The 72089-nt window shown below is 43.7% G+C and overlaps 3 protein-coding genes and 1 long non-coding RNA gene across 4 annotated transcripts in view; 2 read left to right on the forward strand and 2 right to left on the reverse strand.

The window, feature by feature from the left end:
- Positions 1-44366: 44366 nt before the first annotated feature.
- On the reverse strand, positions 44367-47301 carry LOC310862840. The gene is made up of 4 exons (XR_014569627.1): positions 47170-47301; positions 46576-46650; positions 46236-46317; positions 44367-44554 (listed from the first exon to the last, which is right to left on the reverse strand). It is a non-coding gene; the product is annotated as an uncharacterized lncRNA (long non-coding RNA).
- A 798-nt stretch (positions 47302-48099) lies between these two features.
- On the forward strand, positions 48100-50579 carry LOC310863779 (tripartite motif-containing protein 16-like; the record flags this gene model as incomplete). Its single annotated transcript, XM_083772274.1, has 2 exons — positions 48100-48298; positions 48805-50579. 2 exons carry the CDS (start codon positions 48100-48102, stop codon positions 50577-50579), a joined length of 1974 nt encoding a protein of 657 aa, XP_083628400.1.
- Positions 50580-52987: 2408 nt separating this feature from the next.
- LOC310862641 (exosome complex component RRP40-like) lies at positions 52988-56584 on the reverse strand. Its single transcript, XM_083770636.1, has 4 exons — positions 56244-56584; positions 55286-55435; positions 54656-54807; positions 52988-53580 (listed from the first exon to the last, which is right to left on the reverse strand). The coding sequence occupies exons 1-4, from the start codon at positions 56484-56486 to the stop codon at positions 53373-53375; spliced, it is 753 nt and encodes a 250-aa protein (XP_083626762.1). The 5' UTR covers positions 56487-56584; the 3' UTR covers positions 52988-53372.
- Positions 56585-65748: 9164 nt separating this feature from the next.
- The window catches only part of zmat1 (zinc finger matrin-type 1), a gene marked incomplete at its 5' end in the record, with an annotated part of 8440 nt that continues 2099 nt past the window's right edge, over positions 65749-72089 (forward strand). The window contains 7 exons of the mRNA XM_083772275.1: positions 65749-65893; positions 68546-68661; positions 69234-69317; positions 69400-69535; positions 70606-70896; positions 71143-71233; positions 71535-72089. The exon at positions 71535-72089 is cut by the window's right edge and continues 2099 nt beyond it. Coding sequence (XP_083628401.1) covers positions 65749-65893; positions 68546-68661; positions 69234-69317; positions 69400-69535; positions 70606-70896; positions 71143-71233; positions 71535-72089 — 1418 coding nt within the window. The remainder of the gene's footprint in view (positions 65894-68545; positions 68662-69233; positions 69318-69399; positions 69536-70605; positions 70897-71142; positions 71234-71534) is intronic.

Here is a 72089-nt window from a genome sequence, read left to right on the forward strand (position 1 = left end):
CCTCTGTATGTTAGAAAGGTACTGTATAAGGCCCTAGTAAAATGTAGTGCAGGTTGTATTTGTATTTGTATTTATTTGTATTTATTTATTCAGCACAGTATAAAAACAACATAGTGAACATAAATATGAAAAGGGTAAGTTGCTAGGCTGAGGCAAAAAAGCCCAAGGGGCTTATACGAGGCCTCTACCTATATAAATTAAAATGAAACATTGTACATGAGATATAGAATATCCAGAAAACATAAATGCAGTATATAAAACATAAACAAAACAACAAAACAAAAACACAACATTGGTTATTTACATGATTAGAGAAAATAATAGATGATACAAAGAAATATAATTAGGTGATCTGGTCAATTAAGTGGGTCCTAAACTTATGTTTGAAAATGTTTAATGAAGTAGAATTTGATGAGATTGCTGTATAGGTGTTCCATAGCTGGGCCCCACTGTATCTGATGGAGAACTGACACAGACCAGTACGGAACTTTGGGAGATGTAAATGATTTGCCTGTCTCGTATTGAAGTGGTGCACATCACTGTTGAACTGGAAAAAGTCTTTACATGGCAAAGGAAATGAAACTGGCTGGAACAATACTTTGAAAATAAAGTTGCAGGTTTGGTATGTATTTAAATTAAAGATTGGTAGAATATTGAGTTAAGCTATAATAAAGAGTTGGGAGACAGTTTTGATTAACCAGACTACGGAATTTGCCAATAATGCCAATGGATTTTGATATTTTCTTACAGACATGGCTAATGTGGTTTGTCCAGCTTAGTCTTTCATGGATAATTACACCAAGGAAGGTTGTTGACGTAACCTGAGAGATTGGATCATCTCCTATAGACAGACAGGTGTTAGAATTACAATACTTTTTATTTTTTGATGTAAATATAATAAAATTTGATTTTTTTATGTTCAGTGATAATTTGTTTAATTTAAACCATGTTGAAATATTTTCAAGATCGTGATTAGCCTTTGCCATTAGAGCTGAGAAATCAGTATGTGAAATAAATAAATTAGTATCATCTGCAAAAAGTACAGGAAACAAGAAAGACAAAGCTGCGGCCAAATCATTAATATAAATCAGAAATAAGAGTGGTCCTAGTATAGACCCCTGGGGGACCCCACATTTTAGGGTTGCACTCTCTGATGATTTACCGTTGATGATAACAAATTGTTGACGGTTTTGTATATAATTTAAAAACCATGTATGAGTGATTCCAGCAAATCCATAGTGTAGTAACTTTTGAAGAAGAATATCATAGTTAACAGTATCAAATGCTTTAGATAAGTCAAGAAAAATTCCCAAAGCGTATTCATTATTATTGAATGCAGTATGAATTTTATCAACTAATTGAAGAATAGCCATTTCTGTAGAATGATTTTTCCTAAATCCATATTGGTGTTTGTACAGTATGTTATGGTCCTGCAGATGTTCGATCATTCTGTTAAAGACTAATTTCTCCAGAATCTTTGAGAAACATGGGAGAACAGAAATAGGGCGGTAGTTACTAAATACACTATGGTCTCCAGCTTTGTAAACAGGAACTACTTTGGCAATTTTAAGGTCATTGGGTATTATTCCAGTTTCTAGAGATTTGGTGAAAATGTGGGTCAAAGGCTTAACAATTGAATTTCTAGTTTTAATGATTAAGTTAGATCTGACCTCATCATGACCAGCAGCTGAGTCTTTCATGCACATAATTATGTCCATGATTTCCTTCTCTGTAGGAGGTTTGAAGGTCTGAATAGAAGGACAGTGACCCGTCAGAAACTCCGATGGAGACCCGGCTGTAGGACTTATCCTCTCTGATAGAACTGTACCAATATTAACAAAATAATTGTTAAAAGCACATGCAATGTCAGATGGGTCAGAGTAAACTCTATTTTCATCAACAAATTGAGTGGCTGTAGCCTTTTTCCTATTTAGAAGCTGGTTGATGACTCTCCAGGTGGTTTTGCTGTTATTTGAAGCCTCATTAAATTTGTCTGAAAAGTACTCTTTCTTAGCAGTTCTAATAAGATGGTTGTAATTGTTGCGATATTTCTTATAATTTGCTATATTCATTGGGGATGGATTACAGATGAATTTCTTATACAACTTATTCTTAGCTTTCAGAGACTTGTGGAGATCTGGTGTAAACCAGGGTTTTCTAAATGCACAGACCTTGTTTGCTTTTTTACTGACAAGAGGAAAGCACCTGTTGAATATAGAGTTAAAGTACTTTAAGAATGACTGATATGCTTGTTCAACATCATCATGGGTGTAAACATCATCCCATAGGATTTCATCAATCAGCTTCTCAAATTGGTCAACATTTATTTTGTTAAACACTCTAAACCTTAGAACTTCTGCCTCCTGGTGGTTAACTGAGGCTTTTGATGAGAAGTGAAACACAGGATAATGGTCAGATATATCAGAATGAAAGACACCAGATTTCCATACATTATTAAGAGAGTTAGTAAATATGTTGTCGATAAGGGTTGCAGATGAGGAAGTCACTCGAGTAGGTTTAGTAATTAAGGGGTATAAGGAGTTTGCATACAGAGTATTCAAAAATTCTGCAGTGAGTGAAGAGGACTCACTGTAGATTTATATTGTAATCGCCCAAGAGGAAACATACTTTACCTTCTTGATTAATTTTGTCTAGTACACATGTAAGACTAGAATTGAAATGTGCAATGTTTGAGTCAGGGGGCTTGTATATGCAGCCTATGACAACATGCTTACCATCAAAAATGTCACAAGAGGGTATTTCAAGAAACAGTGATTCAACATCATGACTCTCAGAGTTGAGTGCTAGATCATCTCTATGTTTGAATTTATATTTATTGTGTAGGTATATGGATACACCTCCACCAGATTTAGCCATTCTACAATGGTGTAGAGCATTATAATTTGGAATGTCAAAGACGGATGTCAACTCATCAGTCAACCAGGTTTCAGAAAATGCTAAGACTGAAAATTCATGATTTAACAAAGACAAAAAATGAAAAAGTGCCTCATGATTTTTTGAGAGACTACGGATATTTAACTGAAAAGTAGAGAACTGCTTTGTTTGGGGCTTTGGAATCTCAAATAGTAGACTATGAAATTGATCGATACTAAAATAGTCACAAGATAGTGACTCAGGAGTTAAAGAGCTAAAGAAGTTTGAATCAGGATCAAGAGGGTCCATAAATTTAGAGTCACTATGTAGGCTCAGATCAAAAGGATTGAAATACATAGGACTTGAGTCAGTTATTAACCCAAACTTGCATTTTAAATCCTCAACCAATCCAACATCATCAATATCATGATATGGGAAAATGGAGATACACTCAGAACAAGTCCAAGACCTCCATTCATTAATTTCATGTGCATTAATAGGTGTGCATCTCAGATGGTAAAACTCTGTACAGCAGGTACAACAAACAGTAGGGTTAGAGAGGATATTATGGCAGTGATGACAGTGAGAGCTGACCATTATAGAGTATAAGAGTGATCATGTGTGCACTGATACTGTATACTGAGTGAGTGTGTGTGTGCACGCGTGCGTGCGCGCATGCCTGCCCGAGCATGCCTGCTCGGGCATGCATTCACATGTGTGAAATATGTAATGTATCATGTGCAAGGGTTAAAATCACTGGCATTTTCAGTTCACCTAGACCCCAGTGCAGGTGCAGGTTTCTGGGATGGTGGGTGGACAATGAGTTTGTCATATCGCAGGTAGGCAATGTCGCCCTTCTCCCTGGCAGCCCACATAGCTGGAAGGAGATCTTTTCGCTTCAGTCGAACAGCTTCAGAAAAATCTTCATTTACGTAGACATTTGAACCTTGCAGGTTCTTGGCTTTGCTGAGCACCTCCAGTTTGTCCTTATAGCGCAGAAACTTGACAACAATGGGCCTGGGCCTGGTGGAAGATGGAGAAGGTTTTCCAGTCCTGTGGGCCCGCTCCAGCTCAATGTTGCGGCTGTCCAGCTTTAGCTTCTCTGACAGCAGCTTCTTCACTTTGACCTCAGAATCAGACCATTTAGGCCATGAGCCAAAATCCCCAAATTGCGCGTTATGCATCCAAAGGGTGGGCAATTTTATTTTCGATTTTTTGACTAGCTGTACATCTCTACTTTATAGTTTGGCATGATAACCATTGCAAACTCGTAGCTTAGTGGTGGTTATCATGCGTTGAATATGTGGATCCCTATATTGTCACCATCAAAATGTCCTAACAAATATATGGATAACTTTTGAACCTTAACTTATGTCAAGACTAATGAAACCACTTTTCTGCATAATTAAAACATGGGAAATTGTTTGGAATGGTTATTGTACTTGTTCAAAACTTCTATATATGCTTAAATGGCATTTTAATGCAATATTTCCATCCCAAATATGATGATTTTGAAAAAAGCTAGTAAATATACCCATTTTAAAAGTGTATGCTGAGACCCAACATGTTTCTAATGGCAATAGAAAGCTGCCCATCGTTCTAAGCTTCGATTTGAGTGGTAACATGTGGTTGTACCTCCTGACATACTGTCAGAAATGTGATAAGTGATGACATGAGCCAGCGTCCCAAAATTGAGCTATGGTATCAAATGGGCACGGCAAGGCTTGGTGTTTCTTTCTTTTCTCGTGGGTGGGTGGAGGGCACCCAGGCAGCCCAGCACCCCCCCCCCCCCCCCCCCCCTACGCACACACACAGTGCCTCCCCCCCCCCCCCACACACGCACACACACGCACACACAAGCTGAGAGCCCCTGATTTTGACCTGATAAATCAATGCACAAATAAAGGCACCTGCTGCATTTCATTTCATCCATCCCTCCCTCCTTCTCTCAATCCATCCATCCCTCCCTCCATCTCTCAATCCATCCCTCCCTCCCTCCATCTCTCAATCCATCCCTCCCTCCCTCCCTCCATCTCTCAATCCATCCCTCCCTCCCTCCCTCCATCTCTCAATCCATCCCTCCCTCCCTCCATCTCTCAATCCATCCTCCCTCCCTCCATCTCTCAATCCATCCATCCCTCCCTACATCTCTCAATCCATCCCTCCCTCCCTCCATCTCTCAATCCATCTCTCCCTCCTCCATCTCTCAATCCATCCCTCCCTCCCTCCATCTCTCAATCCATCCCTCCCTCCCTCCATCTCTCAATCCATCCCTCCCTCCCTCCATCTCTCAATCCATCCCTCCCTCCCTCCATCTCTCAATCCATCCATCCCTCCCTCCATCTCTCAATCCATCCCTCCCTCCCTCCATCTCTCAATCCATCCCTCCCTCCCTCCCTCCATCTCTCAATCCATCCCTCCCTCCCTCCCTCCATCTCTCAATCCATCCCTCCCTCCCTCCATCTCTCAATCCATCCATCCCTCCCTCCATCTCTCAATCCATCTCTCCCTCCTCCATCTCTCAATCCATCCCTCCCTCCCTCCATCTCTCAATCCATCCCTCCCTCCCTCCATCTCTCAATCCATCCCTCCCTCCCTCCATCTCTCAATCCATCCCTCCTTCCCTCCATCTCTCAATCCATCCCTCCCTCCCTCCATCTCTCAATCCATCCCTCCCTCCCTCCATCTCTCAATCCATCCCTCCCTCCCTCCATCTCTCAATCCATCCCTCCCTCCCTCCCTCCATCTCTCAATCCATCCCTCCCTCCCTCCATCTCTCAATCCATCCATCCCTCCATCTCTCAATCCATCCCTCCCTCCATCTCTCAATCCATCCATCCCTCCCTAACCCCCCACACACGCACACACAAGCTGAGAGCCCCTGATTTTGACCTGATAAATCAATGCACAAATAAAGGCACCTGCTGCATTTCATTAATTAGTCACATGCTGCTGACCAGTGGAGAGATGGAGGGAGGGATGGATTGAGAGATGGAGGGAGGGAGGGATGGATTGAGAGATGGAGGGAGGGATGGATGGATTGAGAGATGGAGGGAGGGAGGGATGGATTGAGAGATGGAGGGAGGGATGGATGGATTGAGAGATGGAGGGAGGGAGAGATGGATTGAGAGATGGAGGGAGGGATGGATGGATTGAGAGATGGAGGGAGGGATGGATGGATTGAGAGATGGAGGGAGGGATGGATGGATTGAGAGATGGAGGGAGGGAGAGATGGATTGAGAGATGGAGGGAGGGATGGATGGATTGAGAGATGGAGGGAGGGATGGATGGATTGAGAGATGGAGGGAGGGATGGATGGATTGAGAGATGGAGGGAGGGATGGATGGATTGAGAGATGGAGGGAGGGATGGATGGATTGAGAGATGGAGGGAGGATGGATGGATTGAGAGATGGAGGGAGGGATGGATGGATTGAGAGATGGAGGGAGGGATGGATGGATTGAGAGATGGAGGGAGGGATGGATGGATTGAGAGATGGAGGGAGGGAGAGATGGATTGAGAGATGGAGGGAGGGATGGATGGATTGAGAGATGGAGGGAGGGAGAGATGGATTGAGAGATGGAGGGAAGGAGGGATGGATTGAGAGATGGAGGGAAGGAGGGATGGATTGAGAGATGGAGGGAAGGAGGGATGGATTGAGAGATGGAGGGAGGGAGGGATGGATTGAGAGATGGAGGGAGGGATGGATGGATTGAGAGATGGAGGGAAGGAGGGATGGATTGAGAGATGGAGGGAAGGAGGGATGGATTGAGAGATATGAGGGAGGGAGGGATGGATTGAGAGATGGAGGGAAGGAGGGATGGATTGAGAGATGGAGGGAGGGATGGATTGAGAGATGGAGGGAGGGAGGGATGGATTGAGAGATGGAGGGAGGGAGGGATGATTGAGAGATGGAGGGAGGGATGGATTGAGAGATGGAGGGAGGGAGGGATGGATTGAGAGATGGAGGGAGGGAGGGAGGGATGGATTGAGAGATGGAGGGAGGGAGGGATGGATTGAGAGATGGAGGGAGGGAGAGATGGATTGAGAGATGGAGGGAGGGAGGGATGGATTGAGAGATGGAGGGAAGGAGGGATGGATGGATTGAGAGATGGAGGGAGGGATGGATGGATTGAGAGATGGGAGGGAGAGATGGATTGAGAGATGGAGGGAGGGGGATGGATTGAGAGATGGAGGGAAGGAGGGATGGATTGAGAGATGGAGGGAGGGAGGGATGGATTGAGAGATGGAGGGAGGGGGATGGATTGAGAGATGGAGGGAGGGAGGGATGGGCCTGGGTGCCCTCCACCCACCCACGAGAAAAGAAAGAAACACCAAGCCTTGCCGCGCCCATTTGATACCATAGCTCAATTTTGGGACGCTGGCTCATGTCATCACTTATCACATTTCTGACAGTATGTCAGGAGATACAACCACATGTTACCACTCAAATCGAAGCTTAGAACGATGGGCAGCTTTCTATTGCCATTAGAAACATGTTGGGTCTCAGCATACACTTTTAAAATGGGTATATTTACTAGCTTTTTTCAAAATCATCATATTTGGGATGGAAATATTGCATTAAAATGCCATTTAAGCATATATAGAAGTTTTGAACAAGTACAATAACCATTCAAACAATTTCCAATGTTTTAATTATGCAGAAAAGTGGTTTCATTAGTCTTGACACAAGTTAAGGTTCAAAAGTTATCCATATATTTGTTAGGACATTTTGATGGTGACAATATAGGGATCCACATATTCAACGCATGATAACCACCACTAAGCTACGAGTTTGCAATGGTTATCATGCCAAACTATAAAGTAGAGATGTACAGCTAGTCAGAAAATCGAAAATAAAATTGCCCACCCTTTGGATGCATAACGCGCAATTTGGGAATTTTGGCTCATGGCCTAATTGTAGGTTGGTTAAAATAAAGAGAAGATTATTAAAATAGAATAAGACAAAAATATATATTCTGTTTCTCTCTGTGTGTGTGTGTGTGTGTGTGTGTGTGTGTGTGTGTGTGTGTGTGTGTGTGTGTGTGTGTGTGTGTGGAGGGGGGGGGGGGGTTGTCAGAAACAAACCTACTGTGACTGTCAATTGCACCAAGTGTCAAATGTGTCTTCAGTGTTTGGGTGACTAACTGAAATGGATTATTATTTTGAGACTTATTTTGAGTCCTGCTTAGTACAAGTAAAAAACACTTTAGTAAAACTTTTGATAATAAAATACTTTGAAACATAGTTTTTATTTCCAGCTCATGAATGTAGCCTGTGATAGTGTGATTAGTGAGTAACAAGTAAGAAGAAAACAAAAACAATCTTAACCCATGGTGCATGAATGCCCCACCACTATTGTGTCGGGTGGGGGGGGGGGAGGCACACGGATAGGAGCACAAGCGCTCAGACTGTATAGGTGCGAGAATATAGTTGCACACATGGCTACACACACACACACACACACACACACACACACACACACACACACACACACACACACACACACACACACACACACACACACACACACACACACACACACACACACACACATCCTTGGGAAGTTTGCTTTCATTCGCTGTTTGATACATTATGCTATTCTCACTGAGTCTTTTAAATGATGTGCCATGTTTTTATTTGGCTGGCTGACTGGCTATATATAGCTGACTGGCTAACTGACAGACAGACTGGCTGGCTGTCTGTCTGTCATATACCTATTAGGCCTATATAATATAGTATTATCATTAACCCCGTGCGCTCTGATCCACAAGGCGCACGGGGATGCGCAGAACCGCGCTCTCCGATCTGCCGTTTATAAAACCAATAGCCTACGTTCGTTGCATATCAATCAGACGTCAAATGATCATTAGAATTATGGCAAGCTATGACTTCTTTTTGGGGGGGGGGGGTATAGACCCGCTGCGGCCCAGCGATAATCAACCGCTGTCCGCTGCGATGCATGAGCTTGTAGATCAGATGCCGACAGACAGACAGACAGACAGACAGACAGACAGACAGACAGGCTAGATCGGTAAAATGGAGCATAAATTCGTATAGTGAATATAATATATTTGAAATGGTTCAATAATAATTAGCATGTATTATTATTAACGAAAAACATATACTAGCCTACTATATATATAATATATAATACAATGCGCACTATTAACTATTAAACATAACGAGAGAGAGAGAGAGAGAGAGAGAGAGAGAGAGAGATACAGGGGTAGAGAGAGAGAGAGGGGGGAAGTGAGAGGGGTTGCTGATCGGTGTGGAGTGAGTGAGTGATTGATTGATTGATTGATTGATTGATTGCGCGGTGGCGGCAGCCGGTCACTCACCCCCCCCCCCCCCTCAATCTCTCTCTCTCTCTCTCTTGCTCTCTCTCTCTTATAAACGCTGCATGTGCGCCTTGACATAACAGTAGAAACGGCGTTGCACACACACACACACACACACACACACACACACACACACACACGTGCGGAACGCAGGCTCGCCTGGAGACGGCGGAGAGCTCCACGGAATCGGACCGGCGAGGTGCACGCGGTGGTGCCGGGCCGGCACGATGCGCGGAAAAAGGCAATACCACCGCAAATATACCAAAGTCAACCTATTACGTCGCCAACGGGTAGATATAGCCGCGACGAGTCCCGTTCTATGCCGCGACGAGTCCTCACGCCACAACGGATTCTTAACGCTGCGACGAATTATTATTAAGTCGTGGCGAATTATTATCAAACCGCTGCGACCTATTATAAAATACGTCGCGAACGGCGACGCATTCATAAATAGCCTCGACGAAAATAAAGCGCTGGGGCGAATTTTAAACAGTCGGGACGAATTAATATTTAAGCCACGACCTACTCAATAAATAAGCCACAACGGAAGATAATAGGTCGGGACTTACGTCTCCGCCTTGAAAAGATTTCGCTGTCTCTCCCCGCTCCGAGCCTCCGACGGATCGCCGTTGCGGGGTAGCAAGGGAGCAAGTTACCCTGGCTGCGCAGCTGCGCTGCAGTCTGCAGAAACAGACTGATCTACAAGCTCTCAACGCCTAGCGAACGGAGCTGCAAAAACAGGCAGGACGCGGCGCCTTGAGAGCTTGTAGATCTGGCTTTTTTGCGACCTGCAGTGAGCTGTTCTCACTTTACTTTTATGACACGAATACATCGTTAATCGGCGAATATTTGTCAGACGATGGGCGGTTGAATTTCTTTTGCATATCCCCCCACCCTTAGTGTGTGGCTGTGTGCGTGTGCGTGTGTGACTGACGTACTGCAGACTATCATTTGCTTAAAGAGTTCAAGAGAATAATGACTGAGGGGAAGAAGCTGTTTCTGGATCTGGTGGTTGAGGTCTTGAGGCATCTGTAGCCCTTTGGCCTCTGTGAGTGGGAGGGTGGACCAGTCTGTTGTTGGGGTGGGAGGCATCCTTAATGATACTAAGGGCCTTAGACCGGCAACGCTGCTTGGTGGGAGGCATCCTTAATGATACTAAGGGCCTTAGACCGGCAACGCTGCTTGGTGGGAGGCATCCTTAATGATACTAAGGGCCTTAGACCGGCAACGCTGCTTGGTGGGAGGCATCCTTAATGATACTAAGGGCCTTAGACCGGCAACGCTGCTTGGTGGGAGGCATCCTTAATGATACTAAGGGCCTTAGACCGGCAACGCTGCTTGGTGGGAGGCATCCTAAATGATACTGAGGGCCTTAGACCGGCAGCGCTGCTTGGTGGGAGGCATCCTTAATGATACTGAGGGCCTTAGACCGGCAGCGCTGCTTGTAGATGGACTCTATTGTTGGCAGTGAAGAGCCTATGATACACTGCACAGTTTTCACCACCCTCTGCAGTGATTGCTTCTCCGCAACAGTACAGTTTCCATACCAAGCTGTAATGCAGTAGGTGAGTGTACCCTCGATGGTACAGCGGTAGAAGTTCTCCAGAGTCTGGTGGGAAAGTTTAACTTTTTCTCTGGTGGGAGAAGTTTGCGCTGTCTGGTGGGAAAGTTTAACTTTTCCCACCATGTCAGTTTGTCTGTTTAACTTTCCCAACATGTCAGTTTGTCACCCCTTCACATTCAGTATCCACATTTCATGTCAAGGACCCCAGAAATGATATGTAATTGGCTACCGACCCCCATCTGAAAATATGTTGTTCCAGTGACGTCCCAGAAGCAAAGATTTGAGTTAAAAACGTTCCCTCGATAAGTCCCATTAGGTAAAAACCAGGGCCACACAATCTGTTCCTCCTGAACTACTCTGCCGGGACTGGGAGGTACCATTCTGGCGCGTGGAAGGACTAGGCTCTGTGGGTTTACTCCTGTCCGGGCCCCTCCTACGTCTCACCAGGTCCACTCCTGCTCTCACCAGGTCAGGCCCTGTGCGTTGCACCAGACTCCCAGCACCAGGCACTTTATTCAGGAATGGTGGATTCTCGAGCCGCAACGGTTCGGCAGGCTCCACCTTGCCCTTGGTGGTGCCGCAGGCTCCGCTTGAGGCTTGATAATATTTGAAACAAGATTAAATAATAGGGAGTTTAACCACCGAGGTGAAGCTGAGGTGGTTACTGAAGGTGAATTATATCCACCACCTAGCCAGATATTATCCCTCTTATACATTATTATTATTATTATTACATGGCTACCTAACGTAAATTAATACATTGATCCAAAACACAACAAAAAAAGTATTCCATAATTCGCGCTGGCTGCATCTGGCCAGCTGCAGGGCTGGAGCATGTGTAGACAATATGGAGGTTATGCTATGCATGAATATTCATGGCTCTCATAACTTTAAATGTGTCAAAAGGAACTTTTGCTATAAGTAGCCTACTATAAATATACTGTATTTGAATGATAGAATGATATTGTTTGGACACTTGGACACATACATTTTCCTGTACTTTATCTCCCTCTAGATTTCGGTGAGAGATGGCAGAGAGTGGCACTGAGACAATTGGCGACGACAGTCTGGAGGACTGGCAAATCTTAGGCGCAGGGGGCTTTGGGTTTGTCTTTAAGGCCACACACAAGCTCCTGGGCATTAAAGTGGCCATTAAGCTGCCTATGACAGATGACAGGTATGATGACAAATTGACAACGATCAAAAAAGCTAAATAATGTATCTATTGATAATTATCTTCATTCACACTATTCCTTTTTTCATGATCTTAGTCAGTTTTACATAATTATAACATCATATATTTATTATAACATGTTGGGTTCTAACTGCTGTCTTTCCCCTCCTAAACTGACCCCGTACTGCAGCTCTGGGACTGTGTATGTTGCCCTGTGTCGCGAGGCAGGTCACATGGAAGATGCAGACCAGCAGTTTGTTCCCAGGGTCTATGGGATGTACCGCGGTCAGCCCCCCATGATGGCCAGAGAGATGCATGGTATAGTGATGGAGCTGATGGAGGGAGGCTGCCTGGAGTCCTTTCTGCACACCAAGGTCTTTATAATTCAACTGAAAATAACTAAATAACCACAACTAAAACTGAAAACGCATCTTCGTCAACTGAACTAAATCAAAACTAGAATAAAAAAACAAAGACGTTAACTAACTGAAAATGTATTGTGTGTTTACAAAACTAACTGAAATTATAGACACAATGTCCTTAGTTTTTAGTACACAATAGGGCATTAACACAAAGAATGCTGGAAACGTATCCATACGCTTTATTAATATCGAACGCCGTACGCGCGAAGCGTATCTATACGTTTTATACATTTTTTTTATGATTAATGTGCTTCATATTTATACGCGCCCGGACAACAAAGAAAGTAACACCGATCGTCTCTGGGAAGGTCCGGTATGTGATCCGGGAGTTAAAAGCCCCCCCCTCCTGAAAAGAGGTCTGGTCTATGGCCAAGCTTCCTCCTCCAATGCCTCCATTACGACGTACTGGAGTCTGCACGGCAACGGCATAAACCAACGCAGATGTCGGGATCTAAAATGGAGTTACCCATACTCTAGTGTGTGTGAATACACTCGATTCCCCCTCCCCTCCTGTTTCTACATGGTTTCTCCCGAGGCAGCGATGGAGTGAGGGGCGATCGCATTACAGTTTCATTCCCCCTCCCACTCACCAAGTCACCATCCACACAGATCCACTGGCTGGCTGTGTGTGTCTCCATTCCGCCGCCTCGTCCTCTCATTCTCGGAAATATAAACCCGTATATAAACCAAGAATGATCTGCAACGGTCGATCGCCATTTCACGCACACGGACAGGTATACGCGAAACGAATGACGTATTCTCGAAGGACCGCCATAGGAGAAGCAGTATAGATATGATCAACTGTCTTTTTTTTCACCGTCGCGTCGCCGTCGCGTCAGCCATGTTTGGACAAAGAAGCAGTATACTAGCATATATCACAGCCGTGGAACCCCCCCCCCCACTGCGAGTTGCGATCGATCGCTTTGCAGTTTGCATCTCTCTCATTCTCGGAAAAAAGATTCTCGGCAGTTGATACCAAATCGCCATTAGCCATAGCGCCTTCGCCAGCCAATTGCAGTGATAAGACCGCAATGCAGGCGACGCCTTCACCCGTTTGTAATGGATAACGAATACACATAGTTCATCCTAAACTGCGGAAGCCATCGAGTTGTCTGTCATTTTGTCGAAATCACAGCCAGCCGGGATTATTGTCTCTCGCTTATCGCTCCTGTGGTTCATGTCCAGACATGTCCAGGCATGTCAACCTCTCAAGTCACCGTTATGCTATCGTTCTGAAACGAAACGATCTGTGGAAGGTATCCTACACTGGTAGCCTACACTGATCAAGTTGATTTTGTTTACTGAGACAATGATCACATATGTGCACATAATCATCATCCTCATGAAGTTATCATAGCGAGTTATAAAGGTTTAAAGTCACAGAGATTGACAGGCAGATATAAACATAAATAAATTATTATCATATACATACTACACACTGAATGAAAGCCCTAAATGTCTAATTTTAGGAGGAAAACAAATAAAATACACATTGATCCCATATACAGTTTGTCAGTAGGCTATTGAATCCAGTTCAGGTATAAAATTCTCTTTTTCAGAGAGAACTTTAGAGAAAGCATGGACCTATAGAACTATTGCAACATTATTGCAACTATTGCAACATTGCACTGCTCACTTCACAGGGGTGTGATTTTTATTATTATTACAGTAGAAGTATTTTTCTTATGAAAGCAGAGAGTCTTATGTTTCATACGGTATATAGTATGTATATGTCGCTATAGGCCTTATTTTGTGAATATTGAGCAGTTCAGGTCCATGTTAGTCTTAGTTATCTCTGGTGGGCACAAGCTGAATTCAATGACCAATTACTGTCAAACTGTATATGTGTACAATGTGTACTGTTTTCCTCCTAAAAGTAGACATTCAGGGCTTTCATTCGGTGTATGGTATGTATAGGATAGTATTTGTGCTCATATTTATATCGGTCTGTCGGTCTGAAAAAACTGAACTGAAATGTCTGTCAACTTCAACCTTCCATATCTCTGCTGTTTTTTCAAGCGAGCAGCGTGCCTTCAAAAGCAGGTGTTAGAAAAAGGTCAATATCTCCAGAATGGAAGATGGTAGAATCATTTTTTTTTTTTTAATTGAAGTGGACATGTTTGGCCTACTTTTGATTTATGCGATGTGATTCTCGCTATAAGAGGCCCCTCGCTGTGGGCCCCTAAAAAGTTCAAAAGTCCAATGTTAATCGCTTAGCACCAGCAAGCCTGAGCAAATAGAAAACTCTAGCATACAATGTGTTAAGGACTTGAGATTTTTCCGAGTCGACTTGTCAGACAGTAAAGTCGAAGTTGAGTCGATTTATCGTTTTATGACGGGGGGGGGACCTTAACAGGGGCGGGTGGAGGTGCACCACACTCAAATACGGAGCATGTCAAACAGAGCACTGCACACACAGTGGCCTCTCCAATATGGCAGTGTAGCCTATTTATCATCTATATGGCAAAGCGCTGATTATCAAAACATAAAACTGTAATAGTAGATACTAAACAGTGCAGGCACACACGCAAATGTGTGTTGCACATGGTAGGCCTATACAGACCAGAAACGAGAACACAACAGGAGAGGGGGCATAATTGGCACACAGCGCAGCAGCAGCGCAACGCAGCGCATGCACAGCAGCCCGAGAACACAATACAAATATAACATTAACCCTTGGACTACCAATCCCAATTTCTTTGTTTGGGTAACACATTGGCATATTTTTAATTCATCATTTTAATGCCAAAAGAAAGATCTGATGGTTTGAACAGATGGTTTATTTATTTTTTGACATTGCTAGTGCATTCTCTCGTATTGCCACCAGATGGCGGGAACGCACCATTATGCTGATTTTCACCAAAATAGACGAATCTGGCTAAGTCACTTCCGGTTCAACGATCGATAACATCCCGTAGTATTTTAACCCTGTGTCACTAGCTTGGCTGTCCGGAATGCTAAGCTAATACCATATTTTTCATAACTAAGTCAAATTAAGCTCAAATCAACCCCAAAACATCCCAAAATATCATTTTTTTTACAGCGACGCACATAGAGACGGCGTGCGTGCACGATAGCGCACGACCGCGCGGATTTCGGCCGTTTTTTGGTAAATTACATCCAACATTAGCGATATTAGCAAAAAAATGACAATTTTTGCTCCGTTGAACCCCCGATAACTGACATTGATTGACATTCTGTTAATTCCTAGTGGCAGTCAGCAGCCCCCTTCAGAACACAATATAGAAGACATAGGTCTATATAGGCCTACTAACATTACAGCAGCCAGCAGCAGTTTGGCACATCATCAGAATACAATCTGCATTAACTTCCACGTGAACCTTTTCCTCCTTCTGCTCCTCCTCCAACAACTCGATAACGTGTTAGTTTGTTACTTATTTTCTGAGCCATGCAAATAAACAACAACAGCGTGTAAAGCTAAACCAGAAATGTTGCGTCAGCACGGATGTAGCCTCGGAAACACAGACGTTTTATTTTCAGCACGGAGACACCGCTGAGAGCCACATACAGCTGCCGTTAGATTATTAATTAAGGGCGCATTCTGAATGCAATGCAAACTAATAGGCGAGTGCGCTCCGGTGCGTATATGCAAAGGGAAAGAACGACTTCTGTCCGTCACAATAGTCAATCCTACAGTTTGAATTATGTACACACGCACACATAGAGCAAAAATATGATATATGATTTTTCAACTATCGACTTTCGACCTAATCTGACTTGTGTTAATGACATCGATGAATCGATGCGTTTAGACCCTGTCCTGGCCCCTGGCGTTCCGTCTAGCCCACCAGGTGGCGCTAGCCATGGACTTCCTCCACTGTAAGATGAACCTTGTGCACATGGACCTGAAACCAGCCACTATCCTGCTTGATGCCGACTTCAATGCCAAGGTAGACAATATACAATAATTATACAGCCAGTAGAACTAAATGTTATAGGGAGGGACTAGTGGAGAAGAGATCCAGAAGAACTAATTGTCAGGGAGGGACTAGTGGAGAAGAGATCCAGTAGAACTAAATGTCAGGGAGGGACTAGTGGAGAAGAGATCCAGTAGACTAAATGTCAGGGAGGGACTAGTGGAGAAGAGATCCAGTAGAACTAAATGTTAGGGAGGAGAAGAGATCCAGTAGAACTAAAATGTCAGGGAGGGACTAGTGGAGAAGAGATCCAGTAGAACTAAATGTCAGGGAGGGACTAGTGGAGAAGAGATCCAGTAGAACTAAATGTCAGGGAGGGACTAGTGGAGAAGAGATCCAGTAGAACTAAATGTCAGGGAGGGACTAATGGAGAAGAGATCCAGTAGAACTAAATGTCAGGGAGGGACTAATGGAGAAGAGATCCAGTAGAACTAAATGTCAGGGAGGGAATAGTGGAGATGAGATCCAGTAGAACTAAATGTTAGGGAGGGACTAGTGGAGAAGAGATCCAGTAGACTCTAAATATTAGGGAGGGACTAGTGGAGAAGAGATCCAGTAGAACAAAATGTCAGGGAGGGACCAGTGGAGAAGAGATCAAGTAGAACTAAATGTTAGGGAGGAGAAGAGATCCAGTAGAACTAAATGTCAGGGAGGGACTAGTGGAGAAGAGATCCAGTACAACTAAATGTCAGGGAGGGACTAGTGGAGAAGAGATCCAGTAGAACTAAATGTCAGGGAGGGACTAGTGGAGAAGAGATCCAGTAAACTAAATGTCAGGGAGGGACTAGTGGAGAAGAGATCCAGTAGAACTAAATGTCAGGGAGGGACTAGTGGAGAAGAGATCCAGTAGAACTAAAATACAAGTTATTTTATGCTTGGTTGCGCTCGGGTGTTGCACTCTGAAATACAGCAGATCTGCAAGCTCACAATGTGTTCCATTAAGACGCCATCAAGGCCCGCTTAAAGGACAACTTTAGTTTTTTTCAACCAAGGTTCATGTTTTAGGATGTTATTAGAGAAAGTTAAATATGAGTGTTATATTTTTTTCATTTGCTGCTTTTTGTAAAAGAATACATATTTAGCACCATGCTCGAATGCCCCCGCCCCCCTGTACAAAACCGCTAAAATCCCTAAAACAAAAAAAAACAGCAAATTAAAAATAAATAACACTCATCTTTCAGTTTCTCTAATAACAACCTAAAACATGAACCTTGGTTGAAAAAAACTAAAGTTGTCCTTTAAATACATTTTAGTCGGCTAGGTCAACTTTAGATTTAGTCGACTGAAATCGTATGATATTTAGTCAACTAAAACTAGACTAAAACAAACATTTCACGTGACTAAAATCTGACAAAAACTAAATGAAACTGTATTCAAAGGACTGGCAAACTAAATCCAAATTTGCTCTTGAAATGAACAGTTCTCTTCAAAATCATAAACCCCTCCTCTTTCTGTCAACAGATATCAGGTTTTTCCCTGTCTACGGTGACCAACAGTGTCAGGCCGACCAACCGTACAAACAGAGGAGGCACTTTTTCCTACACCCCCCCTGAGGCTTTTGAACCGACATACCACCGTGTTCGCTCCTATGATGTTTACAGGTGATTAACTATATCTAGATACATACCACCATGTTCACTATGATGTTTACAGGTGATTAACTATATCTAGATACATACCACCATGTTCACTATGATGTTTACAGGTGAACTCTAGAAGGAATTATGTTACTACTACATCAGTCATGAATACAATGAAGTGACACACGTTTTTTTTATAGTGTGAAATCCTCTTTCTAATGCTTGGATGTTTCCCATCTTTTTATTAGCTACGGTATACTTCTCTGGAACATTCTCACTGGAGAGAGTCAAACCTATCCAGGTAAACCACACACACACACACACACACACACACACACACACACACACACACACACACACACACACACACACACACACACACACACACACACACACACACACAATGTAAATGTTCCTGTATTTTATGTAGGGGGCATTGGTCGGAGCTTGTTGGAGTTCCACGTTTCCATCAGGGGAGCAAGACCAGATCTTTGTAAAATCGATGTCCAGAAAGCAGCTGGATTAGAAGAGCTGGTGGAGCTTATGCAGAGATGCTGGGACTCTGAGCCCAACAAGAGACCTTCGTTTGCAGGTAAATCTACCTTTGTCACTGCACCAGTGAGAAGCTCTATTGAAATCACAAAGATTATTCTTTGCACTAATGAAAAGCGTTTTTGTTTTTGAGGCGCTAAACATACTCTAAAAGTGTCACAGCTTTTTTATCACAAGAGGTGAACAATTACGTATTTATATCGTCTCACAAAAGGGGTGTGGCATGATGGCTCAATAGTCCCCCCCCCCTACAAATGTTTGTGCTTGAAGCCCCACAATACGGTTTCACCTACATGTATGAAGATCTGTACACACCTGTATTATGTCTACACGTACCGATTGGTACACACCTGTATTATGTCTACACGTACAGATTGGTACACACCTGTATTATGTCTACACGTACCGATTGGTACACACCTGTATTATGTCTACACGTACAGATTGGTACACACCTGTATTATGTCTACACGTACAAAAAAGTCTCTTCGTGTCATGACCGAAACCAAACAGGAAGTCAGACATTTTGAATATATTATAATTTTGTTAACCTGACTCTGCCAGATGGAGGCAGTATTGAGTTCACCGGTTCCCTCCTCCTACCTCCATCTGGTCTCTCTCAAGCAGAAACCATGAACCCGGAAGCAGCGGGACAAAAATCTGATATCTCCATAATAATTTATAGTTATAGTCTTGTTAGGTTGTGTTTACATTTGTGCTGTGGCACAGCTTCAATATGTAAATGGTGCATTTATATAGCGCCTTTATCCAAGGCGCTTTACAGAGATTGTGCATTACATTCCCCCATTCACACACACATTCATACACCGATGGCAGCGGAAACCATGCAGGAGCAATCAGGGGTTCAGTGTCTTGCTCAAGGACACTTCAACACAGCCCGGGTTCGAACTGGCGACCTTGCGGTTACCATCCAGCCACTCTACCCCTGAGCCACCGCCGCCCGTCATAAGTCTTGCGTTGATCCCGCCTCTAGCGGCACCATACAGCCGCTTAGGCGCATATCGCTCCGGCCAAAAGACATCGTCTCTGCCCGAGAGACACCAGACTCTCCCTTCTGGCAGAATGCAAATGTTGTCCAGCAGGGGGAGTGGTTCCACCCGGCTATCATTTTGGTGCAATTTATGCCATTTTCACGGGTCACACAAATTCCTCCTAGCAGGATGTTCAGTTGCTCACACAAAAGACCTTAACGATGAAAAGTTATCAAAAGCGTGAGTTTTTGTAAAATGGCGTGACCGTGGCTTAGTGTCAAACTTCAATTAGCCCCCGCCCCCTCTTATGATTGGTCGACAGGCTATGTCATAGTTTCTAATATCATCTGCCGTTTGTCACAGAGAGTCATGAGTCGCCTCGCTGGACTCTTGAATAGGTGAGGACTTGGCATGGGCCGGCCGAGCGGTCCAGGCACCCTAGGCTGGTAATGAGCGTGTCGCAAGTTCGAGTCCCGAGCACGACGACCTTTGCTGCGTGTCTTCCCCCATCTCTGTCCCCCTTTCCTGTCAAACTACTGTAAAACCTATCAATAAAGGCAAAAAGCTCCCAATAATATATTTGAAAAAAAAGAAAGAAAATTTGTGTTTTTTTCATTTCAGAATGTGTTGAAGTGACACGTAATGTTTTTTCAAGACACGAGGAGGGAATCTCTGCTGCCTGTGACCTCCTGAATCCTCCACCACCACTGCATGCTTCTCCACCAGAGGTTCTTGGTTCTGGCACACAGAATCAGGTAAAACGGGACAAATACCCAAGTAGCCTTTATAATGGCAAAAAACGCTCGTTTATGAGTGCATGGTTTCAGGGCAGGGACTGGCTGGAGAGACAGATGTTGCATTTTGTTTCCCATGCAGGAAATTCCTTGCAGCATGTTGACACTACTTTCACGTTGAAAGGATTTCGTAATTGGAAGCACACAACAGAATCAAACAACATAAGCATGCACTCTCTAAAGAGCATTTGACGTGTGCCGATATTTGGAGGGAGAGAGACAAACGCGCATAAATACACTACAGTATATAGTTTTTGGTTGGTGCATAGACTTTTACTCATATTCCTCCCACCGTGGAGATGGCGACATATAAAAGACACTAGGCCTAAATGCTCAACTATTTGTTGGTGATTAATGGTTGGTGCATATTACTCTTTTTTTCTACTTTCCTCCCGCCGTGGAGATGCTCATTGTGTTCATTGTGTTGTTGGTGCGATGCGATCGTGTTTCCACATGACAGTAGGCTATATAGGCTATGTTTGTTTGTTCTGTTGGTTGCAATAATTAGGCTAAATTATTTGTTCTGGTGTATAATTGGAACCTACTTGTAGCCCTTCTCCAAGCCTTTTGTGTTGTTTTGTGTTGCCCCCCTGCTGATTATTCCCTGGATACGGCACTGTATATATATATATATATATATATATATATATATATGGCAAAATCCTTTAGTTATTTAGTTATTGAAACATTTATTTTTGTGCATTATATTAGGACTGCATTCCTTTAAGTATTTTAGGTTGAGAGCCACGCACGCACGCACGCACGCCCGCGACGCACGCACGCACGCACACACACACACACACACACACACACACACACACTCAAGACCGAAACATTTGGCTGGTGTTGTTAACCCATTTAGGCTGACATCGAAATAAAAAAATGTTTTCTAAAGCATGACAGTTTTATGAAATACTTATGTTTCTATATCAGTGGTGCTCAATATTTCATGTCAAGGACCCCAAAAGTTATTGTAATAGGCCGCCGACCCCATCTGAAAATATGTAGTTCCAGTGACCCCCCAGTTAAGTAGCAAAGATTTGAGTTAAAAACGTTCACTCTGTAACATATTCAAAGATTTGAGGCACATTTTCCATACATACATAGCCTACTAAATACTAATGCTACACCCTGTGGATTTTACTTTGCAAAGCGTGGACAAAATAATAATGGACAATGTGAGGTTGGCTTCATGTCTTGTCTTGAGTTGAAACTGTGATGCTGGATGTGTGAGGGAACTTGGAAAGGTGGGGCTGTGGGGAGGAATGTCACTACACAGAGAGAGAGAGAGAGAGAGAGAGAGGAGAGACGAGAGAGAGAGAGAGACTGAGCTTGCTACAAAAATGGCATGTTAGCATTAGCATGTTAGCATTAAAATGTTGGTGGCAACGTAATTCGCAATAAACTTAGACAAAAATACCCCATTGAAAGTCAATAGGGAGACCTGGCTTACATGTAACCAAATGGACCCTTACAGGGTCTGAGAGGCTAAATGTCATCACATGGTGGTCCGTGGCTCAAATGCTGCACAGACTTGGCGAGCTGCAGGCACCCAGTAACATTTCTTGAAATTTTGTTTCTAGTTATTATTATTATTACATGGCTTCCTAACGTAAATTAATACATTGACCCAAAACACAACAAAAAAGTATTCCATAATTCGCGCTGGCTGCATCTGGCCAGCAGCAGGGCTGGAGCACGTGTAGACAATATGGAGGTTATGCTATGCATGAATATTCATGGCTCTCATAACTTTAAATGTGTCAAAAGGAACTTGGCAAAAGGAAGATGGAAGAGAGTGGCACTGAGACAATTGGAGACGACAGTCTGGAGAACTGGGAATTCATGAAAGCAGGGGGCTTTGGGTTGGTCTTTAAGGCCACACACGAGCTCCCTGGGCATTGAAGTGGCCATTAAGCTGAATAATCAAGATGACAGTATGACAATGAGCTACATAATGTATCTATAATTGATAATTATCTTCATTCACACTATTATTTTATTCATGATCTTAGTCAGTTTCACATAATTGGGTTCTAACTGCTGTCTTTCCCCTCCTAAACTGACCCCGTACTGCAGCTCTGGGACCTCGTATGCTGCCATGTGTCGAGAGGCAGGTCACATGGAAGCTGCAGACAAGCAGTTTGTTCCCAGGGTCTATGGGATGTACCGCGGTCAGCCCCCCCTGTTTGGCAAGAAAGAGATGCAGGGTATAGTGATGGAGCTGATGGAGGGAGGCTGCCTGGAGTCCTTTCTGCGCACCAAGGTCGTTATAATTCAACTGAAAATAACTAAATAACCACAACTAAAACTGAAAACGCATCTTCGTCAACTGAACTAAATCAAAACTAGAATAAAAAACAAAGACCTATTAATCTTTTATTGAGTTTTTAGTACACAACGGCATTAAGGACTTGAGATTCTGTCGACAGTAAAGTCGAAGTTGAGTCGATTTATCGTTTTATGACGGGGAAGGACCTTAACAGGGGCGGGTGGAGGTGCGCCACGCTCAAATACGGAGCATGTCAAACAGAGCACTGCACACACAGTGGCCTCTCCAATATGGCACAGTGTATGTATCATCTATATGGCAAAGCGCTGATTATCAAAACAAAACTGTAATAGTAGATACTAAACAGTGCAGGCACACACGCAAATGTGTGTCGCACATGGTAGGCCTATATAGACCAGAAAAGAGAACACAACAGGAGAGGGGGCATAATTGGCACACAGCGCAGCAGCAGCGCAGCAGCAGCGCAGCAGCAGCGCAGCAGCAGCGCAGCAGCAGCGCAGCAGCAGCGCAGTGCATGCACAGCGGCCCGAGAACACAATACAAAATATAACATTAACACTAGTGGCAGTCAGCAGCCCCCTTCAGAACACAATATAGAGACATAGGTCTATACACTAACATTACAGCAGCCAGCAGCAGTTTGGCACATCATCAGAATATAATCTGCATTAACTTCCACGTGAATCTTTCCTCCTCCTCCAACAACTCGATAACGTGTTAGTTTGTTAGTTAATGTTAGTTTGTTACTTATTTTCTGAGCCATGCAAATAAACAACAACAGCGCGTAAAGCTTAACCAGAAACGTTGCGTCAGCACGGATGTAGCCTCGGGAAACCCAGACGTTTATTTTCAGCACGGAGACACCGCTGAGAGCCACATACAGCTGCCGTTAGATTATTAATTAAGGGCGCGTTCTGAATGCAATTGCAAACTAATAGGCGAGTGCGCTCCGGTGCGTATATGCAAAGGGAAAGAACGACTTATGTCCGTCACAATAGTCAATCCTACAGTTTGAATTATGTACACACGCACACATAGAGCAAAAGATATGATATATGATTTTTCAACTTTCGACTTGTCCTAATCTGAATCAACTTGTGTTAATGACATCGATAAATCGATACGTTTAGACCCAGTCCAAACCTCCACCCTGGCCCCTGGCGTTCCGTCTAGCCCACCAGGTGGCGCTAGCCATGGACTTCCTCCACTGTAAGATGAACCTTGTGCACATGGACCTGAAACCAGCCAATATCCTGCTGGATGCCGACTTCAATGCCAAGGTAGACAATATACAATAATTATACATCCAATAGAACTAAATGTTAGGGAGGGACTAGTGGAGAAGAGATCCAGAAGAACTAATTGTCAGGGAGGGACTAGTGGAGAAGAGATCCAGTAGAACTAAATGTCATGGAGGGACTAGTGGAGAAGACATCTAGTAGAACTAAATGTCAGGGAGGGACTAGTGGAGAAGAGATCCAGTAGAACTAAATGTTAGGGAGGGACTAGTGGAGAAGAGATCCAGTAGAACTAAATGTCACGGAGGGACTAGTGGAGAAGACTTCCAGTAGAACTAAATGTCAGGGAGGGACTAGTGGAGAAGAGATCCAGTAGAACTAAATATTAGGGAGGGACTAGTGGAGAAGAGATCCAGTAGAACTAAATGTCAGGGAGGGACTAGTGGAGAAGAGATCAAGTAGAACTAAATGTTAGGGAGGAGAAGAGATCCAGTAGAACTAAATGTCAGGGAGGGACTAGTGGAGAAGAGATCCAGTAGAACTAAATGTCAGGGAGGGACTAGTGGAGAAGAGATCCAGTAGAACTAAATGTCAGGGAGGGACTAGTGGAGAAGAGATCCAGTATAACTAAATGTCAGGGAGGGACTAATGGAGAAGAGATCACCCAACATATTTCATATGTATGGGGAATGTCCCCACCTCACTTGTGACGTGGATATCTCTTTAAGACACACCAGTTGTACTGGCACGCACGGGTATATAAGGCCCAGGTGTGCGTGATTACACTGCTTTTTTGATCTCCACCAGTCACCAGACAGACGTGGCGTCTCGACAGCAGAAAAGCTAACAGCTATATACAGCAGATTCTTTTGAATTTTTGGTTTCTGTTTTATTTTTTCTGTAAAAAATACTTAATTTAATACGGGTTGGAATTGAGACCGGATTAGACCCTCCGCAGGTCGCGGATAGAGAGCCGGCGTGACATTCGCTCCTCTCGGGGTTGTCTCATTCAAATACTCGTTTGTGAGTATTAAGTAATCTGACTAAACAGGGTAAGCGGACAAAACACCGTTACAGACGTATTGCTGACATAGTGTTAGTTTACGCGTCCTGTGGTGTAGCCTGTCTGTCGACCTGTGGGCAGGGACACAGACAGGACCATTGGCTCTGTAATCCTGTAAAGCAGTGGAATAATCGCACTATACGTTTGTATCACTGGCTTGGTGTCAGTTAACGCATCCGTGATGCATATTCCGTGGGCTGGAGTGGACCTGCGTTTGGCGCAGCGAAACATCAGCCCCGCTATAGGCTTATCATTTAACACAGCACACTATACACTGTATAGTATACAGGCGTATTGTCGCTGGGGCGGCTTCCGCGTCTTTAGTGCTGTGTTTTTTGCTTTGCCTCGTGAGAGAGAGAGCTCCCTGGGGTGTATTGCGGCTAAAGCCGTTCACGCACTCTGGTGTAGACTGCGTGGTAGAACCCGTATGGACGGGGGAAGCCACGGAGCAAGCTTATCCTCCGAACCGTGGGTCCTGTCATGGACAGGACGAGCTAATTTCACAACAAACTAAGTTTGGTCTCCAGGGGGGAACCCCGTGTGTGACATCACAGTGATATATCGTAGGGTAAATTGTTGCCTGGAATATCGAGCGGGGATTCTCATAAATCCCTGTTCTAGTGAACCAAATAGTGGAAATTGGCATACGTATATATACACTATATAATGCAAAACGTTTGGAGCAGAGTGTTTGTCTCCAACTCAAACACTCTGTGTCTCAGTGCAGCTAGAACAATCAGGTGCAACCTCCTCCAGAGAGAGAGAGAGAGACTATAGAAATTCTGCTGGCTGTTGTTTAGTTATTTTTCGATTTGGAAAGATCCCCATTAGCTGAGGCCATGGCATTCAGCTAGTCTTTTGGGGTCCACATGAAACATGTTGCCAAGAGGAAAAAGAAAAAAACAACAACACATGAATATCAATATGTGACTGAGAGACAGCAGTGTAAATTGCACGTAGGGTAAATTGTGCCCTCACTTCTCAAGCACATTACTATACTCCCCGTTTTGTTTTTTTAGCATGTTTAAACAGTTAAATGTGTATTTATTTAATATAACATATTAAAATAATAGTGTATATATGTATTGAATTAAATGGAAACAGCAGGGGTTTCTCTGGGGCTGTGTGGGGCACATATGCCCACAGAGGATGTCCATGACTAGTGGGTGACCTGTGGGTTCCCTGGTCATGCGATAGCAGCTCATGAAGATCCTGACTCCTGTATGATTTTCTTCCTCTTGCCAGTTGAGGCTAGGAGGAATGAAGGAATCCGACGGCCATATAACACACTATACAGGGGTATTGCTGGCGGGGCGCCAGTTTACACTCCTGTGGTGTAGCCTGTCTGTCGATCTGAGTGCAGGGACACAGACAGGACCAGTGGCCCGGTAATCCTTAAAGGCAGTGGAATACAACGCACTATACGGGTGTATTATTGGCATGGTGTCAATTCACGCATCCATGCTGCATATTCTGTGGGCTGGAGTGGACCTGCGAGTGCGCAGTGAATATAGTTGTGTATATTCGTACGTCTCTAAATGTTTTGATGAATTGAAAATGGTGGGCCCTATTGTAAACAAGTGTAATGCTTTATGGTATCGTCCATTCACTGTTAACAGTATTTGTATTGAGTTGTACTTGAAATGTACTGTAATTCTGCAAACTGTTATTAAATCAATCAATCAAAACAACAGCCCGGCCAGGCTATAGCATTAAAACGCACTATACAGGCGTATTGTCGCTGGGGCGACTTCCGCATCTGTAGTGCCGTGTTTTTGCCTCGCCTCGTGAGAGAGAGCTCACTTGAGTGTATTGCGGCTAAAGCCGTTCACGCACTCCGGTGTAGACTGCGTGTAGACTGCGTGGCCACGGAGCAAGCTCATCCTCCGAACCGTGGGTCCTGTCATAGACAGGATGAGCGTATGGCTGCCGTGGCAGTCAGCTTTCCGCGTTCAGGTGTAGTAGCGCACTATACAGTGTATAGGACGTGCTGAGTCTGCCAGGAGCAAGCCCTGAAATCACAGCCATTTGCACACTACTGTATATACGGCATATTGCTGACAGTGTCAGCTCACGTGTCCGTGATGTAGTTTCGCCAATTTTGGCAACTCGAGTGTGCCGCGGCTGTCGGTGGAATACTCTGTACGGTGTATCACGGCAAGGCCGTTCACGCACCTATAGGTGTAAACTTGCATGGTATAATCCGGTTACCGGTTCGAAACCACAAAGTAAGCTCCTTCTCATCCCGAGAATGCACTATGGCTATCTAGGCGCAGCTAGTCAACACAGGGTTATTCTGTCACTGCTTCAGCACCGGCTTATATGTGGCACTTATGTGACCATAAGAGCCCGGACCTTATTGAGGAGCTGCAGCGACAGGCTTTCAGGCTCCCCAGGCAGCGGCAGCAGGCAATGCTATTGATGCCCTTTGGTGAGGTGCCGTCTGTGGCGGCCCCAGGCCAAGCTGCGATAGGAGGACATGCTCCCCCACGCTGCCTATTGAGCCGCCGGCCATGTTTGGCCAAAAGGCCAGTGCTTTGCTACAGCATCCTAAGGAGGCTGTGGAGGTGCAGGAATGCTCCGGCAAGGCCATGAGTAGCTTGCCTCGGTCGCCCCTCAGGCTGTGCAACCCCAGTCAGGTTTGGCAGCTCCAGGGACCTACGGGTCCGGTTATAGGCCAACCGGCAGGGTATGGCTAAAATGTGCTCGGCGGGCTAAGCCCATCCCTCAGTCCTGACAGTTAAGTCCCCAGACCCCACCTGCTGTCTCTCGGGACAGCGGTTGTCCTGGAAGACAATTCAGGTGGACCCCTGGGTGGGTTCCACTATGTCTTCGGGGGGTGGTGTGCTGCTTAAAGCACTCCTGGCAAGGAATGGCTGAGGGTCTTACAGGCCATCCTCCAAAGCGACTGGCTTGCCATGCTCGACCGGGGATCTTTATTCTCAGATCCCAGGTCTGACGCACTGACCGGCTTGTCTTAGATGACAGAACCTTCGAGTCCCGTGTCCTGCCATTCGGCATATGTCTAGCCCCCCGATTGGACACAGTCCTTGGCGGGAGGGCCTTTGCATCCTAAATTGGATAACTGAATGGTGTGTGCTCGCTCAGAGGTGCAGTGCCACAACAATGTGGCCAGGCACCTGCAGCACTTTGGGCACCTAGGCCGGCACCTCGACAAGAGGCCTTGCAGGCGTCAACTCTCACAGTCCGCAGCGCTCCTCGGCATGTGTTAGAGGGCAAAGCAGGGACTCTGTCCCTTGCTCTAGTGAGTCGGGCCACCCTCAGGTTGTGCCTCCGCCCCTTAGGGCTGAGGGCAATCATGGTGCACTTTGTGCCTCCGGCTCTTCTGAACATGCGGCCAGTGCATTATCTGTCATTCACAGTCATGCACTACGTGGGCGTATCGTTGACAGCGTCAGTTTACACGTTCCACGTTGTTCCAGTGAATTCACACTGCTGTTCACACAGCAGAATGTGACGAGACTGTCAGGGGTGAGCAGAACCACCATAAGGTTGTATTACGGCATGGCCGTTTAAACACCTGGGTGTAATTCTGTGTGTTGGAGACCGGTTGAGCTCCCTCCTCATCCAGAGGTAATCGTGTGGCTAGGCCAGGGATCTGGCAACATGGTGGGCCGCTGTCCCACACAAGGGCGACACAATAGTCACCCAGTTGGTCCTCATACCGTTCATCCCTCACACAATAGGCCAGCAGTCCCTCCTCGGGGAGTGGTACTGTCTGCCTTACGGCATGAGCCAATTAAGCCCGTGGAGACTTGGGCTGCAATGGCTTCTCACAGGACAGCATTCTTGCTGTTAGCAGTGTCAGCCACAAGAATGTCCCTGTCAGTGAGGGGTGCTGCCACTTCCTACATGGCAATGCTTAGGTGTTGTCGCCATCAATCCCTGCATTTTGCCCTACGGCCTGATCGGAAGTGATCTATTGATTTTCACCCTTCCCACCCTCCTAAGCAGGGTGGTGAAGCAGGGTAAATGGGCCTAACTGTCTTAGGCAGATAGTCTCCAAGACTGGACTTCACTCATTGGCTTGTGAAACAATCCAGCAGGCATATAGGTGGGCAGGCAGGCCAGCCCCAACAGGATCATGTGCACATTCCACACAGGGCCTCGCTACCGCATGGGCTTACGGCGAGATGCCCTCCAATCTGAGTTCTGTGTGACAGCCTCTTGATCGACGCTGTCAGCATTTATCAGGTTCTACCATTATGTGGTATCAGGGTGGCATCCAGCACCCTTCTCACTGAGTGTGTGCTTAGCTCCGCAGCATAAACGCGATGGGAACTATGCACAAAAAGGCCATCCACTTTTTACTTGTAAAACCGTGATGTGACATAAGGATCATTCCGGTTCAGAGAACAGGGCTTCAACAGTCAGCTGACCGAGTTCGGCAGGCTGACTTGAGCGGGAGCGCGGGCCCTGCAGACTGCAGTAACCTCGTTACAAAGAAAAGAAGAGCATTTCCTGAAGGGTGCCCTGAGGCCCAGAGGAGCTCAGGTTAGGGACCCAATCAGGCCCATCTGGGGTTAGCTCTGGAGGCTCTACGACCTTTAGTCAGTGAGCCTGACATGCTCAAGACAGCAGTCATGTCGGTGTCACATCTGCAAGGAGAAATGGGGGAGTTGCGAGCTCTGTCAATCCATAATGAGCTCTGCAGGCCTATGCCGGATGATGGTATAGTCTTATGCCCCAAACCGGCCTTTCTCCCCAATGTTTTCAAAAGGGCACGTCTCAATCAGGTGATAGAGCTCTGTCCTACCATCGTCATACAGACAGTAGACATACAGAGACGGAGTCGGTCCTCACTCTGCCCTATTGGAGCATTAGATTCGTATGCCAGGGCCACACAAGGCCCACAGAGTAACGAACCAGCTCTTTGAGTGCGTCAAGTGAGAGTGCATGGATCACAGAGGTTATCCAGCACACAAACAGGTAGGAGTACCAGTCCCGCCTGGAGGGCAGGCACACTCCACCTGGGGACGCTGTGGAAAGGTGCGTCTCTGACAGACCTGCACAGCGGCGACATAGTCTACTCCGTCTAATGTACATTCACCCGGTTATACCGGCTGAACATGCAGCATTCGCTCCCTTCGGGGAGTTGGTCTCGCATGCTACTCAGCGGTGGGTGTCATTGTCACCTTCACCAGTCAAGCCAACCTTGCGTCTAGTGGGCTGGCTTGGGCGGCCCTTCACCCCTGTGGTCTCTGGCCTTAGCGTCTTGCAGGGCCGGGCTCTGGGTGGCGCCTAGCGCCTGAGCATTTGGCGGCGGATGGCGTCTGGCTGTCCGGCCGTTCCAGGGGTTGTAAATACATTACATTGAACATACATGATAAATCATTCCAAATTCAGTATGTGCTGGGTCGAAGCCCACTGGTGTTGTCTTTGGGGTTCTGGGACTGCTTCGCTTCCTCACGAGGTGTCTTACAGAGTTCCCCATACATATGAAATATGTTGGGTGGAGAGATAGTCTCTGATACGATAGAGAACGTGTGGTTACTTTGTAACCTATGTTCTCTGAGTGAAGAGACTATCTCTCCACCTCGATGTCGCTCAGAAGCGGTGTCGATCAAGTAAACCAGTGTAATCACGCACACCTGGGCCTTATATACCCGTGCGTGCCAGTACAACTGGTGTGTCTTAAAGAGATATCCACGTCACAAGTGAGGTGGGGACATTCCCCATACATATGAAATATGTTGGGTGGAGAGATAGTCTCTTCACTCAGAGAACATAGGTTACAAAGTAACCACACGTTATTTTATGCTTGGTTGCGCTCGGGTGTTGCACTCTGAAATACAGCAGATCTGCAAGCTCACAATGTGTTCCATTACGACGCCATCAAGGCCCGCTTAAATACATTTTAGTCGGCTAGGTCAACTTTAGATTTAGTCGACTGAAATCGTATGATATTTAGTCAACTAAAACTAGACTAAATCAAACATTTCACGTGACTAAAATCTGACATATGGCTCAAACTAAATCCAAATTTGCTCTTGAAATGAACAGTTCTCGTCACTGCATGTCCTGCTTAAACAGAATCATAAACCCCTCCTCTTTCTGTCAACAGATAGCAGATTTTGGCCTGTCTGTGGTGACCAACAGTGTCAGGCCGACCAACCATACAAACAAAGGAGGCACTTTGTCCTACACCCCCCCTGAGGCTTTTGAAGTGACATACCACCGTGTTCGCCCCTATGATGTTTACAGGTGATTAATGTAACGGGTTAGTGTTATATTTAATCCTGTAGACTTTATATCAGTGTAATTCATAATTATGAATTAATTATTCAAAAATATTGAATCATAAGTAAAAAAAATCTGCAATAATTACATTTATTGTACAGTGAATGTCATATTTCCAATTGATGGTCAAGGAATTGTGAATTAATGCTTTTATGACTGAGTGGAACATTCAACCATTGTGACATATCCAAAGTCAGGGTGTGATCTGTGGCGATGACACTTAATCCAGCTGAAATGGAATCAAGTCTTTATGACACTTAATCCAGCTGAAATGGAATCAAGTCTTTATGGTACAAGGGTATCCCATGGAACTGAGTCTCTGAGTCTGTAGGGAAACAAGTCAATAGATTGTACTTCCTTGTACATATGAACCAGTGGTGCCTGGAATTGGACAGTTCCAGTAAGAGTGTGTACACTTGTGCACACAATTATGCCACATGGGCAGGATTTGAGACCATTCTTGAGGGTCAAAAGGTCAGCAGACCCCTCTGCAGGGCTATATCTGTCCGGCTCCTTCACTTACATGTACTTGCATGTACATGTGACGTCAGTATGGGAGAGAGAAATCACTTCAACATGTTCATTAGATATCATCCAATGCTGTATGTGGTATAGCTGGATGCGATAGCTTAATTGTGCCTTTATTCCCCTTGTCTACTACATTAACTATATCTAGATACATACCACCATGCATGTTCACTATGATGTTTACTGGTGAACTCTAGAAGGAATTCTGTTGCTACTACATCAGTCATGAATACAATGAAGTGACACACGCTTTTTTATAGTGTGAAATCCTCTTTCTAATGCTTGGATGTTTCCCATCGTTTTATTAGCTACGGTATACTTCTCTGGAACATTCTCAGTGGAGAGTGTGGATCCTATCCAGGTAAACTACACACACACACACACACACACACACACACACACACACACACACACACACAATGTAAATGTTCCTGTATTTTATGTAGAGGTACAGCCCCATTCCCACTGCACAAGCTAGCTTCTGCTTTAGCTTCGTGGTCCCATGTTATCTCTATGCAGAGCAGCTTTTGCGTTTTGAAGCTTGGAATGAACAGCTTTTTTTTTTTTGCTTTGCTTTTATTCTCACCAAAACTCAACTTGAAAGCTGCTTTGAAACGCTGGAGCTTTTAAAAGCTGCGTGTAGCCAATCAGAGCACAGCGTGGTTTGAGGAGGCGGAGTTGAGATCATTTCACAAAAACATTTGCCTCTCCGAAAGCTGTGTGGCCCGAATCTCCGAATTAAAAAATAAACTTTTTAAATATGGGCTTTATATGAAATATGAAAGGATATTTGGCAAGACCATAGCCGATTTTATCGATAGAAATGAAAGTTTATATGAGAAACAAGTTGTCGAAGCGGTGAAAACAGGTTGTGTTCCGTGTTCCCACTGGAGTGTCACTTTTTCTGGGGAGAATTGATCCTGCATTCACCCCCCCCCCCCCCCGGTTCTCATCGAAGCCATTGATGCGGACTACTGCCCAGTCCAGAACGCAATCCGTCGCTGAATGTGGACTAAACAGTGCACACACACACGGTTGATAAATTAGCAGATATAGATCGATAGATAGACAATTAAACAATATAGTTCCAACCGGTGTCGGAGTTTCCCCCCAAACATTCCCCGAGAAGAGGGGAGGAGAAGCCCGCTCTCAGCCGGTCGTCGTGTGTGTGTGTGTGTGTGTGTGTGTGTGTGTGTGTGTGTGTGTGTGACTGTGTGTGTGTGTGATATTGAGCGCCCGACACGGGGACACGTGTGTGTGTGTGTGTGTGTGTGTGTGCGCGCGAGAGAGATCAATAATTGATATTATATCAGTTGTATGATATGCATGCGGACATCCCTGATCCGACCTGTCATGTGCCGGTCGTCATGTGTGTGTGTGTGTGTGTGTGTGTGTGTGTGTGTGTCTGTCGGTAGCTATGTTGATTGTTGAAACATGGGCACCGTGAATCATACCTTTATTTATGCAATATGTTGCCCGTGTTTTGTGATTGGTTTGCTGCGTTCTAAATCGATAAACCAATGGCATATAGATAAGATTTATTTGAGGGAATCATTTCAATTGGTTTATTGCGTTCATGTAGGCCTATCGATGAACCTCATAGCAAAAGTTGAAAGACAGTAGATAGCCTATATTTATAGATAGATAGAACACAATCCCCGTGTGTGTGTGAGTGTGTGTGTGTGTGTGTGTGTGTGTGTGTGTGAGATATTGAGCGCCGTGGAGAAGCCGCCCGACACGGGGACACGTGTGTGTGTGTGTGTGTGTGTGTGTGTGTGTGTGTGTGTGTGCGCGAGAGAGATCAATAATTAATATTATATCAGTTGTATGATATGCATGCGGACATCCCTGATCCGACCTGTCCTGAACTGAGGACTGTAAATGATTGATAATGTGCAGTGTGGAAGAGCGGTCTTCTACTGCCACATAGGCTATAGCCAGCCGAGGAGGGTCAGTGACAGACAGACAGCGCCGCGGGGGCTCCCTTCCCCGGACTTGAGACTTGGGACTGAATGTCCGGAAATCACACGTAAACATAAGCTGTTTTAATTGCTTTTACGACGTGCTGTATATATACAATTGTATTTCTACGGTATGCTCTTGCTAAATCAACATTAACATTACATACAGAGCAGCTATTTAAAAAAAGCCCGGAGGGTTTCGCTCGTGGCCTGGGGGAGAGGAGAGCGGAGTGGGGGGTTTCCCCAACCCCAAGACGAGCACTTCAGCTGGGGTAAAAGAGGGAGGATCGAGATCCGGTCCGTAGTCTCGTTCGGTTATTTACAAACAAGTTTACGAAGATTATATTATTTATTCATCCATACGTAAGTTATGATGTAACTAAATATATAATTATTTCTCCTCTACAGTCGCTATTTTACATTTTAGACTTTCAAATGCGCATCTGCTCTGACTGCCTGTTTTCTTTCTCATCTCAAGCCTGCAGTCCAGGCCGCTTGAGTGACAGGTACCTTGTACACGCCCACTTTCTAAAAAAAAAGCAGCTTCGAAATTAGTTTAGCTTTGCTTTCTTTTCTAGCTTTAGCTGGTGGGAATGGGCCTGTAGATCGGAGCTTGTTGGAGTTCCACATTCGCACGAGGGGAGCAAGACCAGATCTTCGTAAAATCGATGTCCAGAAAGCAGCTGGATTAGAAGAGCTGGTGGAGCTTATGCAGAGATGCTGGGACTCTGAGCCCAACAAGAGACCTTCGTTTGCAGGTAAATCTACCTTTGTCACTGCACCAGTGAGAAGCTCTATTGAAATCACAAAGATTATTCTTTGCACTAATGAAAAGCGTTTTTGTTTTTGAGGCGCTAAACGTACTCTAAAAGTTGCACAGCTTTTTGCACACACATCACAAGAGGTGAACAATTACGTATTTCAATCGTCTCACAAAAGGGGCGTGGCATGATGGCTCAATAGTTTCCCCCCCCTACAAATGTTTGTGCTTGAAGCCCCACAATACGGTTTCACCTACATGTATGAAGATCGGTACACACCTGTATTATGTCTACACGTACAGATTGGTACACACCTGTATTATGTCTACACGTACAGATTGGTACACACCTGTATTATGTCTACACGTACCGATTGGTACACACCTGTATTATGTCTACACGTACAGATTGGTACACACCTGTATTATTTATGTCTACAGTTCTACACATACAAAAAAGTCTCTTCGCGTCATGACCGAAACCAAACAGGAAGTCAGACATTTTGAATATATTATAATTTTGTTAACCTGACTCCGCCAGATGGAGGCAGTATTGAGTTCACCGGTTCCCTCCTCCTACCTCCATCTGGTCTCTCTCAAGCAGAAACCATGAACCCGGAAGCAGCAGGACAAAAATCTGATATCTCCATAATCATTTATAGTTATAGTCTTGTTAGGTTGTGTTTACATTTGTGATGTGGCACAGCTTCAATATGTAAATGGTATGCATTTATATAGCGCCTTTATCCAAGGCACTTTACAGAGATTGTGCATTACATTCACCCATTCACATTCATACACCGATGACAGCGGAAACCATGCAAGGCACCAACCAGCACATCAGGAGCAATCAGGGGTTCAGTGTCTTGCTCAAGGACACTTCAACACTAACTAGGCGCATATCGCTCCGGCCAGAATTGGCTCAGAGTACATCGTCTCTGCCCGAGAGACACCAGACTCTCCCTTCTGGCAGAATGCAAATGTTGTCCAGTAGGGGGAGTGGTTCCACCCTGCTATCATTTTGGTGCAATTTATGCCATTTTCACAGGTCACACAAATTCCTCCTAGCAGGATGTTCAGTTTTAAATAAAACTCGCTCAGCTCACACAAAAGACCTTAACGATGAAAAGTTATCAAAAGCGTGAGTTTTCGTAAAATGGCGTGACCGTGGCTTAGTGTCAAACTTCAATTAGCCCCCGCCCCCTCTTATGATTGGTCGACAGGCTATGTCATAGTTTCTAATATCATCTGCCGTTTGTCACAGAGAGTCATGAGTCGCCTCGCTGGACTCTTGAATACGTGAGGACTTGGCATGGGCCGGCCGAGCGGTCCAGGCACCCTAGGCTGGTAATGAGCGTGTCGCAAGTTCGAGTCCCGAGCACGACGACCTTTGCTGCGTGTCTTCCCCCATCTCTGTCCCCCTTTCCTGTCAAACTACTGTAAAACCTATCAATAAAGGCCCAATAATATAATATATATATATATATATATATATATATATATATATATATATATCCCAATAATATAATTTGAAAAAAAGAAAGAACATTTGTGTTTTTTCATTTCAGAATGTGTTGAAGTGACACGTGGTGTTTTTTTAAGACACGAGGAGGGAATCTCTGCTGCCTGTGACCTCCTGAAACTTGAGGAAATTTTGAGGAAGAACACCATGCTGGCTGAGGTGAGATGACCTTACAAGTTACAACCACACATTAAACTATGTTCTGCTACAGTTCTATATGCACATGATGTAGGTCATTGTAGGCTAAGGCTAACGTTACTTGTTCACATTGTATGTTCATGTTGATAATAATATAGGCTATATTGTTTGTCCATAAATAATAACTAGAACTGCACTCTGTCGAGTGCATACTTGCTTGTTGCACACTAGTAGGCCATAAATGGCCAACTAGTGCGCAAGCAGAGCGCGCAAGTCCTTTCGACCACTGTAAACTGTCAAATCTCAGTATCTCTGTGAAGGAACGTTTGAAATGATTAATGTTTAGATGTAACTATTTGCTACCTACTTTATACATATAAACATCTAGTATTATTAAGTATGATTCAAGTTTCTATCTATATAAGAAATACTGTTTTATCGTTGTAGATATATTCTGGATCCCTTTTTAGTTTTTCTAGTCATACACATACACACCACGTACTCTGGTCCAAGCAGATCAGGCTTTTTTACTGATTATGTATATAGTATACGTATGACTAGCTCTAAATGATGACGTAAGAAATATATATAGTATATATATAGTATATAGGCATATACTATATATGTATACATATATACTCTATACTCTATACTGTATAAAGTGTGTAGTTGTAAGTTGATTAGCGGTATACTGTGGTTACTTTGCGCCAAAAACCGTGACAGCTGTTCCGCCATTTGAGGCTTACGCAGAAAAACATCAAATCTGTGCCTGTGTTGCTGGACCAATGATGACGAAATGACCATATTTCTTACGTCATAATTTAGAGCTAGTCATACACATACACACCACGTACTCTGGTCACAGCAGATCAGGCACAATTTGCTATTTTATTTTTTACTGATTATGTATATAGTATACGTATGACTAGCTCTAAATGATGACGTAAGAAATATATATATATAGTATATATATAGTATATAGGCATATACTATATATGTATACATATATACTCTATACTCTATACTGTATAAAGTGTGTAGTTGTAAGTTGATTAGCCGTATACTGTGGTTACTTTGCGCCAAAAACCGTGACAGCTGTTCCGCCATTTGAGGCTTACGCAGAAAAACATCAAATCTGTGCCTGTGTTGCTGGACCAATGATGACGAAATGACCATATTTCTTACGTCATCATTTAGAGCTAGTCATACACATACACACCACGTACTCTGGTCCCAGCAGATCAGGCACAATTTGCTATTTTATTTTTTACTGATTATGTATATAGTATACGTATGACTAGAAATATGGTCATTTCGTCATCATTGGTCCAGCAACACAGGCACAGATTTGATGTTTTTCTGCGTAAGCCTCGAATGGCGGAACAGCTGTCACGACGAAGGAGACCGGGCGAAAATATTACTTGCGCGCTCTGCTTGCGCAAGTAATAATGCTATTTATTAGATACAGTATTAGACCAGTGGTTCTCAAAGTGGACCCCTGCAGGGGTCCATGAGGCGGTTCCAGGAGGTCCACAAAAATATGTTAATAGAGCATCACAGTCTGTTTAGCCACTGTAAATATATATATATATATATATATATATACATACACACCTGACCTAGGTTCCCTGCGTATATGTGAAACCTGTGGTCTCTAACCTTGGCGTCAAACTAGACAACGCCCATAGCCGGCGGGTGGTAAGGCTAGGGAAAGTGCGCAGCATTATATAGAAGGCTAGTGTGTGTGTGTGTGTGTGTGTGTGTGTGTGTGTGTGTGTGTGTGTGTGTGTGTGTTGTCGCTGCTCCCTGGTGATCGCTGATCGGGTAGGGCCCGGTAGGCTATACAGCAACTGGCCTAATCAGCATATGATATGCACACACACTCCCTGGATGCCAACGACGAACCTCTGCCCCAAATATTCCTCAACGGCCTGTTATAGCGCCACCATGAGGCCGATTTAGGCAAAACACATTTATGTAGATTACTCGTACACATTTTATCCATACATCACACAATTCGGTATACACTATCTCCATCGTCATGTGATCAACACGGAGCGGCACCATTTCCCATCTTCCATCCTGATTGGCTAAGATTGACTTCCAAAGCTCACACGATTGGTCCGTTTCGAAAAAATGCCACAAATCACAAACACAGTGTGCAATTTCCGTGAAATTATACACACACATTTCCACTAGGCCGAGGATGACATGCCACAAATTTTCCCCCCAAATCAGCCTCACGGTGGCGCTATAACAGGCCAATTCCTGTTTTTAGCTATAACTGCATCGATCTGTATACAACTTATGTATGCGCACTCCCTAGAGGCCATGGAAAAACATTGTCCCTGCATCCCTCCACATTTTCCGGTTATAGCGCCACCATGAGGCCGATTTCTGTAAAACACATTGCTTATGTTAGTCGCACAGATTTCATCCAAATCTCACGCAAATCGGTCGACATGATCTCTGTAGTCATTAACAATGCAACGCTAGCTTTATTCAACTAGACCTGTACATGCCCGTCGGCCACCGGCCTACTGGAGAACGATGCAACTTGGGAACCTAATAATACCCGCTGCCTGTGCCTGAAGAGTGCAAACTAAGTGGGCTGGTTAAGTAATACATTGGCAGGTGTGGGGTTGCTATGGCAAGGCTGGACATTGCACAGGTGAGGGGAATTCGGCGGATTAGGTCCCCTGGCAGAGCCTGACCAAAGCCTTTTGTGGTGTTTCTGGACAACGGTGTATGCCACCGACTCAAGGCTGGGCACTGCACTCCATGTGGGGGTGTGGAACGCGTGTGACGAATTTGCATTACAATCGTACACGCACTCACACAGACAGTGACGTGGCATATTTATAGTTAGATGCAAAGTTCTGAAGCAGTGTTAAGATAATGTTACAATGTGTTTATCACCATGAAGCTCGCAGTGACCTCCCCTCCTCTTCTCTTTACTTCCACGTGGTGAAGAAGCTGAGCAGTACAGGAGCTCAGCAGTCTCCTGCTGCCTCCGCTGCTCCGCTGTACGCCGGTCCAGCAGACGTGGCCTGTGATTTCTGCACCGGAGCCAGATGTCGCAAAGCTCTCATGTCTTGTCTGGTGTGTCTGGCCAATTACTGTGAGACTCACCTCCAGCCTCACTACAATGTTCCCGTGTTGAAGAAGCACAAGCTGGTCCCAGCCATCGACAAACTGCTGGAGAAGATGTGCTCCAGTCATGACAAGCTGATGGAGGTGTTCTGTCGCACTGACCAACAGTCTATCTGCTATCTGTGCACCATGGATGAACACAAGGGCCATGACACGGTGTGGCAACCGCTGCTATAGGGTTCGCGTGGTTAACCCATTTAGACCTGAGGACGATTCTACAGATGTCTTCTAAATGGTCTAAAATGTAGACCATTTAGAAGACATCTGTAGAAACATTTAGACTCTAAATGTTTGAGAACCACTGACATCAGTGGTTCTCAAACATTTTCATGTCAAGGACCCCCAAAATTATATGTGTCGCGTTTATTCCGGGTGGTGGGCTCATTATAATATTAAGTGCCGAGTGCAGACCCAGCTTATATTTGTAACTTCATGTTGTGTTGTATAATATGTATAGATGTTAGTGCTATTAAGGAAGTTCACTGCCTATACAGTAAATACTCTGTGTTATATAAGAACAGAAATCCTCTTATCAACCAATTACAGTATCTCAGGGATGTAGATCAATTGGGGGGTAAAATGTGTTATACTACTGAGAAATGCTTGGTGCGTATACTATGAAGACACAGTGAAGTCAATGAGGAAGTATCAGATGTCAAAGAGGCGTGCTTTAACAGGATATCAGGCAGGATGCGCCTCTTCTAGTTCATTCTAAAGGCAATGTAGTGAACAGGAGACATGGCGTTTGCGTAAGTCTTTATAATGTGTTAATAAGTACAGTTAAATGCTCTGTCATAATGATACGCTTGTGCAGTCGCTATAGATCTGTGAATTAATAGTATGTGTTTCTTTTGTGTTTCAGTTTATTACGCCACTAATGCGACTAATGCCGCGATCTCTGAATATCTTGTGCTATAATGATGAAGGTCAATCAGTTGTGGAAGCTATTGAACTATATCTGAACACGGGCCAGGCAAGGCAAATAAGGCTTTTACTGTTTAGTAGAAGTGTGTTTGTACGTGTGTGAGTGTGTTATGAGATTATCGTAATAAAATGGCCGAAAATAAGTGATTGTTTGCGAGCCTTATTGCAACTTGGAGGAAGTGTGTGTTTGAGTAATATAACGGTGTGTGTTTAAATCACAAATTACCATACCTGTTTGTTACACTCCTTTACGGAGGGTTGAATCAATAGTTAAGCAAAGTTATGAAACAGCAAAGTTTAATTATATCCGTACAATATGTAATTGGCCACCGACCCCCATCTGGAAATATGTTGTTCCAGTGGACACCCCCAGAAGCAAAGATTTGAGTTAAAAACATTCGCTCTGAAAGAAAATATATTCAAAGATTTGCGCCACATTTTCACGATTAAAAAAAAATAGCAGACCTACAAGCTCGCTGCCGCGCTACGAGCTTGTAGGTCTGCTATTTTTCAATAGCTAAAGCATGACATAATGCTTAAAACACCGACAGGGGTTCCCTCTCACCATGTGTATGTATGTATATGTATGTTGTGAAGTGGAGAATTTGGTCAGGCCTTCGACACATATGTCGAACTCAGAACTCGAGTCAACCAGAAAAAAAAGCTTGACTCGAAGTTGTGAAGTGGCCCTTCGGAACGCGTGCAGCAAAGTTCGTGTTAGAGTGTGTTGAAGCTTGCTCCACCCAGCACCCTGAAGTTGTCTGTTTGTCCCTAGGTGCAAATTTATTTATTTTTGTAATATTTTTTGGTCAGTTTGAAAAACTCAACAAAACTCAACAAAAAGGACAGGGAAATCCACCGGGAAATTGCCATAGCTCACAAGCGGTGTGTCTGGCATTGTTGCACGGCAGTCAAGCGCATCCGACAGGCCCCGAGACATCATATTCAGAAGTCGAAGAGCCCGCGGTCTCTTCATTAATCTTTCAGTTATGCTGGCTTGACTCGACCGTTAAATTCGACACATGTGTCGCACAAAGGTTTTCACAAAATTCTGAAAAACAATAACTCCATTCCATTGGAAAGGTAATTTGCAGCTGAATCCAAAAATGCAAGCCCCGAGACTCTAGCACCTAACGTTATGGAGTTACGGGCACAAACCCCACATGGGGTTTGTCACTATTGTTTTTTTTAAACCTTTCAATGAGCTCCCTCAATTTCAGTGGCTTTGGAATCCAGTTTGAGAATTATTTTAAGCATCTCACAGCCACATTGTCATGGGTATAAAACTCTCTACAATAATATTATTAATATTGTAGATGTACTGTCCTAAGCCACCACACACACATTCATTGTGTGTGGTGGCTTAGGACAGTACGTCTCAATGTGGGGTCTGGCGACCCCCAAGGGCCCTTGGAGGGGCTCTAGGGGGGTCCCCAGCAAAGTTTATAGCATCAAAAGATTTTTTCCCCTTTTTTTAAAGATTCTTTTTGGCTTTTGTGCCTTTATTGATAGTTACAGTGAAGACAGATAGGATAGAGGGAGAGAGAGAAGGGAGAGACATGCAGCAAAGGTCGTCATGAACGGGACTCGAACACGCGACACGCTGTCAGGCCAGAGCCTATATGTGGCATGCGCCTGGAGTTTGAGTGATTGAGTGATTGATTGATTGATTGAATACTTTATTAACAGTTTGCAGGTAAAAAGCACAGGAAAGTACAGTTCAGCAGTGGAAGGTCCTGAAAGATACATAACGTCTTACCCAATTTTGCTGTTGTATAATATTAATAATAATACTAATAATAATATAATAATAATAATAATAATAAGACCTTGCTGTTGTATAATAATAATATAATATTAATAATAATACCTTGCTGTTGTATGAATACAATGATGCTGTACTTTATACCTGATATGTTAAATACTCTATAATAATAATAGTAATAATAATTATAATTATAAACTACTACTAATAATAATAATACCTTGCTGTTGTATGAATACAATGCTGCATATCACCGTGGACAGAAACAACATCGAAGCCTGTCACACCCTGCCTACCAGAACCATGAAGGGAGCTATACCAGCGATAGTAATTCGATTCACCAACAGAAAGAGCAAGATTTCGATCCTGAAACAGAGTGGTAATCTACAAGGGTCTAATGTACGTGTTCATAAATGAGCACCTTACCAAGAGGAACGGCGAAATCGCCAGACGTGCACGCATGTTGAGAAAACAAAACACGATTGAAGCTACATGGACTGCGAGCTGTAAAGTGTTTATTAAGCTGAACGGAGAGGACGCAAAAGTGGTAGTCATACATGACATCAGCGAACTGGACGAGTTCGATGTTGCTGTGAGGTAGGACCCTGGCGTCTATTATTTTAATAATGGACATTTATTTTAATCATGATGACAATGTCACATACTATTAACTTGCCTAAGAAGGGAATGTTGATAGCTCATCTAAATGTGTGCAGTCTGAGGAACAAGTTGCATGAACTATGTTGTCTGGTTGAATCAAACAGCTTTCACATACTAGCAATATCAGAGACACACCTTGACTCAACTTTTGATGATGCAGAAGTTGCAATTGATGGATACAATGTGTTCAGAAGGGATAGAGACAAGCATGGGGGTGGTGTTGCCATCTATGTGAAACATGATATTCCGGTTAAAAAGAGATGTGACTTAATGATGATGAATGAAATTGAAGCATTATGGTTACAGATACATAACATATATACCACATTTAAAACCTATTTTAATTGGGTGCTGTTACAGGCCACCCAGTGCAAATGCTATCTGGATAACATCTGTGAAATGTTGGACAAAACAGCTGATTATAATAATGAAATTTACTTCCTGACGGATATGAACATAAATGCATTTAATGTCAACTGCCCCATGTGGAAGAAAATAATGTCTGTTGCTAAAATATGTAACCTGTCTCAGCTAGTAACATCAGCGACAAGAACTGTCACAAACAAGTTTGCTGTAACAACAAAAACATGTATTGATCACATCTATACTAACAGACCCCAGCAATGTTCCAAGGCAATATCAGTAACAGTGGGTTGCAGTGATCATAACTTGATTGCAGTTGTTAGAAAAACTCATATACCTAAAGCTGGCTCTAGGATTATTTATAGAAGGTCGTATAAAATGTTTAATGAGGCATCATTTGAGGGAGAAATAAGCAGTGTAAGCTGGTCCGATGTATGGCTGCAATAATGAAAATCCAGAAAAAGCGCTAAGTGAGTTCATGAAAATGTTTTTGGAGATTGCTGATAAACATGCTCCAATGAAAAAATGGACTGCACGGTCAAAAAATGCTCCCTGGTTGGATTATGAATTGAGGAGATTAATGGCCAACCGTAATGATGCAAAAAGAGCTGCAGATAAATCAGGGTTACTATTGGATAGGCAACATTACTGCAAACTTAGAAATGCAGTGACAAAATTGAATAATAATAAAAAGAAGGAATACTTTGTGCTTAAAATTAATGATGATAAAAAGATGTTGTGGAAAACGCTGAATAATATAATGGGGAGGAATCCAAACTTGTAGGCTATAACTCTTTTATAGAAACAGACGGGTCATTTATCACAAAGCCATATGAAATAGCCAATTATTTTAAAAATTACTTTATAAACAAGGTGGATAAACTGAGGAATGACATGTGTACAAATACAATAAGCAACAATGGGTCAAATAACAACATCACAAATTGTATAATGAGATGAAAGGAGTGTATGTTTGGATTTCACCAGGTTGTGGAGGGAAATATTGAAAAAATGCTGTTACATCTATCGGATGACAAACCTTCAGGTACAGACAATCTTGACTGCAAATTACTTAGAATAGCAGCTAAATATATTTCAAAGCCCTTATGTCACATATTCAATAAATGCCTAGAGTATGGTGTATGCCCCAATATTTGGAAGGAAGCAAAAGTCATTCCACTGCCCAAGGATAAAAGAGCAGCATTTGCTGGTCCAAACAGTCGTCCTATAAGTCTTCTTCCAGTACTGAGTAAAATTCTAGAAAAGATTGTATATGATCAGATTCAAGACTATATCTAGCAAGTAATGAGCTGATAACAAGCTGCCAACATGCATACAGAGAAGGTCACTCCACAAGCACTGCTCTGGCACAAATGACTGATGATTGCAAAGAACATGGATGATAAGAGGCTTGTGGGGACGGTACTGTTAGATTTCAGTGCTGCTTTTGATGTTATAGATCATGATTTGTTGTTAGGAAAGCTTGAATGCTATGGTTTGATATACATTGTGAACACATGATGGTTTCAGCACGGGACTCTTTCGCACATCCAGTAGGCCATATGGGTAGAACAGGGCGCATCGTTCCATCCTCTGTTAGGATCGTCAGACTGAGAGCCGTCATAATACTCAACACAGTCTTCTTCTGCATTAGGGTAGGTGCTGTCTTCAGGCTCACCAGGCATCCAGTACCTGGAGAAGTATGTAGGAACATAGAATTAGTACATCGGCCCAGGCGGTGGCGTAACCGTCTGGGCACCCGACTGGTAATCCAGTCGCAGTGTGCCGCGGGTTCGACTCCCGAGCCCGCCACGGCCTTTACTGCATGTCATCCCCCCATCTCTCTCCCGTTTCCTGTCAGCCTACTGTCTGTCCCTTCAAAAACCAATAAAAAGGCGTAAGCCGCAAAAAACAAATATATAAAAAAAAAAAAAAAAAAATAGTAGAGGAGAAGTATGTAGGAACATAGAATTAGTACAATACTTGGATGGTTTTTACACTCTAAATCTTTCGGGGGTTTTTTAATCATGACCTCAAATGATATTCTAGATATTAAAGTACAAATTGACTGGATAGTGAAGTAGACAGAATAATGTCTTAGAGTTTAGGAGGCACATGTTTAATAAAAATATATGAATCACTAGTGGTGGAAAAAAGTACTCAAATGTTTTACTTAAGTAGGTGTACTCCGTTACAAGCAGAAATCCCGTATTCAAATTGTACTCAAGTAAAAGTACAAAAGTATCCAGAGACAGACCTAAAGCTTCAGGTTGCGACGTAGGTCGTAAGTCGCAAAATTATTGCAGCATGTCCCGTTTCACAATTTCAAAATGTGTACAAAATGTTTTTCAACTTTTTTAAATAATTGTATAATAAAAGTAAACATTTTGGAAATACTCAAGTAAAGTACAAATACCTCAAAATGGTACTTAAGTACACACACACACACACACACACACACACACACACACAGATTTAAATGTATACTCTTACATACATAGGTGTGGTCAGTGGTGTTCCATCCACCCACTGGAATGATCCTTCCACCAGGCTGTCGGACAAACCCAGCCATATTCTCTTGTTGAAACTGGCAACCAAGTCCTGGACAAAAAAACTGATGGTTACTGATGTCACACACACGCACACACGCATGCACGCACCTACACACACACACACACACACACACACACACACACACACACTGGCATACCTGTTTTTCTGTTTCTTTTATGACCATCAGGTCAGATTGTCTGTCTCTACACCACTGTCTGCTCTCCTTCCAGTTTTTCTTCTCAGTAGAGATGTAATAACACAGACCGGCACCATATGTAAATCCATCTTGTTCTAAAAATAAAATATATTGAAATGTATTTAAAGGATAAGCCCCTTGAGAATAGATGCATCATCTCGTAGAGAGGGGGTCATTAGAGGGGGTCCTCGTAGAGAGGGGGTCATTAGAGGGGGTCCTCGTAGAGAGGGGGTCATTAGAGGGGGTCCTCGTAGAGATGGGGTCATTAGAGGGGGTCCTCGTAGAGAGGGGGTCATTAGAGGGGGTCCTCGTAGAGAGGGGGTCATTAGAGGGGGTCCTCGTAGAGATGGGGTCATTAGAGGGGGTCCTCGTAGAGATGGGGTCATTAGAGGGGGTCCTCGTAGAGAGGGGGTCATTAGAGGGGGTCCTCGTAGAGATGGGGTCATTAGAGGGGGGTCCTCGGGCACAACACATAGACAAAGCAATACATCAAACATGTCAACACACATAACAATACACGCACTACAAACAACATACACAATATTAGCCTTTGTTTTGTCTTTTTTCCCCCATTTGCTCAGATTAATGACAGAATGATGATCATGACTTTAACACTGCACTCACCACACAGCTTCCTTCTCAGGCAGTCCTGGTCTTTAGTCACTAGGTTAAGACTGTCCTGGAACTGGTCCAAACCGCTCTGTAGCTGATCTGTGTGGAAACAACATCAAATGGGAGATCCACTAATTAAAACAATGTGTGTCTGTGACTGTGTGCTTGTACCATGGAAATGATTTAATTGGTTGAGCAGGGAATGTGAGAGTGTGATTTTTGAGGGGCGCTAGCCCCTCCTATACAGGTTTAATGTTTGTCTTGTCATGCATGATGTTATGATATCGCGATGATGTAAGATGATAAGGGTCGGTAAAGCGCCCCTCGTGTGATTATATTCTCAGTAGCCTACCTGCTTTGTGTTTGTGCAGTTCCGCCACTAGCTCTGCAATCTTGGTTTCACTCGTAGACAGTCTGGAAGCCAGATCTGAAAATAGAATCACAGAGAACAGACAGTCTTGGCAGCCAGATCTGAAAATAGAATCACAGAGAACAGACAGTGGTGCAGACTTTGTTTTCTACCGTTCTCCTTCTCCATCTTGCTTCACTGTCAGAGGCACTATACTAGTATAGTCCACTGAACACTCCACTCTGGAATTCCCAGTACTTTCCCAATTAGTCTATTCACAAACTTTCCAACCTCCCGTGGATTTCTGAAGATGCCATCTTTTGGTTTGTCATCCCAATAACAAACTTCTCTCTCCCATCTGCTGAGTGCTGACCCACTCAAATCACTTCTGGTGACTGATATCCTTCTCGTGAATGTTAGATTCATTGAAGAGTAAAACACACACCTCTGCTTCTGGGGACTGATATTGTCCATCACGAATGCTAGACTCATTTAGAACACATGTCCCTGCTTCCAAAAAAAACATACAAGACAAATGAAAATGTTAATTGCAAGCCCAAAAGAAATGCGTTGTAAAAATGAGGTAAACATCCTGACCTGCATATTGTCCTTCCAGCTGTCTCTTAAACTGTTGGAAGTCCCAGCGGATGTCGTCGGCACCGGCCAGGCAGAACAACAGAAGAAACAAAGCTGTCTTCATCGTGAAGTCCACACTGTGAGATCAACATGCACAACTCCCTGGATTTATTGGAGGTTCAGACCCTAAACATTGATTGGTTCGTTCAAGCAGGGGGAGTGACCGTCTCTTTGGCCCTATGGCATTATACCCACAGACTGGTTGTTACAGGGTTTCAACAACTTGGAATGCCCAAAAAGGAGGCAAAAAGGCTGGTGAAGTATTGTGGTGTCTCCGCTATAATTGGCAGCCGCCACATATGGCAGAGACTCTGCTGCTACTTACCCATAGATAGATACTGAGCGACATTCCTGTTGTACCATGAAAACACGTGCCACGATTTTGTAAAAGTAAACTTAATGCACCTATATTATATGTGTGTCCGAAAAACAAGGCACTGGAGCAGCTCAGACGATTTAGGCCATTGGTTTATTATAACAGGGTGCAAATAAAAAGTGACAACGTTTCGATGTGTAAGTTGCATCTTCGTCAGGTCATAGCCCGAGGGGGCAACACAGTAAGGCTTAAGTACACACATGGTACAGGGGGCAGGCCCTTAGTTAACCAATGTCACACAGCCAGCAACCATTAGTTCATACATGTTTTTCACGTGAGGAATTATCCAGATGAAAGTTAAAGTGCATTGAGACTATAAATATACATGCTATAAATACACAGATGTAGGAAGTACAAAAATAGAACAACATTTTTGGTTTAAGAGACAACGGTCAAGTTCATATTTGAAGTACATAATTTTATATATATTTTTTTTTTCACTAGTTGGAATGAACACACCATTGTGGAAGGTTTAAAGATTTTATTGAATGAATGAATGAATGAATGAATGAATGATGAGTAGGAGAGTGGGGGGAGCGGGCGTGGGTTCCGGGGGGGGGGTCACCGACCCTGTAGTCTTTGGGGGAGGGGGTCGTGTGGCGGTCAGCCCGCGGCACACGCGAGGACTTGATCCCCCCCGGGAACTGCGAGGAAGGGAGGAGGTGAGGAGAGCGGGAGGAGGAGGTGGAGCAGAGGACATGCTGCTGGGCCTGTGTTGGTGATGGGGATGGAAAAGCATAGAGGATGCTGGGTTGTATTTGGCGGGTAGGCTCATGAACTAACGCTGTGCTTCATTAACCATAGTACATCCTATAATAGGACTTGGATCAGTTGACTTTACCAGTTCGCATATCTCCACCACTGCCTTCAGCCTGTCAGGAGATAATAATAAACAAACAAAATGTAAACTATCTAACCCATCGCCCAACGACGTCTGACGGCCGTTCAGTGTGAGTGACGTCATCGGTGTGAGGCGATGACCTCTTCACACACTGACAACACAATGTCGTCAGCACAACCACGTAATGGCAGAGTTTTCTTTTAAACAAAATGTCATTCAGCAACTCTTTATTATTAATAACCGCTAAATAGCCAGTAACTCTATGAATTGTTTTTGCTCTATACAGATATAGTGTTGTGTAGAATGGCACAGCAAGGAGTTCAAGTGGACCAGGAAAGGTCGTGCCGTTCTGTGTGTCAGGATCCTCTGAACGGTCCAGGGAGTGGTCCCTGTGGACACAGCTACCGCAGGAGGTGCGTTGATCAACACTGGACCCAGGAGGACCAGCGAGGGACATTTGGATGTCCTCAGTGCACAACACACACCTTCAAGAAGAACATAGAACTCCTCCCAGCTGAGGAGGCTGAGAGCCTGAAGAACAACACAGAAGTCCCAGATGTTCCTCTTCCCGATCGCGGCTACACCGGTCCTGGAGATGTGGCCTGTGACTTGTATGCCGGTCCTGGAGACGTGGCCTGTGACTCGTGCACCGGGAGGAGTCTGAAAGCAGCGAAGACCTGTCTTCAGTGTCTGGTCTCTTACTGCGACGCTCACCTCCAGCCTCACTATCACTCTTCCGCCTTCAAGAAACACAAGCTGGTCGACGTCTGCGCCTCCCAGCTCCGGGAGGACGTCTTCTGCTCTCGCCATGATGAGGTGAAGAAGGTTTTCTGCCGCACCGACCTGCAGTGCATCTGCTACCTGTGCTCCATGGACGAACACAAGGGTCACGACACCGTGTCGGCCGCGACGGAGCGCGCCGAGAGGCAGGAAGAGCTGGGCGTGAGTCGGCAGGACCTCCAGCACAGACTCCAGGAGAGAGAGGAGGACGCGAAGGCGCTTCAGCGGGAGGTAGAGTCCATTAACCGCTGCGCCGACAGAGCAGTGGAGGACAGCGACACCATCTTCGACGAGCTCGTCTCCTCCATCGAGAGGCGGCGGTCCGAGGTGAGGCGGCTGATCCGAGAGCAGCAGGAGCGCGAAGTGATTCGCACCGAGGAGCAGCGAAGGCGCGCAGAGCGGGAGGTCAACGAGCTGCGCTCGAGACACGGCGAGCTGGTGCTGCTCTCGCTCACGGAGGATCACGTAGATTTCCTTCACGGTTTCAGCTCCCTCCCGACAATCGGTGAGGTTACACACCCAGTAGCCAGCAGGCACAGCCCTCCTCTACTGAGCCTATTCGGTGAGGTTACACACCCAGAAAACCATAGCCACAGCCCTCCTCTGAGCATGTTCGACATGTCAAACTTCAAGCTCGAGGAGTCTACACAAGCAGCCAGCAGCCACAGCCCTCCTCTGAGTCTGTTCGACATGTCAAACTCAAGGGTCAAACCAGAGGACATCCTTCAGGAGTTGGGGACACGCGTCTCGGAGACTGTGAACAGAGTGCATGCGTTCTTGTCGACAGCACCTCCGCCGTATCCTCATCCAGAGCCCAAGACCAGAGCCGAGTTCTTACAGTATTCGCGTCCGATCACCCTGGATCCGAACACGGTGGAAGCACACCTGTGTCTATCCAGAGGCAACAGGAAGGTGACGAGGATGATGAACAAGCAGTCATATCCTCATCACCCGGAGAGGTTCACCAAATGCCGTCAGGTCCTGAGCGGAGAGGCTCTGAGCGGACGCTGCTACTGGGAGGTGAGGTGGACCGGCTACAACGTTTACATAGCGGTCTCATACAAAGACATCAGCAGGACGGGCCTGTTTAACGAGAGCGGCTTCGGCTACAACGACAAGTCCTGGTCTCTGCAGTGCTACGACGAGGAGTACGTGTTCAGACACGCGAACGTCGGGACCGTGATCCCGGGTCCTGTATGCTCCAGGGTGGGCATGTACCTGGACCACAGCGCGGGCGTTCTGTCCTTCTACGGCGTGTCCGACACCATGACTCTACTCCACAGGGTCCGCACCACGTTCACCCACGACCTCCACACCGGGTTCTACGTTTCGTCGTTCATCGGGGCGACCGCTGAACTGTGTGACCTCAGGTAAATGGCTTTTATCCAAATCGCTTTCAAATAGATTGCGAATTACATTCTCACCCATTCACACACATTCATACACCTTTACATAGATGGTGCATTACAGTCACCCATTCACATTCATACAGCTTTACATAGATGGTGCATTACATTCATCCATTCACACACATTCATACAGCTTTACATAGATGGTGCATTACATTCATCCATTCACACACATTCATACAGCTTTACATAGATGGTGCATTACATTCACCCATGCATACACCTTTACATAGATGGTACATTGCATTCACCCATTCACACACACATTCACACACCTTTACATACAGTAGATTGTGCATTAAGTAAGCCTTGCCGAGCCATGAGGCCCATAGGGCAGGAGCCTATCTCCTGTTTCTGTAGCGTGAGACAGCTTGATGTACAAGTACTGTACACCCCCTGGACATGATGTTAGTATGTAGTATGCACTGGGTCCCGTCTTTGGTATGGCCCGGCCGGGGATCGAACTCCCAGTCTCAGGGCGGACACTCTAACCACAAGGCCACTGGGCCTGGTAAGATTGTTCATTACATTTACGCATTCACACACACATTCATACACCGATGGCGGAGGAAAGTAGGAAACCATGCAAGGCACCAACCTGCACATCGGGAACAAGGACATTTTGACACTAACTCTGGGGGAGCCCGGGATCGAACTGGGAACCTTGCGGTTCTTCATCTGACCGTTCTACCGGCCACTCTTCCTGATCCACTGCCACCCCAGGTAAACTACACGTTGGATTTGTCCCATCACAACGATTCCAGAATATTTCTTTGTAACAAACTTTTTGTTGTCAACATTCTCAGCCTCCAAAACATTAAAATGTTATGTCGTAAATGATTTATTTCAATATATATTTTATGATCAATTTGTTAATAGTCAGTTTGGAATTGGAGCTTTCTGAGTTGTTTTGAACATTTTGTGTTTTGTTCTCTTGTGATATTGTTTATGGTGGGTTTGATATTTGAAAATATATTCAATGATATTGATTATTTTTATGTAAGAAAATAATTTGAACAGCATTACACTCTTAATGCGGAGTGACTTACAGTAAGCAAGCTAAATACATAACATCTAGGATTTTCTAGGAAACCAAGAAATGATTGTCAGTCTAACAGTAGAATACCCTCCCCCCCGAAAAAGATCAATAACCTGTACTTTGAATCTATAAATGCTATAGCTGTCTACATAACATAGCCTACTATCTACTGTAAATAAGTCTGCAAGGTCGGCAAGGCCACGGCAAGTGCTATGAGCTGAGGTGGAGTCTGACAAATTAACTCAAATACCTGTTGGAATTAAATGATCAAGTGTAATACAACTACAAAAAAAACAAATCACACCTTTGTGAAGTGAAGGGCGCTCTTATCATCATACATCGCTGTGGGACCCTAGTTAGGAGGGTTTTCGGGGGGATGATAACAAACCATTCCAAGAAACCTGGTAGGTCCGGTCGGTTAGGTAGGAGAACCACTTTAGTGCCGTCCCGCCGATAAATGGCCTACTACTTTTTTTTAACTACAGGCAGGCAGAAAATAAGTTTCGACCTCAACAGTTAAATAAAGTTTGGAGCATCTTAAAGTGAGTTGCGAGCCCCTGCTTTCTTTTCATCGTTTAGTTTTGGCTCAGCACCAATGGAGGATGTGCGTTACTTTTCTTACCCTGTATGTCGGTAAACAACACCATCGGCTGGGTATGTATTACATACCCAGCCGATGGAGTACACAGACATACATACCCAGCCGATCGCAGTACTGTACTTGCGCAAGTAATGACAACCCAAAGTTAACGAAAGCCACTTGTTTTAATTGCATTATATACAACCTGCTGATACAAAAGTCTTTGAGATTGTCCTTTCATCAGTAGAAAAACAAAACAAAACAGACATAGGCATTATTGGATTACACAATAGTGAGCGTGTTTTGGGGGAGAGTCATTCAGTGACTCTGAAACCCTCTTGAAGGAACCCGCAAAAAAGTGGACAGGTCTGGGTCCCACAGTACACACCAAAGAGGTGGTAGATATACTACCAACTAAGTACATTGGTCCATGTGATGTGACTGACTCACTCCACAGCAGTGGTTCCCACACATTTTCAGCCCATAATGACCCAAGAGAAATTAGATGTTTGCCTGCGACCCAAACTAATACAAATAGCAGATCTACAAGTTCACAATGAGACGCTTCGCGCCACGCTGTGAGCTTGTAGATCGGCTATTTTCCCTAGCCTACTTCTTAAACATTTGTTTTCTAATATATGAAATTTAAGATTGAACTTACTTTGGCAAAAAATATATATAATAGAATTTGTTTTTAATCCATGAAATTGTTTGCTTTTTTGGGTGAATATTTTTGATAATTATCCTTTAAAAAAATCATATTAAAGATGGATGGGTGATTTTCTTTTTTTCATGCGTTTATGAGGTGACAGTACTTTAACAGTGATATAGTGACATCACAATATCAACCCCTCCCCCTTTATCGTACAACAGCTGTGGGTGCGGCTTTAGTTCAGGTGGATCACCACCCATCAGGCAAACCAGGCATACTTAATGAAGTGGTGGGTATGTCCACATAAAAAACATTTTAACAAATACTCCCTCCTTACATAATAATAGCTGATGATCATATTTTTAGGGTAGAAACAGCTATCTTTAATTTAAAACAAAATGTAGAAAAAAAATACGAAAAGGACCCACAAGATTGTGTCCTAAACTCTTGAGTCTGTCTGTGGGGGGGGGGGGGGGGGCACTGTGCTCTACAGCGCCCCATCTGCCACCTTCCGGAAAAGGGCACGCCTCTGCTGTGCGGTCATGTTCTCACAGCTGTCCAGCAGGTTGGCGATGACAAGCGTCCTCTGGACACTGGACGTCTTAACCCACACCCGTCCGTTCAGCCCTACCACCAGCTCAAAAGGAAACAGCTGCTCCAGGTCCTTAACGATGTCCTTCTGAGGGGACAGCAGTCTGCAAGGGGACAAACAGAAACAGTTCCTTAAAGATCTATGTTTCTATATTAGCGGTTCTCAAACTATTTCATGTCAAGGACCCCAAAAATTATATGCAATTAATTAGTGATGCACCGAATATTCGGCCGCAGAAAATATTCGGCAGAAAATGGCTAAATATGCATTTTCGGCCTATTCGGTTTCGGCCCAAATAGGCAGAAAATATATCACCGAATAGTGTATGCAATTAATGCATTCAAAGAGCTGAATAAATGTTTTATGGACCCATAATAGTGATTATTATTTAAGTTAAGTTTTGCCATAACCATAATATAACATTTGTAGAATCAAACTCAGGTTAATGGGTTAAGTGAGGATACTAAAACAGCGATATTCAGTTACACTTCATACCAATGATACTGTGCGGGTGTAGGTATGTTAAGTGATAACCACTTTCAACATGGCATTATAGGCAAAAGCTTTCTAAATCTTTCAAATTTTCCAAACATCTACAAGCTTGTAGGTCAACAATCTTTGCTATTTGTTGTACAACAAAGTATTTATAGTGCTTAAGTGGCATTCTGGACTAGACCTGTCTGGCTGGAAACATTGTGGTTGCAAGGACTGCATTTCTGACCTTTCAGATAGAGGACTGTGTCACAGTCATTACCCGGTGATTGAGAGATTATTTATTCTGTACTTACTCTGTATAAACATACTATTTTAACTAGTGATGCCCCGAATATTCAGCCGCAGAAAATGTTCGGTTTCGGCCCGAATAGGCAGAAAATATATCACCGAATAGTGTATGCAATTAATGCATTCAAAAGGGCTGAATAAATGTTTTATGGACCCATAATAGTGATTATTATTTAAGTTAAGTTTTGCCATAATGATTTATTTTAAATAAATCAGGTAAATCAGGTACGGCCATGACAGCAATGGTAGGAAAAAAGATGTATAATATTAATCATATTCGGATATTCGGTATTCGGTTTTCGGCCAACTGTTTCCTATATTCGGTATTCGGTTTCGGCCAAGAATTTCAATTTCGGTGCATCCCTTAAATAACATGTATAACAGCGTGTAATTACCTGCGGACCAGTCCCAGGGACACCTTAAACATCAGGCCTCCGGCTCCAAACACGCCCATCCCGTTGGAGCGACCGCTGCTGTCCATACACACCAGCTCTGGCTCCATGTCCTTGTTGGCGATGAGGAGCTGACAGTACACCAGGTCTCCTACCTGAGAGATACGAGATACCATGCATTACTTTAACCCATTCTGACCTGAGATCAGATTCATACGAGGTTTCCGCCGGACAAACACTGGGTCTGATGAACCCATTCTGACCTGAGATCAGATTCTAGAAATGTCAGTCGCTCTTCGATTTTTCAAAAATAGCAGACCTACAAGCTCGTATCGCGCCACTCGGTGGCGCGATATGAGCTTGTAGATCTGCTATTTTTAAATAGCTAAAGCATAACATGATGCTGACACCAAAATGGGTGCCCGTTCAGAATGGGTTATACAACACAGTACTTAAAATCGATAAAGGATGAGTAAAACAATACAATGTCAAACGATACATGTTGCCGTTTACATATCAATATAGCTGTTTACATATCGATATACTTCGATTGTTGAAATTAAACTCGATATTTCGATGCAGTTACTGTATTTGTATGCATGTTACACCCCTACAGACAGACAGACAGGTTACCTGCACGTTGGGGCGGTTCCTCTTGGTCGCTCCCTCAAACGACAGGTAAGACAGGGAGGCCTGCTCGGACCCGCCCACATCTACCTTGAAGACGTCTCCTGATTTGGCCGTCACGATGCCAATCACACACTCTCCTTTGGCGGGAACGTACTGACAGGAGGAGGCAGGGAAATTAATTAAAATAAATTAAACCATTATAAAACCGAGGACCCAATTCTACAAAATACAAATGTCTTCTTAATAGTTAATACTATCCTGTAGAGCAGTGGTTTTCAACCAGTGGTCCGGGGACCACCTGTGGTCCTTGAGGGGGTTCCAGGTGGTCCCCAGCTAAATGGAGTTATTATTATTATTAGATCTTTAACTCTTGAGTGTAAAATGAAACCAAATGGACCAAGAGTAAAATTATTGTTAAACATCTGCATTATGTAATTGAAAAGAAATCTACACAATTAGAGAATATAGAATAATTGTTATTTTGATCAATGACTGTTATCTCTCCCATGGTACCACTACCAACATCAATACTACAGCATGGAATTGTGGACAAAATCCAATCCGACAAAACATTTGTTTTGGTTCCGAGAGGCAAATCTCATCAAACGGTGGTCCGTGGTTCAAATACCACATGGATGAAAAGGGTTGAAAACCAATGCTACATAAAGCTCAGCAACTGGTTCCAAAAATCTAGTGTTGCAAATTGCGGCTATTTGGTATTATCAATATCAACTCTTTCATCATTTAACTCCGACCACCTGGAACCCCCTCAATGACCACTGGTGGTCCCCGGACCAGTGGTTGAAAAACTGATTCCTCACAAAAATAGCAGTTATTGAACAAATACTCTATATCAATGATTACCATCACAATAGAGCTATTTAACACTGTTACTGAACAAACAGCAAGAGCTATTTTAACAAAGGAATAACATAATATAATTGTGCTAATATAAACTCACCCGTCTCTGCTGGGACTCCACCCAGTAGACGTTGGGTGCCTTGTGTCTGAGCAGCCCACTCTTGCTCACCAACACCCGGCCGCCGTCCCGGCGCAGCCCCGGGCCACACACCACCTTCTCCCCGCCGCTCCTGGAGGAAGACTCCGTGGTCAGACTGAGGATTATGGTCTCCTCCTCCATGGAGAACATGTCTCCTGGGAGCACCACCTCTCCCACTTTACCCTGGAAGGCACAATGCACCATGCTGGCTGGGCTGGGCTGGCTGGCTGGCGAGTGCGACGCGCGTGTGTCACTGTTCGCCAAGGCTCTGGTGTGTGTTCACTGTTCGCTAGCGTCAGGGCTATCGGTAGCATGGGGGGACGACTATTAGTGTGACACACGGAAACGCTATGTCACGATAATAGTCGTCCCTCCCATGGTCTATTTGTTCCTAGCCTATGCCCACATTCTGCGTTGCTGCGTTTATAGTGTAAATTAAAAGGGGTCTACAGACTACAGTTGAAAATTTGGAAAGGATATAGGCCTACAGTTGGAGCCTGAGTACAGCATTTAAACAGAGCTATGTCACATTGTCACACTGTTTCCCAAATTGTGGGTTGGGAGTGGCCATTCGTGGGTAAATTCGTATGGGTAAAAATCCTGGCCTAAAAATATATTTTCTTGTTCCTTTGCATGTCCCAAAGGTCTGTCAAGTTCTACATAATTATAAGTTTATAACAAAACAAATGGTTACATGCCTCATTTCGTCACAAAGCACTGTGATGTGGGGGCGAGATTCTCAGAAAATACTAGAGATTCATGTGAAAGATAACACATGAAAGAATAAAAAAACAAATAAATAAAATATAAAAACAAGAGAAATGTGCACAAATGAACAGTTTATAAGATGACACACATATATCTTCTATATGAAGAGATAAGCTGTGGGGGAAATACAGTTTGTACGACAGATGGTTTCAATCATTTGCAAACTGTTCTATGACATGAATGGTATGATTAGGCTAGAAGCCCCTAGATGTTGCAGTTGCATTCATAACAGATGTGTGAAGGCAATTGCAGGCAAACCGTATTGTTCCCTTTTCCCCTCAATTATTGTAGCCAACCTCTTTGTGTTTCATATTACTTCATTGTTCAACTGTATGAGGTTCAGAACTTCAGATTGAAGGCCCACTGTTTCCCCCCTTTATTTGGTACGGCCCATGTCAGTATATGATGGCCCTTTCTTCACCCCATTTCGAATGGTACATCCTACCTAAACAGGGCCAATTGATATGATCAGTTTCACCTGCTACCCCAGACTAGAGCAAGCTCATTCAGTGCAGTTTTTGTTTGTAGCTTCCATTCAGTATCCAGTCCTCTGTGTGTGTGCCACTGCTATCTCCGTTCAACATGGATCGGTTCAACCTTGCCAAAATCGATGGTTATGAAGATATGGTGCTGATCACGGAGCATGGATACCTGGGCAAGGATCGCTTCTTTGATCCACACAACAACGTGTCCTTCAAGTTTGACCGCCTGAGGAAGGAGGCCAGTGACCCTCAGCCCCATGAGGGAGAGGCAGCCCTCGGGCCATGGCGAGATGCTTGTGATGCTGCACTGAGGGCCTACGTCAAGAGGCTCTACCCTAGTGGAGTCTGCACTGTTTATGGGAAAACGATTGATGGCCAGCAGACCATTATTGCGTGTATTGAGGGTCATCAGTTTCAACCTAAAAACTTCTGGAAAGGTCGCCGTCAGTCTGAATGGAAGTTTAGCATTTCCCAGTCTTCTACAGGGCAAGTGAGTGGAGTCCTGAAGATTCAGGTACATTACTATGAGGATGGAAATGTCCAGCTTGTCAGCCATAAAGATGTTCAGGCATCACTGACCATATCTAACGAGAATCGAACGGCAAAGGAGTTTGTGAAGATTATTGAGGATGCAGAGAATGAATACCAGACGGCCATCGATGAGAACTATAAAACCATGTCCGACATCACATTCAAAACCTTACGTAGACAGCTGCCAGTCACGTGCACCAAAATTGACTGGAACAACATCCTCAGCACTGGCAACTACAAGATCGGCAAGGAGATGCGAATGCTTGGTGACAGAGCTAGGCTGACAGTGCCTAAGGCTTTGAACTGTTACATAGATTTTAACCAAGAGCAAGGAAGAAACAAACAGACAAGATGACATGATTATACAGTAAAGTAATGTCTCTAATTTTTTGTTTTGGTTTTTAACAGGTTTTTAAACTGCTTCCATGATGATTGAGCACCAAGGCATATGAAAGGAATGTTGTGACTTTATGCACTTTATTTTGGACACTGTTGCATTTGCGCACTGCATGTGTTTATCTGCTTTATTTTAATTTCTTTTTTTTAATTTGATTTCTGTTACAGGTATCTGGTCTTGTTTCAGTGTAAATTTGTGTAAAGTTTGTTTTGTCATATCAATAAACATTGTTTTTTTTTAAAAGGGACTTTGAATGGTGCAACTATAGCTCAATTGCAAAGTTATTTTGAACAACCAAGGCCTTTGGTGACATTGTGAAAGTTTGGGTAATTTTATGCAGCGCAACATCCAGTCTGAATTTTTGCTTTCGGAATCGTATCTTAGATACAAAAGCAAACGTCCTAAACGTTTTGTTTTTAAATTATAAATGAGGAAAATCACTTTTTACAACATTTGCAGCTCTCCCATTTCAACTGAAGCAAAGTCAAATTACTATAATGAGAAATGTGTGTGCTTACTTAGTTGGTATAGAATGGTGAGGTTGGTTGGGGGGGTGAGGGCGTGGGAACGCTGTGTAGCTGTACGGGGGTCGAGTGACATGGAAGACGACCGCAGGATTCTTTGAAAACAGGAGGTCACTGAATGCTGAGTTGCTGACTGTGCCAATTAAAATTATATGGCACCAGCTCTGACTAGTAGTAATGGATGGATTTTGATTTACCTTTTGCAAATGTTGCAAAAGGGCATTTGTACATTCATTTGCACACCATAGGCATACTTATAATTCAAATATGAATCATGTACACAGACAGACCATGACTGTCAAATATAGGTTTGGTTACTTTTGCTCTAAAACAGATTTTTACATTTATTGAAGGGATATGCCCTTTACGAGGGGGTCCAATAAAAGCATGAACAGGCATATAGATATGTACAAAGTATATTACAGATACATTCATATACAGATAGTTTGCTCACCTTGTCAATCACCCCACCAACCACCAAACACCATCAGCTGAGCTGTCATGCTTGTGTGAAGTGAAGGGCTCCTCACTTTAAAAACAAGCATCACACTCTAAACAAAGTATATCAGTATATGCAAGTACAGTCAATTTAGAAGTCAATCATGTACTGTCACTGTGCCATAATTGTGTGGAAGCCATATCATACCAGCTGGGTACAGAAGGAAATGGCGTCAATAATATAGCCTATATAAAAACATCAGGTATGCTAGAATGAGAGATTCTTTCGGTCCAAGACATTAAAGACTCAACTCTGTCTGAAAACCCTTTCACAGCAGACTATTTTGAAAGGTTATAGGACAGGTAAACACAACTGAGAATAATACTATTGATTGTGTTTCATTTAGGTGTCACTATGTGCCATGATCTTGGGCACCCCCTGTTTGTTTGTTTATTTTAACTTTAAACTTTAACTTTAAACTTACAAAATATAAAAAATGTCAATAAAAACATGTGAAGGAGAAAGCCTAAAAACCCTCCAGGGGTTTAAGAAGTGGCATTCTCCAAGAACATCTAAGATTACATCAACATTGAAAATGCTGATCTATTACAAATAAAAACAGGGTGCCGGTCCGGTTCCGGCGAGCTGCCCCGCGTCCGAAACGGTTGAGAAATGACAGAGTTACCGTGTGGGGATCCCTCTACTGTACTGTACTGTCACTGTACTGTCACACCCGAAATCATCATATATACAGTTTGTGTGTGTGTGTGTGTGTGTGTGTGTGTGTGTGTGTGTGTGTGTGTGTGTGTGTGTGTGTGTGTGTTAGGCTGCACAACAGTGACACTTGTGATGCTCGGACACAGCCAGCCAGCCAGGGACAGACAAGAAAACAGTAGAACAAATCACAAAAATCAGACCCGTCTGAAGTGAGTGGTACTGTACTGTACTGTACTGTACTGTACTGTACTGTACTGTACTGTACTGTACTGTACAAGCCCTCCTCCCTGGCCTGTGTGTGTCTGTGTGCTACTATAACGCTAAGGGACACAGGGACAGACCCAGGGACACAAGACAGTTTAAATTGGCAGGGAAGTATGTGGTGTTTAAGAGAAGAGATTATAGACCTTTCTTGAATTGATGATATGACAACTCCCTTAGATGTAGGCCTACAGGCAGATAATTCCATATGTTAGACCCTCTGAAGCCTATATTAAACTGAGTTTGAGACGTACGGGCCTTTGGATAGATGTCTGAGGTGATTTGAGCTACGTGTTGAGTAATGATGGACCTGAGAAGATTATGTTATATATAGGCCTATAGCCTATATGGTCACATATATAACCCCCTATAAAATAAATTGCTCAATGATGACAGCCGGTCAGCAGGTTGATTCATGAATACCGTAGACAATATTTTAGGCCAATAAATGATACAATTTTTCCCAATCCAGGCCCCGGCTGCCGCACTACTAGCCTACACTACAAAAAGGCAGCCGCATTACAAACATTCAATTATTTCATTCCAAGTAAAGGCTGTAAAGCCTCAGTGCACTGTCATGACAATCTGATTCAATGAACCCACATCCAATGTATTTCACAGCTGCCATTTTGACAGGTAAACATAGCTGAGGATGATAGCCTTAATTGTGGGTGTGTTTCATTTATGTGTCAGAGTGTGCCAGCATGGACAGCTCCTGTATTGGCAATTGCTGGTACACACACTCATAGAAACACATGAAACACACCTACAATTAATGTTAATTCACTTCAGCTGTGTTTACCTGTTAAAATGGCTACTGGGTCCATGTTTGAGTTCATACTTGGCTGTACCTGTGTGACTGGTAGTTTGAAGGACTGAATCCCAGTTTCCTTTTGGCATCACTTCTTCTGAGAACAGAAACTTTGTAGTAGGCTAAACTGCTATATTTAGTCCAGAAAACAGCCATGAACACATTCATGGAGGGGATCGCAAAAGGGGTCGCGGCAGCAGCGGAGAAAACCACGAAGGGAGTGACCAATGCAGCTGAGAAGACCAAAGATGGCATTCTCTTTGTTGGTGGGTATACTATTGAAATCAATAACACAATTAAAGATTCTTTAATCACTCCCTATTCTGGGGGGTTAATCACCAGAAAGCTCACGTTGCACTGAGCTTGTAGATCGGGAATTTGTGTAAAGTGTAGAAAGAGCAGACAAACTAGAGCCAATGGTAAGTTTTGATGGTTTAAAAATGCATGGCATGAAACCTCAAGCTGGTTTTATGATTTTACAGTTCAGGTATGGCAGATTAAAGGGACACTTCACCCTTTTTGCCAAAGAATATATGTAATTTACTAATTTAGAAGATTTAGAACACTTTCCTGGGGTCTTTATGTGTAATATGTGGTTTTAGCAGAGAGCCCAGTGTCTCTGATGTCATGGACAGACACTGGGCTCACTTCCTTCCTGGACTACAATTCCCATAATGCTTTGGTGCACTGCTCCTTGTGAATAGGGGGAGGGCTGTCTTACTTCCTGGACTACATCAAGGACTGTATAAAGAGGACGGGAAGCGAAGACCGTAAGGGCGCCGCCATGTTGCTCACATGGTGCTCCATGGAAGGAAAAACATGCACAATGGGCTTTATGCAGCCAACACTTCCGCGTTCAGCTTCCTTGGTCTGCAACTGCGCATGTTTCTTTCCTTCCATGGAGCACCATGTGAGCAACATGGCGTCGCCCGTACGGTCTTCGCTTTTTGTCCTCTTTAGACAGTCCTTGGACTACATGTCTCAGTACGACAGCCCTCCCCATCCACAAGGAGGAGCAGTGCACCAAAGCATTATGGGAATTGTAGTCCAGAAAGGGAGCCCAGTTTCCATGACAGACACAACTACATATTATCAGACCCCCAGGAAAGTATTCTAAATCTTCTAAATGTTTAAATGGTAGGACCCAAACAAATTAATAGTTAGATTTTCACAGGTGTGTCCACTGACTCCAGAGCCAAGGGACACAATGCCTATTCATCTTGAAGTAGTTAAAGGTATATTCAGTGATTTCACTCAAAAAACCTTAGGTTTCGTTTTTGGCTGGGACCTAAGCCTTTCATCCAATCAGGATAGAGAGCCAAAAACGAAACCTAAGGTTTTTTGACCCCCAGGGGTTAACTGGGGACAGGGAGGAACTCCTTATATCGTCAGCACACTCTATAGTAGAGAGGTTTATCACAACAAAACAAAAAATAAGTGATATTTGAATTAAGTGAAATCACTGAATATACCTTTAAAACAAATTGAAATGATGACTATTAGCTTACCACAATTACCAATTGTGGTAATTAATACATTTCAATCTATGTAGATTTTCACACTCCAAATGACTTGTGCTTCATGTTCACATTTCGACAGGCAGCAAAACCAAGGATGGAGTCACAACGGTTGCAGAAGGTGTGTCCCAAGTGGGCGGAGCAGTGATTAACGGCGTCTCTGCTGTTGCCCAGAAGACTGTGGAGGGGGCTGGCAATATTGTTGCTGCCACAGGATTGGTCAAAGAGCCGACAAAACCAGAGGAGGCTGCAGCAGTCCAGGATGGTGCAGCAGTCCAGAATACTGGCGAGTCTCCAGTAAAGGATGCCACACCTGTCCAGACGCCAGTAGAAGCCACTACGCCAGTCCAGATTAATGCAGTCACTTCATCAGTCACCGCTGCACCAGTCCAGAAAACGGTAGAGTCACCAGCGACTTATGCTGCAGCAGTCAAGTCACCAGTGAAGGACGCAGTCCCTTCACCAGTGAAAGACGCTGCGCCAGTCCAGAAAGCAGTCGAGTCACCAGTGAAGTCTTCAGTAGAAGAGGCTGCACCAGTCCAGGATTCAGTGACTTCACCAGTGAAGGATTCAGCACCAGTCCCAACTGCAGTGAAGTCCTCAGAAGAGGCTGCGCCAGTGAAGTCCTCAGAAGAGGCTGCACCAGTCGGGGATGCAGTTGCAGTAGAGGCTGCTACAGCAGTAGTTTAGAGCTTGGAGGATGCTACAGCGAATACAAGAAGACTCACCCCGTTTCTGTTTTCCTCCCAGAATTTTCCCCAGTGAGGGGTGGGAGAGGCTGGACAGCAGACGGCTGGATTTTGAATTTCTCTAACTATAAACTGGGGGGTGAGTCTTCTTGTTACCGCTACAGCATTTCAGAATGTAGTAGTCGCCATGACAACACTGCATGCTACTCTACTACTAGTCTACACAATATTTTTGTATATTGTCACTGTTTTTGTGGTGCACTATAAGTGCTATGGTATTATGTATACGTATTTTTAATACCTCGAGATGTTTAATAAAATTAATTAAGAAAAATGACACTGTGAAAGTCTCCTCATTTGCCATTTCCTTGATCAAAGTGTTAAAGTATTCTGCTATGAATTGCCAAAATGTGTGTTATTTACGAAGTTCAGAGGTGCTATGCACACAAACCTTGAGGTGCCAGAGACTTGTATTGCTACAAGAGCTTGAAAAATTCCTGCATTCCACAGGGTGTTTTTACATGTATAAAACTGATTTATTTCACCAAGGACAACAGGTTTAATAACACTGAGCATAAATTAGCTGTGCTCTTAACAATATCCACTGTGCTTTAAATATAAAATTCTCAAATGTTGAGCCTGACCTTTTGTGACTAACTTGACTGTTAAACTTCAAGATTTTAATCTTGCATGCTGGGGGTTCCTGGCACAATTTCCAGATAGGTCTGTGGTTGAATGTTGGACTCCTTGACATGGTTTTGAGAAGCACTGTAGATTATCCATACTCCCAAGACTTTGTGTTTTGCTGCTTGAACTATTAAGACCAACTATACAAATTACAAACTTGCGCAGAGTATACATTTCTGTATGCCTTCATACTTGACCTGCATCAAATAAACTGATCTCATGCATAATGTACTATAATTGTACAGTCTAGTTTGCCCAATTATCAAAGCTTTAGAAATAAAACTAGCCCATAATGGAAGTTTGGTTAACTCATCAACATTTGTCACTTGTTTATTAGAGATGCATATCCAGTATGAAGACACGTTTTATAATTGGAGGAAATGTTCTAGAAGACTGACCTGGAGCAACATCCTTAATCATTGTAAACCTTCCCCTGTACACATTGCAAACTGTTTAAATCAATGCCATTCAAGAGACGGGTAGGGAAAATGCCACTAAATGTATGCAGAAAACGGCAGTGTAAATGATTATGATTGAATGAACTTGAAAGGACATGGAGATAGTCACCCAACCAAACGAGTGTTACAACAGAGGGTATGGAAAAACGAGTTTCGACTGGACAGGACAGGAGAGCAGCAAGAGACCTGAGTGTTCTGCACACCGTGCTTGAATAAACTACTACACGTAAAGGAATTAGAGAATGTCGATCTAGTGCAGGAGTTTAAGCACACAGAAAGCAAGTATAAATCTAGTAACAGACTAGACAAATTATACGTGACGTTTTGGTGTTTCATTCAAAAGCAGTAAAACAAGGCACATCTGGATTCCAGCACACATATTGGCATTAATATGGGAAATGAAAGAACAAATAATAGAATGGCAAAACAATAAATAAAAAAAGAAAACACGTGCAACAAAATCAGATGGAAAGTGCTTTGTTTGGAGGGAGGTAAAGAAAGAAGTAGGAAACAGAAGAGAGATCACAATTAATGACCCGATTGAGAGTAGAGCATAACCCAAGGCTGAGCACTATCAGGAATTAGAAACAGTGGAGAGGTGATATATACCGTCTTTGAAATTTAATGTCACTTATGGAGCATGTTCTGAAGAAAGGAGGGAATGGAGAGAGCTGGGTTAGCTGCAGGATTAGGAATGAAGGGAATATTTGAATGTACATGTAGTGAAAGTGCACAGGCAGGGAAAGAAAGAACGTTTTAGAAAATCTGATACATTTTCTAAAAAGAACCAAACTGTTGGGAAGAATAATAAAATGATTGGTGGTGGGAAGATGTAGGATGTATAAAGAACCCTGGACTTAAGACAGAAAAAACTGAAACCATGGCACTTATTAACACTGTGGGGAAATATATATATATATATATATATATATATATATATTATTGTACAAAAATATTACTTCATAGTCATACTGTACTTGTTTTCAAAATGCCAAACTTCAATGTAATATGACTGCATAAATTGTACCATGAATAATTTCAATAAAGTATATTTAAAAAGTGGAAGATGTAGGAGTTAAATAACTACAGCAGATGGCAGTAATGCAACACAATGGATGCAAGCTGCCTTTAAAACCCACAGAAGAAGTGGAATTCCAGACAGCCACTCATAATAACTAGGGAAAGATGGACGCCAGTGTTGTCTGCAGTCCGCAGGCTGCTGAGCCTTACGCTGATAATAACACTATTATTACTACTGCCCCTAACGCGGCCTCGTTACGAGACGCTTGCAAAGTAATAAACACTAACATAGATAGTGCCCAGAATGAAGGTGAGTTTACTTAGAATGCGAGAAAAAGAAGAAAAAAAATAACGAGACGTCTACTGTCAAACCTAGCGATGCTAACGTTAGATTTCTAGCTAACTGGCTAGCAGTGCTAGCTCCTTAGCTAAACATGCTAACGTTAGCTAGCTAGCTGTCTTGTGTAATTGTGGGGGTTCGTGGAAAACTCTTATTTCTCCAACTTCAACCAAATCTACTTCTGACCTACTTAACATTTTTCATTTTGACGTGTTGAAAAATATATACATTTTGTCGTTTTTCACAGTTTGAAGGCCGGTTTTCTTTGGCCCAGACCAAGCTGCAAATTTTTAGCCTGCAGGCTACACTGTAAAATCCTGAGTTTTAATTGACAACTTCTAGGACGCTTTCGGCCCCATGTTTGCACTCCCAGGGTGAAATGAACACTCAGGATTTTACTTTGTAGTCTCAGTCAACTCAGTCCCAATGTCAGGTTGTTTGGCAGGCAGCTGAGCTGGCCCATTTTCTCAGAATACCTAGAATGTAGGTATAGTTTTCCAACATGAAAAATAACATCAAGGTATGTTTTAAATGTATCATCTGGCATCATCAGGATTTCATCAAATTTTGCCAATGAAGAAATTGTATTGCTGAGTGCTTCTTTTTTTTTTTTTTTTGCATCTTCCTTTTTAATTCAGTATGGCATCACACCCCAAAGTCAGTGATGGAGCAGCCTTCATTTGGTGCACTTATTTTAACAGTGCCACAATATTCCAAAAGTGGTTTAATCTGTTGTGGTCAATCATATTCATGGCATTTGCTTCATCCTAAAATGTAGCTTATTATTTTCTAGAGAATTAAATCAGGGATTTGCCAGCTAGTTGAAGTACAGATATTAAGTAATGTTTTACAGAGTATAAGGCACTGGAACAGTTTGACTTATAGTTTACAACCAGTCGAGTGTCAAAAGTACTCAAGTGTTTCTGTGCTGTACTAACATATCAAAACTAAATGTTTGCCATTCACACAAACCACAAGATAACTTCAGTTATGTTAGTTTCTACTGTGTGTGGTAAGTACAGTATTTACTTACAGGAAGGTTATGTGAGGATGTTTTCTCTCTGTGTGTGTGTGTGTGTGTGTGTGTGTGTGTGTGTGTGTGTCTAATTGTAATTGCAGATGTTGGTTAAAACAGCCTTTACTTCCATGGTACATGGTCGGGACAGTAGAAGCCTAATATTTACTGATGTATGTTTAATTTCAAGTAGTTTTCCTGTCAATTCTGTTCATTTGTCCCTGTATCGTAAAAAACAAAATGATGGGAGTCAAACTCCCTATTTCCTATTATAACGATGAAGCAAATATTATTAATATGATTGCGTAGTTGATCTAATGAAGCTAGGTGCCGCAATTTAAAACATTGTACAATTGTTAGACTGAAATTGTTATATTGCTTTACCATGCAAGGGGAGGGGGGGTGGCAGTTCTGTTAACTTGATCACCCCATTTAGCTTTCTCTATAGTTAACAGAGAATGTGCGCTTTTAGCCCATTTCGAACTGCAGCCTGCCTGAATCTACAAACACCTAAATCCTGACTTTTTTTTTTTTTTAACGTTATTAACAACAAAAATGGTTGCTATCTAATGTGACACAGAGATGTTCCCGGCTTGAAAGGTATAACAACGTATAGGCGTTCCACTCATTCTCAAACCTTCCATGTCATGGACCCACAAAATAATTCGGGCACAGACCTCCATCAGAAAATAATTATTATATTGTTTATTTTTCTCATTGGGGGGGGGGGCCCATTCAAGATTTGGGTTGTTAAAATGCTTTGAAAATATTCCAAACTTTTCACATTTTGTTAAGTTGTTTTGAAAATAGCTGATGTACGTACATACATAGGATTAAAGTAGTTAAACTAATTTGATGCTAATTTGTATTAACAAATTTCGCGTTGAGAACCACTGGTGTACAGTACTGTTACAGTTGAGAAAAGCCAAAAGACTTGTGATATTTGATTTTTTTTTATTGATTTAGAATTAATCAATTTTTTTCTTGACAGGAATACATTTACATGATCTAATAAATTATTCATCATAGATTCAATTACAGTATCCCGCCTTTGGGGTTATGAAATAATTGTTTGCATGGCCTAATAATTCAATGCAGGACGAGAAGACTGTATTAGACTGAAAACGTTCCTTTAATTGAGGAATTTAACAGTCCTATATTTTGTTGATAAAATGTAAATGGTTTTCAAGTTTTGTTCTGTTCGGTACAAACTACAAAGTGTAGATAAGGGTACACAGATTCTTGGAAAACAATCATTGTGTGACCAATTTTTCAAGACTATTCAGACCTACACATTTGATAAATCCCCCCCAAACACACACACAATCATATACACTGTTGTTGATGAAAATGTTTGAACACAAAGTGGTCAAAGGAATTTATGTTAAGTTAGTAGTTGAAATACACCTTGTGCTATGTGACCATGAACTGTTGCACAGTAGAATCCTTAATTAATTTATCCATTCTGTAACTCCAAGGAGTGTACGAATGGAGCCAAATGGATCCTTACAGGCCCATTTGCTTCCATTCTTATACACTCCTATCGTTTAATGGACACTCAGGATTTTACTGTGTATTCACTGTGATACTGTTTTGTATGTTGACAGTTTCTAGTGCCGCCACAGGAGACGGTGAGCTGCTGAAGGGTCTCCTCACCGATGATTACTGCCATGTGTGTGAGGCCATTCTACTGTTTGAATCTCAGAGGCTCGCCCACTATGAGGTGGGACACTGAGCTAGCCTAGGACTGGGTGATATGGCTTCAAATCAATATCACCATTATTTCAAACCAACGTCTATTTTCACTATTCTTGCATGCCACCTTTGCACTATTATACAGGGCTTAAGTGGCTAGTAATCAGACTTAATGGTTTTAGTCAATTCAAAGGAGCTTTATTGTCATGAGAAAACACATGTTTACATTGATAAAGCAAGTGTCAAAATATAACAGTTGAACATGGGGGAAAGTATAAGTCCAGTTGGAGGGTGTTGTGTACAGCATTGTGCAAACAGCTATGTCACATTGCGTCATTATATACATGTTATACAGGGTATAGCATTTTATTAGTCAATTATCTATTTGTTGATAAGATTTGACAGAATTATCACAAATAATTCAGCTTCTTGAAGAATCAATGAAGCCTACGATTAAGGTAGCTAATTGATTCAATAATCTCTGTTTCTATATATGCATGTATAATTGTCCAACCATACTATGAGCATTTGTTAGAAATCCATTGCAGATGTTTTGTCCTTACGTACTGTAGCACTCCTTGTCTCCTGTTGCCTGTGTAGGGTAAAAAACATGCCCAGAAAGTCAGGCTGTACCTGCATTCCAAGAGAGCTGAGAAGATGAATAAAGACTCTGTTGGCTTTCAGGTTTGTTAGATTGTTCAACCATATATGTCGTCTTTCCCTCGTTAAACCAATTCTAATCTGTGCCTTTAATTGTTTTCAACAGAGGACACTGGCTACAGACAAGGATCGTTTCTGTGAGCTGTGCAACATGGTGTTCAGTTCCCACGTGGTGGCTCGCTCACACTACGATGGCAAGGTCCATGCCAAAAATATGCGCAAACAAGGTCTCCAACCCCAAGGCAAGTGCAGGTTGAATTCATTTCTACTTTAATTGACATATCATACTAGGTCGATGCCTATTGGGAACGATATAGGACAACCACACATATTCCACGCATTTATTCTAATTGTCTCCACCAGGCCGAAGGCATGGGGGAAGAGTATGTTTTTCACTCCGTCCGTGTGTGTCCCCTTCCCTTCCGTCCGTCCGTTATCAGCTAATCTCTGGCACCGTTGGCCCGATCCATGCCAAACTTTGCACGCACACTCCCTGGATGCCAACGACGAACCTCTGCCCCAAATATTCCTCAACGGCCTGTTATAGCGCCACCATGAGGCAGATTTAGGCAAAACACATTTCTGTACATTACTCGTACACATTTTATCCATACATCACACAATTCGGTATACACTATATCTCACTATCTAAGTCATGTGAACACGGAGCGGCACCATTTCCCATCTTCCATCCTGATTGGCTAAGATTGGCTTCTAAAAAATGCCACAAATCACAAACACAGAGTGCGATTTCCGTGAAATTATACACGCACATTTCCACTATGCCGAGGACGACATGCCACAATTCCCCCCCCCCCAAATCAGCCTCACGGTGGCGCTATAACAGGCCAATTCCTGTTTTTAGCTATAACTGCATCTGTATACAACTTATGTATGCGCACTCCCTAGAGGCCATGGAAAAACATTGTCCCTGCATCCCTCCACATCTGCCGGTTATAGCGCCACCATGAGGCCGATTTCTGCAAAACACATTTTTGGAACAAAATGCCTCAAATCATCCAATTGCCATCCAAGGCGTAAGAAGAAATGTCACCCTTTTCACATTGGCCTATTATAGCGCCCCCAGGAGGCCACGACCTGACCTGGTGGAGACCTTTTTCTAGTTTGACTTTGTTCCGTTTAATACCGTACCAGCACATCACCTAACCCCATGTATTGTGTAGTTCACACACACACACACACACACACACACACACACACACAGACACAGTGGGGATGATGGGTGCTGTCACCATGTATTGGATGTGGCAGGGCTCAGCTTAACGTCCCCCTTCCCCCATTGCATTTATAGACGGCTCATTTCTAAAGAACCTGCAGGAGATGGCCGCTCTGTCGTCTCTGACCCAGGTTGTGGACCAGAGGTTTGCTAGAGATGCAGCAGAGTCCCCGGACCCTGCGGCCACCACCACCACCACGTCCACCTCAGAAGTGGATCTCAAGGACCCCAACAAGTACTGCGCCATGTGTGCGGCCTCGTTCAACAACCCCCAGATGGCCATGCAGCACTACAACGGACGCAAACACCAAAGGAATAAAGCCAGGCAGGATCTGCTCAAAGAGCTGGGAGAAGACGCCGAGCAAGGTGTCCAAACGGATATGATTTAGTTTTAAGTCGGTGGTTCTCAAATCGGGGTTCTGGGACCCCCAGGGGGTCAAAATGTAACCCTATATAAATTGGCTATTTTAATCTGGAAAAAGTTTGAGCACCACTGGTTTCAAAGTAAAAGTAATGTACTGTATATAGGTGAATGAAAAGTAAACCACGTGAAAGGGCTTGAGGATTTTGTTTTATGTTTTCTTAAGCCCTCTGTTTCTGTCCCGTGTCTAGGCAACTCCCTGATGTGTCAGATATGCAGCGTTCAGTTCTGCTCGGTGGAAATGTTCCAGGCCCACATGCAGGGAAACAAGCACCAGACCAAGTAAGAACCTTCAGAACCACTCATTGATAAGGTGCAATTAGCGGAGCAATTCTCAGTAATGCCAGTCCCGTGTTACTTACTGTAGTGTACTCAGTCAGTAGAGACAGCAGAATAAGGTGTTGCAGAGAAGATATTCCGTGGCCGCAACCCACATACTGTACTGCTCATCCATAAGAATGTTCCTAAAAGGGAAATAAAACGGGCTTTCCAATGGTATAAAAGGTATTGCCAAGAAGCATTGTTACAGCAGTGGCGCCAGATTGAAAGTGCTTAACTCCTGTTGATGCTTTATGTCCACCAGGGAGAAGAAGGTCAGCGAGCTGCACAAGTCCCAACCCAAAGTCTACCACTCGTATGAGGACGAGCTGGCCAATTACATCCGGGTCCAAAAGGCCCGCGGACTCATACCCAAGACCAGCCTCCCTCTAGGCGACAACAGGCAAAACGAGGGAGAGGAGGGAGACGAGGACGAAGGTGATTGTCTGAGGCCACTTCTCCCTCCTTCGTGCATCCTCCCTCCTCTTCCTCTCCACCCAGCCGTGCCGTACTACCCGGGGGCGGTCTGGTGCCCTCAGTATCCAGGCCCAGAGACTAAATATAGTTATCGCGGGGAGTCCTTCCCCACCGATGCCCAGGTCACGGGTCACTGGTCACCCAGGTCAGAGGTCACAGGTCACTGGTCACCCAGCGTCGCCAGGCCCAGGCGGAGGAGGCGCAGGGAACGCTCAAGCTCTTCGTCTTCCTACACTAGCTCCTCTTCCTCGTCGTCTTCCTCCTCCTACAGCAGCAGCAGCACGAGCGACAGCGAGCACAGACGTCACCGGAAGAGGAAGAGGAAGATGATGATGCTGAGGAA

Source organism: Protomyctophum parallelum, assembly GCF_964188405.1.
Source record: "Protomyctophum parallelum genome assembly, chromosome: 8".
Lineage (NCBI taxonomy): Eukaryota > Metazoa > Chordata > Actinopteri > Myctophiformes > Myctophidae > Protomyctophum > Protomyctophum parallelum.

Bases quoted from the DNA above. Each gene is read 5' to 3' on its own strand.
- LOC310862641 (XM_083770636.1), bottom strand. From the start codon at position 56,486: ATGGTGCATTGTGCCTTCCAGGGTAAAGTGGGAGAGGTGGTGCTCCCA. The intron at 54,808-55,285 runs GTAACCTGTCTG...CGTATCTCTCAG, and splicing joins GGAACCGCCCCAACGTGCAG to GTAGGAGACCTGGTGTACTG. The intron at 53,581-54,655 runs GTAATTACACGC...GTCCCCTTGCAG, and splicing joins TCCCTGGGACTGGTCCGCAG to ACTGCTGTCCCCTCAGAAGG.